The 71,695-nt window shown below is 41.8% G+C and overlaps 3 protein-coding genes across 4 annotated transcripts; 1 reads left to right on the forward strand and 2 right to left on the reverse strand.

The window, feature by feature from the left end:
* The first annotated feature begins 7,351 nt into the window (after positions 1-7,351).
* Positions 7,352-37,294, forward strand: CCDC39 (coiled-coil domain 39 molecular ruler complex subunit). Of its 2 annotated transcripts, XM_083613193.1 has the most exons (20): positions 7,352-7,759; positions 10,786-10,905; positions 14,792-14,938; positions 17,330-17,488; positions 17,971-18,063; positions 18,156-18,284; positions 18,864-19,055; positions 20,487-20,590; positions 21,274-21,406; positions 23,599-23,793; positions 24,862-25,026; positions 25,543-25,680; positions 25,884-26,092; positions 27,996-28,119; positions 30,437-30,596; positions 32,405-32,511; positions 33,698-33,838; positions 34,022-34,201; positions 34,378-34,451; positions 36,765-37,294. In XM_083613193.1, exons 1-20 carry the CDS (start codon positions 7,631-7,633, stop codon positions 36,901-36,903), a joined length of 2,838 nt encoding a protein of 945 aa, XP_083469319.1. In that variant the 5' UTR covers positions 7,352-7,630; the 3' UTR covers positions 36,904-37,294. The 2 variants fall into 2 exon arrangements, with proteins under 2 accessions (XP_083469319.1, XP_083469320.1); XM_083613194.1 differs by lacking the exons at positions 7,352-7,759; positions 10,786-10,905; positions 14,792-14,938 and adding an exon at positions 15,268-16,215 and having other exon boundaries at positions 16,586-17,488.
* Positions 37,295-37,450: 156 nt separating this feature from the next.
* LOC310762419 (tetratricopeptide repeat protein 14-like) lies at positions 37,451-40,500 on the reverse strand (the record flags this gene model as incomplete). The annotated part of the gene is made up of 2 exons (XM_083613526.1): positions 37,451-38,740; positions 40,358-40,500. 2 exons carry the CDS (start codon positions 40,498-40,500, stop codon positions 37,837-37,839), a joined length of 1,047 nt encoding a protein of 348 aa, XP_083469652.1. The 3' UTR covers positions 37,451-37,836.
* Positions 37,451-54,097, reverse strand: LOC310762389 (tetratricopeptide repeat protein 14-like). The gene is made up of 10 exons (XM_083613438.1): positions 53,832-54,097; positions 50,019-50,143; positions 48,725-48,924; positions 47,618-47,702; positions 47,366-47,495; positions 46,278-46,430; positions 44,403-44,474; positions 43,649-43,768; positions 43,424-43,546; positions 37,451-42,142 (listed from the first exon to the last, which is right to left on the reverse strand). The coding sequence occupies exons 1-10, from the start codon at positions 53,975-53,977 to the stop codon at positions 41,995-41,997; spliced, it is 1,302 nt and encodes a 433-aa protein (XP_083469564.1). The 5' UTR covers positions 53,978-54,097; the 3' UTR covers positions 37,451-41,994.
* Between the last annotated feature and the right edge of the window lie 17,598 nt (positions 54,098-71,695).

Here is a 71,695-nt window from a genome sequence, read left to right on the forward strand (position 1 = left end):
AACATTCTCCAGTAATTGGCTCACTGCCTCTTTAGCCACAAAGCCATTGTCAAACAAAACTGGGAATAAGCAGGCATTTGACAAAGCATCATTTTGAGCATAGTATACTGAAAACAACATCCAAGTCTTGTTTGCGTAAGCATGCAAATTAGCTGGCTTAAGGGCAGAGAAAAAAGCAGCACTCCCTTGTGATGACTTTTTTTTTTACATAGAAAACTCACTCTACTGTATTTGTTTGATAATGGATTCATGCCTATTGTCCTGCCCTTCACTCCTCATCAACAAGAGCACTTCAGTACAGAGAAATATGATTTTACTGCAGAGGAACAAAAGCGAGTGGGAAGGCAGAGGGGAGGGGAGAGGAGAAAACAGCAGATGGAATATTATTTGCATCTGTGCAAATAATGCATTGCAACAAATATATATGCTGTTTTATTATGAGATAAAGCAAGCCAGCTTGTCTAGAGTGCACCTAGTGTACGGAGGAGGAATGTCTTTGTTCGAGGCAAAGTTCTTAACCTTCATGCATATTCCTCCTTGTACGTCCATTAGCTTTTCTCTTTATAAATCTGTTCACTTGCTAGATGCCAAAATGTGCACACAGTGCATTTGCACAGGGCTGCATTATCATCAAAATGCCTTTCTTTCTAACAAGTGACACTCAAAATAAGGTTCTGCTTTTGACTGTGAGCACTGAGCTATAGATAGCCTCTAAAAACAAAACACACTTTATAACTGCAGAGATAGGGAACAGGTGAACCTTCAGATGTTGTTGAGCTCCCATTAGCCCCCAGCTAGCATGGGCAACGGTCAGGGATGATGGGAGATTGTTGTCCGGCAATAACTGGACAACCACAGGTTTCCCACCCTGGCATAGGGCCTTTTGCATAATCAGTAACCCTGCATGATCCCAAGTCCTCATTGCACATACAGAGCCTAGACATGGATTTATGCACCTGTAGAGAGGCCTGTCCTGCTCTCATTCCTGCTCTTGTCAGGTGCTCAGTGAATGCATACGTGGGTGGCACTGTGGTCTAAACCACTGAGCCTAGGGTTTGCCGATCAGAAGGTCAGCGGTTCGAATCCCCGCAATGGGGTGAGCTCCTGTTGCTCGGTCCCTGCTCCTGCCCACCTAGCAGTTCGAAAGCACGTCAAAGTGCAAGTAGATAAATAGGTACCGCTCTGGCGGGAAGGTAAACGGCATTTCCGTGTGCTGCTCTGGTTTGCCAGAAGTGGCTTAGTCATGCTGGCCACATGACCTGGAAGCTGTCTGCAGACAAACAAAGGCTCCCTTGGCCTATAGATCGAGATGAGCGCGCAACCCCAGAGTCGTCTGCGACTGGACCTAACGGTCAGGGGTACCTTTACCTTTAGAGAGGCCTGTCCTGCTCTCATTCCTGCTCTTGTCAGGTGCTCAGTGAATGCATACATAAACATAAGGGATACCATGTTAGGGGAAGGGGGAGTGTGTACACCTCACATATCTGTTTATTTGAATGCTAGAATGTTTAGACCAGCTTTTCCCAAACTTGGGTCTCCAGCTGTTTTTGGACTACAACTCCCACCATCCCTAGCTTCCAGGACCAGGGATGATGGGAGTTGTAGTCCAAAAGCAGCTGAAGACCCAGGTTTGGGAAACATTGGTTTAGGTCACTCCATGTTCCTTTTCATGATGGGTCCTAGACCCAGAGAGGGGGCTGCACAGAGACATCAGGAGGGCAGCAGACCTTGCAGGAGACATTTCATTTTTCTGGGTTCATGTTGAATGTTACAAGACCCTCTTTCTACTGTGTAGGGACTAATTGCGTCCCGTCTGCAAAGCAGAACTATACGACAGTTACATATGACTTCACCCAACATGATTCTCCTGGTGAACTGTACAATAGTGAGTTATGTGATCCTGAACAACCCCTTCAGGAAGGCTGCTTGTGTTCATTCATGTGAATGCAGTGTAAGTTTCAGAGGCTTAAAATAAAACAAGATACTGACCCTTTCCCTTCCTTGTTCAGTCAAAAGTATTTGCAAGCCTGTCACTTCTTTCTTGTTTCTGTGATGAGCTCCGTTTTGCTGCTGGCGCTAATGCATCGTTTTTGTTTTTAGCAAAAGTAGCAAGTTTCCACACGATGCCTCAGTAATGACTATTAAGAATTTAGTTGCCTACAAGCCAAAGTTTTCTTCCTGTTCTAAAACTTTTGAGAAGACTCTGATTCCAACCCAAATGAAAGGAAGAGTTTTAACAAGGCGTTTGCTTGTGAGTTCAGCACATGTATTTCTAATCTGAACCAGATCAAACCCTTGCTTCTCTGTACGGCTACTGTCCGTTGTGTACTGAACCAGATCTTCAGTCATCTTTCTGACCAGTATCTATAATAATGATTCCTTTTACTTTTTTATTTTATTTTTTTAAGAACGGAAAGGTGACTAAGTTCTCCACACACGCACGCTCCTAATGGCTGAACATCTCCAAAGGGCATCAAGTCTTTTGGAGTAGTAATGAATACGGATTTTTGTCTTGCGCACTGCATGGGAGAGGAACTTTTCAAGCTTTCCCCCATATAGCTACCATGAAAACTCGACCCTAAGCAAGGGTGTGAGTCACTGATGAATGCAGCTCCAAGGCTTCATGCTGTGTGCTATGAGAGCTGTAAAAGGCATTATAAGAATGCAAGAGTAGGAGGAGGATGAAGACAGATTGCGGCTGTTAGGAGGTTATTAATAAAAATCAAAATGTGTTTTTATGAGATGGGAGCCATTTCCTAAACAAGAAATTACTGCTGGGACTTCTGACATGCACCTTAAATGTCATCTAAAGGCTGCAGTGCCCTTGCTATCATGGGATACATCTGCATGTATAGCCAGTGTCTTGCAATAATAATGAACTAATCTCTTGCTATTAACAGAATGTGCTAAACTTAGTATAGATTAGAAACCTAGGTCTTCTCTTGAGGTTGATCCAGACTGAAGCAGCCAGCCAGAGACGTGTGACCCCATTGCTTAAAGCAGGAGTGAGGAAACCTTTACAACCCAAGGGCCACATTATCTCCTGGGCAACCTTCTGGGGGCCACATCTCAGCAGTGGGTGGGCCAAAGGCAAAAGTGTGTGGAACAATGAATGTGAGTTTTGTATTATAGTAGGGTGGTTTCTACACACAGCCACACAGCCCCCTCTGTCTTCTATCCAGGCAAACAAGAGGCATTATCACTGTTCAAGGATGCATCCCAGCCAGGCAGAAACAAGGAGGGTGAAGAGCAGAACCTTTGAGGGAGAGGGAGTGTGGCCTGGGGGAAATCCCAAGAGCCAAATAGAAGGGGCTGAGAATACTCAGGCTGCAGCTGATGGGAGTTGTAGTCCAAAACATCTGGAAGGAGACAGGCTGGCAAAGGCTGAGCCACACTAACAGATACTTCATCATCTTATAATCTTTTTCATTTTTTTTAGCTGTGGTGGTCTTTGTTGCTTTCTTGTAGAACCCCACTGCTCCTTGTCTTCTCCTTAGCCAATTGTTTCCCTCTTCTTCCCACATTCCACTGAATATCTGAAAAGTCAACGCATTTCCACTTAATCTTTCCGCCATGCTCCTTCACCCTTTTCCTCACGTTGCTATTTTCTTAAAAACTCTTTATTGTTCTCATAGCTTTCTTCTGAAGCCTTTCCAACTTAACTTCCTTCTTGAACTGTGGCTTCCAGAGCAGAGTCCTCAGGTGAGATCCTCCTAGCACTCTGTCAAGTGGATACTTCCCTCCCTTTTCTGGGAGCTGAAGTTCTCCTTGAAGGAGAATAAGGAAGTAAACCAGACCTTGAAGAACAATTCCTTAGTCTCTCACTGGATGTTGAATGACGGGCAAAGATTGAGCACATATTACATACGTGTTTGGAGACATTCAGGTGTCCCCCTCCCTGCAGCAGATGCCTTAGCTAAATTCTAGATTTGATTCCGTAGCACAGTGGTTCCAAACTTTTTGGGCGATTGTCCCCTTGGCTCCATAAACCCATCCCCAGTGTCCACTACCCTACCCTACATATAAAGAGCATTATTCAGAATAGCAGTTTCCACAACCCACTAAGGAAGATAGTGACACAAGAAAATTCAAAACAGTAAAAATTAGTTGTACATTTATCAAAAATTCAATGCCCTTAATTTAATTAATTTAACCAAAGGTATTACCGTATTTTTCGCCCCATAGGACGCACCTTGGGTTTTTTTTTTGGGGGGGGGAATAATGAAAAAAAAAATTATCTCCCCCCACGAAGCCCGGAACTCCAGGCAGCTCTGCGCAACCCTTGGGAGACCGGCGTGAAGTCGCACCAGTCTCCCAAGGGTTGCGCAGAGCTTCCTGAAGCCTGGAGAGCGAGAGGGGTCGGTGCGCACCGACCCCTCTCGCTCTCCAGGCTTCAGCGAAAACCTGCATTCGCCCCATAGGACGCACACACATTTCCCCTTCATTTTTGGAGGGGGAAAAGTGCGTCCTATAGGGCAAAAAATACGGTAACTTGATCCAGTGATACCAGCTTTTCAATGTCTGATAGTCATTGTCACCAGTGTTTCCTTGCTACCACCTAGATAATTCCACAGCCCCCCAGGGTGGGCTCCTGCTCATTTTGGGAACCACATACTGAAACTTTTTTTGTTTCATCAAGTGCTTTTAGAGAATTCATTTGATACAGGTTTGGACATTTCTTATGCATATTATGATGGTTGTTGTTATTGAAAAAGCATGTAAAACAAAATATTAGAACAAAACATTCCAAAAATCACACCGAGAGAAAAAAAGAATCACAGGTGAACAGTGCATCCTCCTTACACATGTTGGAAAGAATATATCTCTATATTTTATATTTAAAAATATTTGTTTTGTTTTATTGGGCCCCACCATATTTCTGATTATTAAAATAAAATAAATAAAAGGTAGGATCACTCCATTTTAAGTTTGACAATGTTTCTTCAAAGTCCACTGAGGGCTCGTCCACACGGCCACTTGCCCTGTCGTTTTCCCGCAGGGAAACCCAGTATTTACCACTGAATTGGAATAAACACCAATCAGTTTCTTTGCAGCTTGATGTTCCGATTCAGAGGTAAACAGAGAGCCAGTGTGGTGTAGTGGTTAAGAGCGGTGGACTCGTAATCTGGTGAACCGTGTTCGCGTCTCCGCTCCTCCACATGCAGCTGCTGGGTGACCTTGGGCCAGTCACACTTCTCTGAAGTCTCTCAGCCTCACTCACCTCACAGAGTGTTTGTTGTGGGGGAGGAAGGGAAAGGAGAATGTTAGCCGCTTTGAGACTCCTTAGGGTAGTGATAAAGTGGGATATAAAATCCAAACTCTTCTTCTTCTTCTTACCTGGGAAAGCGGTGGGACAAATGGAAAATCTCTTGGACCCATACTTTTTAGGCATGAGACAAGCAGAAGTGTGGATGAACCCTACGCCTTCCTTCAGCCTCACCTTTCTCAGTCTGTTGGCTTCTTTGCTACGTCCTTCCTTGCTCCCAGACTCCCTGTCCCTTCATTTCCCTGCATAGGAACATAGGAAGCTGCCTCTTATTGTGTCAAAACATTGGTCCATCTAGCTCAGCATTGCCTTCACTGATTGGTGCTGAGTTTCCAGGATTTCAGACAATATTCTCTTCCAGCAATACCAGGAGACATCTGAAGGCAGCCCTGTTTAGGGAAGCTTTTAATGTTTAATAGACTATTGTATTTTAATATTTTGTTGGAAGCCGCCCAGAGTAGCTGGGGAAACCCAGCCAGATGGGCGGGGCATAAATAATAAATTATTATATTATTATTATAGGGATTGAACCTGGAACCTCCTGCAGGTAAAACGGATGCTCTACTGCTAAGCCCTTACTCTATGTCACGAGGAATGCAAAGGGAGACAAATTTCCTTATCAGTGCACAGGAGAAGCACGAGATAAATTTCCTCATCACTAAGCTGTTTATCATTTATATATTACATTTATATACCCCCTTTATCTTCCAAGGATCTCAAAGGGGTGTACATCATTCTCCTCCTCTTCATTTCATCCTCACAACAACCCTGTGAGGTAGGTTAGGTGGTGACTGGCCAAAGGCACCTGCCTTTCTCTTTCCCATATCCATTGCGGACAGAGGCAAAACCTGTACGCCTAACCCCAACTGCCTTGGAGTAAGCCCAACTAAATTCAATGGTACTTATTTTCTGAGTCGAGGTGGTTAGGAGTGCAGGTCACTATCATTTGATGACCAAAAGATTATTTTTTGTTTTGTTTCCGTAACATGGGTTTAAGCCACTAGATAATTTTTGGATTCTTATCTTTTGAATGCAAAGGGACTCTTCAGGAGGTATACATATTTATTTATTTTTTTTAAAAAATATTCCCTTGAAATATACAGACATGCAGCACCATCTACTGGAATAATGACATTTTAAGTAAGGGAACATTGTCATAAATATTGGTTCACATGACAAGGTGGGAGGGAGTCATGAAACAAATACAGTGTGTGTGTAATTTCACATACAGTGTAATGATCAGCATAGCCTTTTCCGGCATTTTCTTTTGCGGAGGAAATCTCTTCAATTGCACATGTATGGGCCGAGCAAAGGGTTGTTGGTCTCTTGCCCACCCCCCACCCCCAATATCTCTTGTGCATCTAAGAAATGAATTAACAGGCAGAGAAATTCTGCATAGTTTGTGAACGTCTGCCTCTCAAACAGCAGAAAAGGCACAGCTTTTTAAAAAATTGAATCGGTTTTTGAGATGCGGTGGGCATGAGTAAATGGGAGTGAGATGCCTACTGTCTGTGCATATGTGCACCTGGGTTTTTTTAAAAAAGGCATAAAAACCTTCCAAACATAATGTAGACCCCCCCCCCCCATTTTAAAACTGTGCTCTCCAACAACACATACCGCTGGCTCATGTTATAAACGAGGAACTTATAGCGAAGTATTCCACATAATAATGGGCACTTCCAAAAGACCTGCCTATGGAGCATTCATCCCGATTCGTTTGCAGGGAGGTCAGACAAAAGTCAATGAACCTTTCAGCGCATCCGTTCCACAAGAAATCTGAAGACCTCCCAATGGCGCCACCTCAATTTGCGACAGCCTGGAAATGCTCTTAGCTCTTATTTTAATATATATAATTTAATATTGGACTTGATATATTTTTAAATATATTAAAATATAATATATAAATATAATGTGTATAATATATATATATATAATTATATATTCTCATATATATGGGAATCTCATCTATATATGTGGGAATTAAACCCAGATTCAATGGGACTGGGATATCAGTCTATTCTGACGCCTCCGTCGTGCAAGCTGCGAAATGTTCGTGCTCACGAGGAGCACTATAAACACTGGTCTGGAGGCGCCTCGTGTTGCCGAGTCGCCGCCGCCACCCGCCGGACCCCGAGTTTTATGAGAGGAGGGGGCGGAGGGAGAATCCCAGCCCCACAGCACCGCTCTTGGCTTTATAAGCCCGCCGGGCCCAGGATGAGGCCTGCCTGCCTGCCTGCCTGCGCGGCGGTTGCCAAGGCCTCGCGCCGGCCGTTGCCAAGGCAACCAACGGCGCGCGTCTGGCTTTGCTCAGGGCCGGCATCCGCGGCGGCGGCGGCGGGAGCCCCGAGCTGAGGAAGGGGCGCCATGAACGCCTTGGGCGACCGCGGCCATGGCGGAGCCGACTCCACCGCTTCGATACTGGCCGAGCTCGACTGGGACGACGGCTTCGCCATCCCCGTGGCCAACGCGGAAAACAAGGCTCTGGAGGACGAGGCGAGTTGGCGGGACTGGGTGGGGTGGGGTAAGAGAGGCCAGGGCGGGTGGGGCGGGACCCCCTTCCTCTTCCAAGCCCCCTTGGCTCCATCTCGAAGTCTGCCTTGGTCAGGCCGCACCTGGAGCGCTTTGTCCCGTTTTGGGGCGCCAGCATTGAATAAGGACATGGACAAGCTGGAACATAGGCAAGAGACCAAGATAATGAAAGGTCTGGAAGCCTAGCCTGATGAGGAACGGTTGAAGGATTGGCATATGTTTAGCCTGGGAAAGAGGAAATACAGTGGTACCTCAGGTTACATACGCTTCAGGTTACAGACTCTGCTAACCCAGAAATATTACCTCGGGTTAAGAACTTTGCTTCAGGATGAGAACAGAAGTCGTGCTCTGGCGGCACAGCGGCAGCAGGAGGCCCCATTAGCTAAAGTGGTGCTTCAGGTTAAGAACAGTTTCAGGTTAAGAACAGACCTCCGGAACGAATTAAGTAATTAACCCGAGGTACCACTGTATCTCTTCACATATCTCCAGGGGTGTCCCATGGAAGAGGGAGCCAGCTTGTTTTCTCCTGCTCCAGAGGGTAGGACTCGAACCAGTGGATTCAAGTTACCAGGAAGCAGATGCCGACTAAATGTCAGAAAAAATTTCCTGGCAGTGAGAGCTGCTCCACGGTGGAATGGCCTCCCTCTGGAATCTGCGGACTCTCCTTCCTTGGAGGTTTCTCAGCAGAGGTTGGGTGGCTATCTGTCCCTGGGTGCTTCCGTTGAGATTCCTGCATTGTAGGGGGTTGGACTAGATGACCCTCGGGGTCCCTTCCAAGTCTACATGTCTATGATGCCGATTAAAAATGAGTGGGGCTGTAAAGGCTCCCCACTCCAAATGTTATTGGAGCGGGGAGGAGTGGGATCTCCTGGAAAGTGAGGTGTGGGTTGGGTGATTTTGGCCGACCAGCCCCCCAAGTGCAGTAATTTCCTCAACTATGTGCTTAGTGTGCCGCAACCATTGCTGATAGAAGAATTGAAACCAAAGAATCCCCCCCCCCAAAAAAAACCACACACAAAAGTGTCCGCCTGTTTTCTCATTGCATTATGCTCTGGTGCAAAAATTCTTCTGGTCAAACTCTACTTCCAAGGATGCTCTGTGTGTGTGAAAGATGTGTGTCTCATCTTTGCATAGGGTGTGATGGGGACATTTCAGTCTTTCCCCGGTACAAAGATGCAGCAACATGGCACTGGAAGTGAATTTAAAGAAGAGCCTTGCTTCTAGGCCTTCAGTCACACTTAGGGGTCCATCTCAAACTGGATTCCAAGCAGCAGGTCCCCCTGTGCCTCCCGGCAGCAACTGGTTTTCAGAGGCATATACTGCCTCAGAGCATTTAGCTGTCATGGCTAAGAGCTGTTAATAGACCTGCGAGGCTGCTGCTCCATCTCTGCATGAGTACATCTACTTTGGGCTTGCTGCCTTCCAATGCAGAGTGACTAGTGCAGAGCAGAGGCGGTTCAAAATAGGAATTTTCTTCAAGGGCAAGAGCAAAGAGTTCCTTGAATTCAGAGGAGAAAATAAGCATGCCTCAGCCACCTGGGGTTTGGGAAACATTGTGCTGATGCAGTATGGTGCCTCGTAGGGCTGTGTTCTGCTCTATATATTTCCGGAGCTGACCGTAATTGGCCAGAAAAGTTGGCTTAAGAGAGCACTGCTGGATCAGAGTAAAGGTCCGTCTGCTTATTTTAGTTCAGCATTCTGTTTCCTTACACTGGCTAACCAGATGAGGTAGGAACATGAGCTGAGTGTAAAGGCGGCCTTTATTGTTTGTGCCCAGCATATGGTATTCAGAGATGAATTGACTTTGGACATGAAGGTTTCAAGTTAGCTATAATAGCTAATAGGTGTTAAGAGAGTGCATTTATGTAATCATTTTAAAAGGCCATTTAGGCTAAATGCCATGTGGCAGTAAATTCCATTATATATGCATTATGGTTGGAGTTTGTCCAGTCTCCTGTGCTCACAAATTTTATATCCAACCCAGCCTAAATCTGGGTTGGATAAATTTTTACACAGGGTTAGGATGCGTGTATTGGTTAAATTGTGGCAAAGTATGGCAAACAGGGAAGGAAGTAGGGTTAACTTGCCTTTAAAAGTGGATATATTTTATAGATGGCTGTGCTGACATTCCCATTGACTGTGTGTTTCCAGTGCTGGGCGTTTAATGCATATGTATCCTGAAATTTGGTGTAAAATGCTACTGTTTGATGTATTGTTTCTTAAAACAGCTTCACACTGATTGGATCCTTAAGCCTTTCTTAATTGCTAATTTGTTTCTAACCAAAGTGTAAACACCTTTGCATGGGGTAAAGACATCCCCACCCTGTCAACATACCTTGGTGTGTACACAAACAAACATATCTGATGAATTGAAGATGTGGTGATAGAAACAGCTGGTAAGGGTAGTACTGTGAAACATAAAGGTAAAGGTAAAGGTACCCCTGCCCGTACGGGCCAGTCTTGACAGACTCTAGGGTTGTGTGCCCATCTCACTCAAGAGGCCGGGGGCCAGCGCTGTCCGCAGACACTTCCGGGTCACGTGGCCAGCGTGACAAAGCTGCATCTGGCGAGCCAGCGCAGCACACGGAAACACCGTTTACCTTCCCGCCAGTAAGCGGTCCCTATTTATCTACTTGCACCTGGGGGTGCTTTCGAACTGCTAGGTTGGCAGGCGCTGGGACCAAGCAACGGGAGCGCACCCCGCCGCGGGGATTCGAACCGCCGACCTTTCGATCGGCAAGCCCTAGGTGCTGAGGCTTTTACCCACAGCGCCACCCGCGTCCCACTGTGAAACATGCTGGGCTGCTAATGGTGAAATGTGAATACACCAATTTATTTCTGAACAAATCACCAAATATCTTCATGTATGAAGACTTTGTGGTTTTTCTTCCCCACCCCTAAATGCAATAGTATCTAAAAGACCTGACCATCTTCTGATCTAATACTTCTAATATATTGTAACACTAAAATATATTGAATTTTGTTTACAGCTGCAAAAATTGCAAAAAGAAAAGGCAAACTTACAAAATCAGTTGACTGACTTTGAAGACCGTATTGCTGCAATGACATCACATTTGAAGAACGTCAGGCAGGAGTTTAATTTGACACAGGTAGATGCTTAAGAGTGCTTCTTTGGTGAAATACATGTGTAATGTAGTCCTGTTCGTGTTTATTTTGAAGTAAATCCCACTGTGTTCAGTGAGGCATACTCCCAACTAAATTGGCACTGGATTTCAATTTTATCTAAATATACCCATCTTTCTTCCCTTCAAGGTAGTAAACATAAGATTCCATGTGATCTCCCATCCAGACACTAACCAGAAATGTTGCTGTATTACAGCCTTTCAGGCCTGCCATCCTATGTACACTTATTAAGCATAAATAAACTTAATGGAATTTACTTCTGAGGAAATATGCAGAGCTGTAATCCTGTGTGCAATTATTTGGAAATAAGACACATTTAACTCTGTAGAGTTCACTTCTGAGTAAACATGCATAAGATCAGGGTACATGAAACAGAAAACATAATTTTTAAATGAGTTGTATTCCTCTTTTGTCAGTAGGCAATGCATAGCCGGTTCATAATATTTACAAAAGAAATGTTATAAGCAAAATGATATCATTGATAGTGTGGGCACTTAAAGATTTAATGGATTTTTATAAGTCAAAGGGATTCTAGCAAAAACAAGAGATCTTATAACTGGTTATATTTAATATGCTGGTTCTAGATAAGATTACGGAACTTCTTTGTAAGAGATAGAATATTTTATCTGGAAAAATAAATGATTTTTTTTTTTAAAATACATATTTATTAAAGTTTTACAAAACAAAGAATTCATCATTTCAAAATGTATCATTTCCATACATAAAGCTCAAGAAAAACAACAATATGTGACAGAAAAAAGCAAAAAAAAGAAAGAAGAAAAATAGAAAAACAGAAAAAAGAAAAACACTCTTTCTTAAATTTATAAAGTTCCATGCCCCTCTGTCTTGACCTCCTCACATCCCCCTTTTTTGTGTTCCACTTTACTCCAATCAGATTCAGCAAATTCAAAACCTTGTTTCAACCATACTTAATGTTATATTCTAATTATTATGTCCCCATTTTCCATTATTTTAATCCGTACCTCATCTTATAAAATATGACATAATATTGTTCTGTTCATAACCCCTTATCCTTTTTTTTCTTAGATTCTTCTTTTCACACACCTTTAGCCAAAGTCACACAAACCCTGTTACTTTTACTTCCCACATCCTATTGACACTCAAAGATTTTACAGTATTTTTGTAGATAGTCCTTAAACTTTTTCCAGTCCTGTTCCATCGATTCTTCTCCCTGGTCACGGATTCTGCCAGTCATTTCAGCCATCTCCATGTAGTCTATCACTTGCGTCTGCCATTCCTCCACGGTGGGTAGATCCTGTGTCTTCCAATATTTAGCTAAAAGTATTCTTGCTGCTGTTGTTGCATACATAAAGAATGTTCTATCTTTCTTTGGCACCCATTGGCCAACTATGCCCAAGAGAAAGGCCTCTGGTTTCTTGGGGAAGGTACTTTTAAGTACTTTCTTAAGTTCATTATATATCATTTCCCAATAAGCCTTAACTCCTGGGCAAGTCCACCAGAGGTGAAAGAATGTTCCCTCAGCTTCTTTACATTTCCAACATTTATTGTCAGGCAGGTGATAAATTTTAGCAAGCTTGACTGGGGTCATGTACCACCTGTAAATCATTTTCATAATGTTCTCCTTTAAGGCAATACATGCCGTAAATTTCATACCGGTGGTCCACAACTGCTCCCAATCAGCAAACATAATATTATGACCTAGATCCTGCGCCCATTTGATCATTGCTGATTTGACCGTTTCATCCTGCGTGTTCCATTTCAACAACAAGTTATACATCTTTGACAGAATCTTAGTTTTTGGTTCTAACAGTTCTGTTTCCAATTTCGATTTATCCACCTGGAAGCCAATTTTTCTATCCAAATTATAGGCCTCTCTTATTTGATAGTAATGAAGCCAATCTCGCACTTTGTCTTTTAATTTTTCAAAACTCTGCAGTTTCAATCTGTCACCTTCTTGTTCCAAAATTTCCCAATATTTTGGCCATTTAGCCTCCATATTGAGCTTTTTCTGAGCCTTAGCTTCCATAGGTGACAACCACCTTGGGGTTTTACTTTCCAGCAAGTCTTTATATCTTATCCAGACATTAAACAAAGATTTTCTGACAATATGGTTTTTGAATGCCTTATGAGCTTTAACCTTGTCGTACCAAAGATATGCATGCCACCCAAAAACATTATTAAAACCTTCCAAATCCAAAATGTCTGTATTTTCAAGAAGCAGCCAGTCTTTCAGCCAGCAGAATGCTGCTGATTCATAGTACAATTTAAGGTCTGGCAGGGCAAATCCACCTCTTTCTTTTGCATCAGTTAGAATTTTAAACTTAATTCTAGGTTTCTTGCCCTGCCAGACAAATCTAGAGATGTCTCTCTGCCACTTCTTGAAACAATCCATCTTGTCCAAAATTTGCAAGGATTGAAATAAAAATAGCATTTTAGGCAATACATTCATTTTTATAGCTGCAATTCGACCCAACAAGGAAAGCTTCAAGTTAGACCAGATTTCTAAGTCTTTTTTAACTTCTGCCCAACATTTCTCATAGTTCTCTTTAAATAAGTTCAAATTTTTCGCCGTCATATTAATCCCTAGGTATTTCACTTTCTTAACCACCATTAAACCTGTTTCATTCTGAAACCTATCCTTTTCCATTGGAGTTAAATTCTTCTCTAATACTTTAGTTTTTACCCTGTTTAGTCTAAATCCCGCCACATGACCAAATTCTTTAATCAATTCCAAAGCTCTTTTCATACTGGATTCCGGCTCCTGTAAAGTTAGAACCAAATCATCTGCAAAGGCTTTCAATTTATATTGTTTAGCTCCGACCTGAATGCCTTTTACAAATCGGTCCCCTCTTATCATGTTTAGCAGCACCTCCAGGACCGAGATAAATAATAATGGAGAGATAGGGCAGCCCTGACGTGTTCCTTTTTCTATCCTAAAATCTTCAGTCACCACATTGTTTACAATCAATTTCGCTTTTTGTTCTGAATATATTGCTCCTATACCATTTTCGAACCCCTGACCCACTCCCATCCCTTTCAAATTTTTCTTCATAAAACTCCAGGAGATATTATCAAAGGCTTTCTCCGCATCAATAAAAACTAAAACAGCTTTCGTGTTGATATTCCTTTGCAACAACTCCAGAATGTCAATTATATTCCTTGTATTATCAGACAAGTGTCTGCCTGGGAGAAAGCCTGCCTGGTCCTTATGTATTACTTCCATTAATACTTTTTTAAGTCTGCTAGCTAAAATGTCTGCAAAGATTTTGTAATCCACATTCAAAAGGGAGATGGGACGGTAGTTCTTTAGTTGTGTCTTTTCAGCTTCTGTCTTGGGTATCAATGTGATGTATGCTTCTTTCCACGATTCAGGCGCCTTTTGGAAAAATAAATGATTATTAATCATGACAGTTAATAATTTCTGTCAGTTAATTCATATAGCAGCTCTTGATATTAAGATGTTCTGCAGTTACTTTTTTTTGAATGAAATAGACTCCAAATTGGTAGAGAAACACACGTGAATATAATTAACACTACATTTGTTCTGCTCTGGACTACAGAAAAATAAAACAATGGATTCAAAATCTCATTTGAAATGTTTGCATCACTTGGATAGCTAACCGTAGGAAACTGCTTCAAGAGAAAATGCTGGATCTTTTGTTATACAAAACTCATACCTTTCTAAGTCTCAATACCTATCAGAAAGGTTCTTGGATATTTACTTAAGTGGAACTCCTTAGTTGTATGTTTTATAAATTTCCATCCATTTTAAACTTAAATTTCTTTTAAAAAGGAAACAAACACAAAAGGTGCCTTTAAATCATCACTGCTTGTTAACCCTGAAAAATAATTAATTGCCTTTCTCTTTAGTCTCTTTTCAGAGCCAGGCAGAATGAAATTGAAACTGAGCAGCATTTTAAATCCCTCGCAGAGAGAGAAGTGGGGCGACTGAAAAGCGAGATTCAAAGACTGGAGAATGAAATGGTTTCATTACGAGAGAAGAAAAATAGTCAAGAAGTATGTTTCAAGTATTTCATCACATATCTGAAAAATATATTCCTAAAGTCTCTGCTGCTATTCTTGCACTGAGCTTCTCAGCTGCATCAAACAAAGGACTTCACACAGCAACAGTTTTGATATTCATACTGTTTTATTGCAGCATTCCCTCCTAAAGTATTTTAATGATCCAAGTATTTAAGGTTTTTAATGCAAGATTAGGGTACAATGTGGAAATGGTTATCTGAACTACTATCTTGGTTTACTTTACTTGGTCACTTTAACATGGTTGATTAGAAACTTAAAAAGCTGTCAGACATTTAGTTCATCTAGCTCAGTTCTGTTTACAGTGAATGGCAGGAGATGTTTGGGATTGAATCTGGGACCTTGGGCATGCAAAACATGTTCTCTATTGCTTATCTACAGCCTGTCCCTGCTTATCACTTGATTTTCCAGGAACTGTTTACTTGGGGCAAAACTGTACTTAATAAGAAGCAGTCTCTTATTGAGGCACTCATATTGGGCTATTGTTGAATTGCCTTGGGATGTTTTATGAGGTGTAACTCATAAATAAAGTAAGTAAATATTGTTACAGGCCACCCTAATCTTTGCCGAGCAGTAGCAAGAGATTCTGGGTTCTTCGCACTTAACCAGGGTTTTTGATTCCTTGGAAAAATGAGGCACAGCAGAGTTTGTGCATCTTAGAAATATGGTTTATTCACACATATTTAAACCTGAAGCCTTCAATGGAGGGGGAATCCACAGTATTAACATTCCAAGAGGGGCTTGTCCTTCCCAGCAGCACAGCAATGAATTCAGAGGCTTAGCCAAAGATAGGCCTACATAACTTGTTCATCCCAACTGAGCCAAAGCTGGGTAACTGGAGGCCAGTGTAAATTCCTCAAATGGCGTTCAGAGGCGTGGCAGAAGTGGGACCAGAGAGGGAGGACTTCATCTGCATCCTAAACCCATTCATCTTGGTCACCTGCCTTGGCAACCCAGCACAGAACACTATTTTAAAGGCTTGTTTTCCCTCTGCCACGCTTAGGCAAAGCAGCAACAGGCCTGCTGCCAGATGAGGTTTAGATCTGGTGTAACTTTATGCTGCATTATTTTCCCAGGCTTGCTTTATGTGAGTTTCTTGTGCATAGGATTGCTCCCTCAATAATAGTTGGTGTTTGGCATGGATTTGTAGTAACATGGTTTTATGCATATTATTGGTATGCTGTACTGATGTTTTCTCATATGGCATGAGAATCCACTGTGTACAATTCCACTGAACTTGCAGAAGAAGTAAGGTAAAGGTAAAGGGACCCCTGACCATTAGGTCCAGTCGTGACTGACTCTGGGGTTGCGGCACTCATCTCGCTTTATTGGCTGAGGGAGCTGGTGTACAGCTTCCGGATCATGTGGCCAGCATGACTAAGCCGCTTCTGGTGAACCAGAGCAGCGCACGGAAACACCGTTTACCTTCCCGCCGGAGCGGTACCTGTTTATCTACTTGCACTTTGACGTGCTTTCGAACTGCTAGGTTGGCAGGAGCAGGGACTGAGCAACGGGAGCTCACCCTGTCGCGGGGATTCGAACCGCCGACCTTCTGATCGGCAAGTCCTAGGCTCTGTGGTTTAACCCACAGCACCACCCGCGTCCCCTTGCAGAAGAAGTAAGAAGTGTCAGAATAAGTCTTTGGATCCCATCAATCATAATAATCATTTTTATCTCCTCCAAAAGGGTCAAAGTAGAGTGACATGTCAGCTGTGCTAGGTGTGTCTCTGCTTTTATGCAATTTCCCCATGCTAGCTCCAGTGCCGGAAACTAGTTGGATAGAGAGAAAAAATGTTTAAAGCGATATAGAAGTAAGGTTGGAAAAGGGGATTGCTTTTTGTTCCCTTCTCCACTCACCTCTTGTGCTGTAAAGTAGTAGATCTACTTCCAGTTCTGGTTTTTATATGAACAGAGTAGATACATGTTTAAAACACATGTGACTGTCCCATCATGTCTGGCACAAATACACATATATAGGAAAAATTTGGAAGCAGCTAGTCTGTCCCCTTACCTTTCTTGGAAGCAGTCATGTGAATTAAAGTCCTTTCAACGTGATGAGTTAGTCATAGCCCTCTGTTATAAATACAACCTGTTTTTATTTATTTGGGCCCATCACTCCCATCTACTGTAACTCAGTGTCTTCAGACTAGTCTTCAGAGTAGGATTTCAGATTACTGGAGGGGGGAAAGGCAGATAACCAAGAGATACACAAAACAGATTCTGACAGTATTTAAACTCAATATTTTCCACAGGTAAGCAGCCTCAAGTTAGCCATAGCATAGTTGTTTGTTGGGCTAATAAAAATATGGTATTGTATGATTTTTTTATTACATCTCCTCCCCCCCCTTTTCATTCCTACTATATTAGAACAATATTTTCAAAGTGACTCAGAAGCTGGAAGCCTTAAGATGCCAAATGAACTGGGACCAACAAGCTTTGGAGGCTTGGTTAGAAGAATCTGCACGCAAAGACAATGATGCAGTTGCAATCCAGAAGTATGCACAGCAAGATGATGGCAAATTGCAAGTATGTATATATTTTATTTAAAGTTCACGTGTAACACCCCCCAGCCCCAGCCCCCCCCCAAGTCCATATTAGTTGCATCATCTGGTTGGATGGGAAAGAGATGTAGTGCCGTACTAAGACATGAGATGCGAAACATGGATGTTTGCAACTATTATTTCTTTATTAACGGCATTTTACAACAAAATAAGACAATATCAAATATGAAAATCTGGAGTGGATTATGAGAGATGGGGTGCAGAATGGAGGAGAAGAGGTTTGGTTGTTCAAAGTGGTATTCTGTTGCATGAGCAAAACAGCCACATTGGATACTTCCGATGGAGTTATAAGTAGATGGTCCAGATAATCTTTGAGCCCTTCCTAGCTTTAGGATTTTATGACCTGAGGTTTTCTGAAAACATGGCAGTGGTTATGCTTTATTAACTTCTAACTGTTTTATAATTAGAGTTCAGTATTTTTAAAAGTATGTTTCGTTATCTTTTCAGATGTTAACTCTACAGATCGAAATGCTGACTGTACAATGTAATAACAGACGCAGAATTCTTGACAATGAGCTTACAGAAACCTTGGCTGCTCAGGTTTGTCCACTGGAGAATGGGTTTTGCAGGAATACTTCAAGTGCTTCTTATACCTGCTATACATTGTTATTAGTTTCCACTTCTCTTTACAGATAGAGCTGGATAAAACAGCTGAAGATTTCCGCAGGGTTCATCATGAAAGACAAGAACTTATCAGGCAATGGGAGAGCACCATAGAACAAATGCAGAAAAGAGATCAAGAAATAGATAAGTGTGCCTTGGTAAACTGGCTTTTTGACCTCTTAAGATATGTAATTTCATCTGGGCTTCCATTTCCTAAAGAGCTGAATGTCAAATGGGTTTTATCATATTGGTCTGAATATAAGCCACCCCAAAATATAAACCGCACTCGTAAAATGAGTTCTCTTTGGAAGAAAAAAAATGTCATAAATCTCTGGCACAATTTTAAAAACACATGCAACCTTTAGACTCGTCTCACACAGAATAATACTGGGCAACCAGTGCCAACTACTGAGAAGGGCAGGTGATCTTTTTACTAAAATTACTAAAGCTCTCTGTAGTTCCTGAGGCCTCATCTTAAATCACACCTTCTCTACCTATAAGTGCACAACTAAAGACTGTACTCAGGTTTTATACAAGCCAGATTTTGGGGGAAATGTGGACTATATTCATACCAATACAGTATATAATTGGGTTTTCCCACCATTAACTGTTAAAGCAAGAAAACAGAACAAACAGTCCCCTGAAGAACAAATTTAACTAACATTTTTTTTTGTAATTCTTGGTTTGTTGATCCAGTAGCATGGTTACGACTGATTTGTATATTTTTCTGTGCCTAGCTTTTAGCACAGGCAAGGCGGGCAATCCGTGCAAAGGAAAGTTTGCTTAAAGACAAGGTTCAGTTTTTGGCAAATGAGAGCGGTAATAACATGGAGTACGAGAAGAGAATCGCCGTGGCTGATCGGCTAGCTACCAAACTGAGGCTAGATTACCAAAAAGAGGAGGCCAATCGAAATCAGTTCCAGGATGAGGTAATTTTAACATCATATATAGTATGGAGACTTTAATCTTTTGCAGTTTGGAACATCACTTTGGAACAAAATGTAAACTTGAGAAAGTTAAAGCGTAGCAAAATGAAGACACCTTTCTAGAACTGATAGTCCCATTATGTCTGATGTTTACTAACAGATTCATCAGAAGAAGTTATAATCAAAACTTGTTATGCTCAGTGCATGTAAGGGATATTTATACATATGTGGCATTTGTCCAGGGGTTCAGACTTTGGGCATTGGCATTTGAATAGGGAACGCTGTAAAAATGCCCATGATGCTTTGTCAACTTATCTTTTGTCAACTGAAGTAATAGATTTACTCTCTCGTTTCACCTTTCAATTTAATTTTATGCACGTAACTAAAATCCCACATGGCTATAAAATCTAGCCCCAAATTTTAGAATTTATCATTTTTACTACGACTGTTATTAACTTCTAGAAGTCCCAATTCTGTAAAAGTTTTATCTTTCCCACCAGTACTTCAGTCTTGTGCTGAACGTCATCAATATTTTCCATTTTCAATATGGGAAACTGTGGCTTGGCAACCACGTGAGTTTGTGGCTCAGCACCTATTTAAACTTGAGTCACCCAGATCCTAAGTTCAACATTCGTGGCCTAGTGAAGTGAATTCTGTGGCCTCAGTTCACTGGAGTGGACTTTGTAGTTTATTCCAGCCAAACTGCACTTCACAATCAAGTAGTGTAAACTGAGAAAAAACCAATACTGTACACTCTTTAATTTCAGTAAGGTTTTTGATAGGAAGTTCACAGAGAAATATACATAAAATTTAAAGTAAAAAGGTATGAAAACAAGGGGTGCGCACCTAAAATTGGGAATGTTTGCATGACAGAAATGCAGGTTTTCTTTATCAGAGTAATATTTGTAATAGTTAGGTAAAGGGGACCCCTGACCATTAGGTCCAGTCATGACCGACTCTGGGGTTGCGGCACTCATCTCGCTTTATTGGCCGAGGGAGCCGGCGTACAGCTTCCGGGTCATGTGGCCAGCATGACTAAGCCGCTTCTGGTGAACCAGAGCAGCACACAGAAACGCCGTTTACCTTCCCGCCGGAGCGGTACCTATTTATCTACTTGCACTTTGACGTGCTTTCAAACTGCTAGGTTGGCAGGAGCAGGGACCGAGCAACGGGAGCTCACCCCATTGCAGGGATTTGAACCGCTGACCTTCTGATCGGCAAGCCCTGGGCTCTGTGGTTTAACCCACAGCACCACCCACGTGCCTTGTAATAGTTAGTAATAAAAAAAAATAAATCTGTGTTACAAATACAAAATCTGTGTTACAGTACAAATGTGGGAAGTTGGTGGGCTGCCTGACAGCTATGATTTCAAAATGACCACAGTACTCTGAATAAACACTTATGTTTTCAATATTCATGAAACCTAACCATTAGCTGGATACCTTGAAAGCTACTGTGGATGGAACTGCTTCTGAGTTAGAAGCGATGAGGATCAATGTAGCTAACCTTAAAAAGGAAATCCAAGAGAAAACTTTAAGGTAGGCATTATAAATGGTGAGATGACTACTATAGTTATTTTAAAAATATTTTTGTAACAAGTACTAGAAGAATAGATACTTTAGACAATGATGAAAAGTGCCATGGCATGGGCAGATTCACAAATATGACTATTTAACATTTGCTGAACCATTTTTTGTTAGCTAGGGATTTTTTTTTAAGACTTAGGGAAACTTCGGGACTTGGAGCATAATTTAGGGCAAGGTGCCATATTACCTGGATGCTAAACATTGTCTTCCCCCACCTCCCCAGCTAGAATTTATTATCTTGTCTTCTCTTTTCCATACCAATCTGTAGATTCTCTCAGAATGGTACAGTATTCCATCCATTCTCTTCTACATTCTGGAAAAGTGTGAGAGTTGCCCAGGAAATTCCCAATTCCATTTTTGATAAAGCTTTAAAGGTGTTTCCTGATTCATATCTTAATATGTGATAAGCTATTAAGTGTAATGAAACTATCTGATTTATTTTGTCTTTATATCAAAACAATGGCTGAAATTTGGGCTCCTTACTAAGTAAGTTGTTAGAGGTCCTAAATAGCAAATTACATTTCTTAGAGTTACATGTAGTTTATATTAATTTGAGGGTTAGGGATATTAGCTCCAGTTTTCTCTTTTGAAAATTATATGTAACTTTCCTTCTCACCCCATAAATCTGTGCTCAGGCTAAACGTGATAAAGGACCAGAATGACAGTCTTGCGAGTAAACTGAAATATGTGACAAACCAAGCACTTACTTTAGAAGAAAAAGCAGCCAGAATGGAAGAGCTCCTGAAAGAGAAAGAGAAGAGTGTCAAGGTAAAAGCAAATATATATAAAAAGCATACTTTCTTTCACTGTTACCAGCAGTTTGTCAAAGTGCCATTGGACATGGATACCTATAACAATTTGGTTTCAGTTTTTATATGTTACTTTACAGAAATATTTGTTGTCCTTGTGAGCTCTATCAGATTAATCATTTCCGCAATACTTTGAACTTCCATTAAGAACTGAGATAAACTTATAAGAAATTTTAAGATGAAAACCTGTAAGATCAGGTGTATGCCAGACAAATGTGTTTTGACTGAATTGGGAATGAGATTCATAGAGGAAAGAGAATCAACAGTTCTAAGGTGAAGGAACTCAAATGTTATAACAAGCACCACAAAAGCAAAAATCCTTGAATCACCCAATGAATCACAGAGGATGTAAGAAAAGTCTGGTCATTATTTCCACATGGGATTTTTTTTTATAAGTAATTTAAGGAAAACCTATAATAATGATCCTTACAGGAACTGTTCATACGAAGCATGAAAGGTAAAAATGAACAGTATTTTAATCACTATTCAGTTGTGCAAAGCTTTAACATTCTGGATGACATTATTTCTGGTCTAAGAGGCTCACAATCAATGCCTGTTATAAAATCATACACTTATAGAGTTGGAAGGGACCACAAGGGTCATCCAATCCAACCCCCTGGAATGCAGGAATCTTTAGTCCAATGTGGGGCTCAAACTCAACGATCCTGAGATTAAGAGTCTCGTGCTACTGACTGAGCTGTCCCAGAATCTTCATAAGGAACTTGAGTATCAACAATCTGTATAGACACAAGAGGTAGATTAGTGCCCTTGCTAGCACTGACAAAATATTTTATTGAAATTACTTAAGATGGGAACACAACTCAGTTGTCTCCACTCCTTAAGCTTAGCAGACAGTCTTCCAAAATGGCTATTTTTGTATAATGGTACTGATCTTGTAGTATTGGTGAGACAACATGGACCGGTTTGTGACACTGGACTGTGCTCTATTCTAAATGCTAATTTTTTGGCATATGATACTATAACACTAGACCTCAAGTGACTTCATAATTCAACAAGAAGCACTTTAAATTCTTCTTTGAACTTAAGTATAAAATTTTCTAAATGTGGATTAATAGTAGTTGAATTAAAATAACAATAAGGCAGAGAACCTGAAAGCACTGAAATGAAACAACCTGACTGCAGACTGCAAGAGATTATCCATAATATTCTTAGTAGGGCAGCTAAACCATGTGCAGTGCTTCTTTCCTTACACAGGAAGTGGATAACCCGAGAGCATAGCAGTTCCACAGCTGAGGGGTAATAGTTTAACTGGGATGAACAATGTCTGTAATGTGTTAGTCATAAGTACGCTTTCCATCAAAATTAGCCATGCATGTCTATTTGCCACATCTATTAATTCATGGTGAAAAGATATGGGCAGGGAATAATGCACTTAAAATTGCATTCTTTCCATTTGAGCTCCTGTTCCTCAGTGGCTGCCCCCAGTCTCCCTTGTAGGAAAGCAGTGTTGCTGGGACTGAATCTTATTTAACTCACTGTATGTTTTAGGATCTCTATGTATTATTAAAATATCTGAATTAAGGTCTTAATCATTTAGAAAGAATGAGATCTCATTTCAGTCAAAGTGAATTATATTTTTGTGTTCAGTTATGGTAATTGCTAACAGTGTTTTGTAGATTAGTGGATGAATAAGTTAAAATTTATTTTCTTACGGACATAGTGGTCTGCCCTTTAGGTAGATGAGAGAGATAGAATTGGCTGAGTGGTTGTCTTTCAGGTGACACTTTGCAACAAGTTATAGTGGGAGTGAGAGTGGGAATGCTCTATCTCTAGAAAGAAGAGGGAGAGGCAAGATGGAGGTGTCAGGTAAGGGGTGGCCTGGGTGCCAGAGCAGAATAGGTGCATATCCCAAAGAGGGACAGACCCATCCAAGGTAACTAATCTTAATTCTGGTTAAACTTAAAAGTGCATCCTTGTGTAGTCATTTACATTCTTAGGGTGCTTTCTGGTTATCACTGTTTCACTGGTAGGATTCAGAATGAATGCTTAATAAATAGCGAGTGTCATATAACCTCCATGCAAACATTCTACAAACAAATTGGTCACCTGGAAGCAACCTTGGAATTGGAAAGATTGATAAAGCAACGGATAGCACAGCATTCACATTTTGAACCTTTTTAACACCATTAGGAGAGAGAGGCACTGGAACAACATCTGCGAGACAAACAGTTCAAAAGAATTAAGGAGCTGCAGAAACTTAAAGACAAGGAGAAGTGTTGCTCAGCTGAAATAGATGGACGCAAAGGACAGCTGAAAAACCTACACAGTCGCTTATGCCGGGTGGATGCTGAGACACTCAAACAACAAGAACTCATGTATAAGCAGGCAAGGGATAACAAGTTTCTGTGTGTGTGTGTGTGTGTGTGTGTGTGTGTCACCAAAGGGACATCTGCTGCAAGAGAGGATTTTTTAAAAGAACGAGAAAGCAGAGGTAGACATTTAAGAACTGGGAGAACACCATGGGCTGAGCACTCCTAATTTTTAAACGTTCACTTTTGCCAGGTGTCCCCTTCCTGACAAATTTCTCCTTTCTTAGCACAGTCTCCTAGACTTTGTGATTTGAAATCCAGCTGTGCTGTTGATGATGGCAGAAGCCAAAAATGGTCAAGAAATCATTTTAAGCCTTTCACTGACATACATATAATTGTGTGTATATTTTCATTGTGTAGTTCTGACAAAATCTAAATCAGAAGTGTTTGCAAAATACAGTATTAAGTAAGAGAATATTTATTTGAGTTCAGAGTTAATAAAGTTATTGTTTTACCCTTCAGTTTTAAAATATATTTATCTGATAGTAAGTGTCATTGATATTAGAGGAAGCTATTTCTAGAAAGGAAAAAAAAAATCCATTTACTTGGAGACTAATTCCATTTACTTCCAAGTAAATATGTTTGGAATGGGATTGTATGATTTCCAAATCAGCTTTTTGCTATGGCTCCTCCGAACCATGGCTGCTTCAGGGTAAATTTTTGAAGCGATACAAGAGATGAACATGCCCAAATCCTGTTATTTGTTAATGGGATTTGTATGCATAACTCCTATGCACCACTTTGAAAATTTACCCCTTTTTATCAGCATCTACTGGTAGTGGTAAGATTGCTACTCAGCTGTAAGCCTCCCTAAAGCAGACTCTCTCTGGGTTGGGGACGCTTTGTTATATTTTTAGAAGATTACTTGTGTGCCAGCATTGCACACCAGCCGTTTTAAGACAGTCTACAAATGAGAAGGCCTATAGGCCTGAAACAATTGTACAGGAACAATTACTTAATTAGGTGCCTGTCCTACAGCTAATTTTTTCTGTGTTAATGTTTTAGCATGTATAGAAATGACTCTAATTGTTTGTTTTTCAGTCTCTCTGTTCATTTTATCTCTTGCCTAAACTATTTTTAACAGGATTTTTACATACAGCAAGTTGAGAGAAGGCTTTCACGCTTGCATGGGGAGCTTAACACAGATGAGAAGCAAGTTTTAGAAGCAAAAGTTGCTGAACTTTCGAAGATAGCAGAAGAAAAGAAACAAGCATACAATACTCTACAAGCACAGCAGAAGAAACTCCAGGTAGTATGGCTTTTCATCTCATGGGATTGCACCTACAGCAATGATTAATTTATAGCCCACATAACGGTCTAATGTAACTCATTGTTCAGAACTAAGCACATTTGTCCTCAGCCAATATCAGGACAGAGGTGTGGTTGGGAATGCCGGTTCTATAGGGGGAGATCTAATATAGTATGAGCAGGCATCCTTGCACACTTCTCTTTCCTCTTCTCTAGAGGATCAGGTACCATTTGAAGCAGATTTTGGAGGTGCTTGGGGAATGCTGGAGTGGGGAAAAGAGAAATTAGAAATCTTGTTGTGGTAGTGGGTTTCTGTTATGCAAGCAGATGGACATCAATAGATGTCACCCATGTTTCTGAGCTTCTTGGAAGAAGGAAGGGGTTTAAATGTAACCTCAGATGCCTGAGACCTAAATACATTTTGTTCAGGTAAGGATCTGGGATGTAGCAAGGGTCTGCTGATAACAAAACAGTATTTATGACCAACTAAAAGCAACTCTTTTTTTCTTTCTTTCAGAATGACATCCATTTTATCAAGTTGGCTATGACTAAGACTGGAGAAGAAATGGCTGGCTTGACAACCAGAGTAGATGAGCTAAATCTTTTCACTGAAAAATCAGAGAAGCTACTAAAAAAAGCCAGAGCAGATAAGCAGGTATAAATAAAAATAATTATTATAATGCTGACCCACACAAATGCTTGGGTTCTTTGCACTGATAGACTGTCCATGGCCCTTGGGCATACCTAAATTGATGTGTCACAAGTTTGGAAACCAAACTATTCAAAAAAAGAGAAAAGTTACATCTCAGGAGGCTTTGGATTTAGTCCTGAATATTCTTTTTCTATTGCCAACTGAAGGATATGTTGATTGAAGATAACCTCCTGAAACTGGAGCTGAAACGTGTGAGAGATACCCTGTACAACAAGGCAGAGCAAGTTCTTTCCCTTGAAAAACGGAAGCAGCAACTTCAAACGGCAATGGAAGAAAGAACTGCAGATATCAAAGTTCATAAGGCAATGATTGAGACACAGATAAGGATAATAGAGCAGGAGCGTCAGACTTTGAGGTATTTGCCCTATGTGCTGCGTGGAGGTGGGAATGGATTTCTCTTTTCAAGGAAACACATGATATTGAAGGAATCACTTGGGAAGACCAACTTTATACTTGCTGCCTTTCTCAACCTTGGTAGTTAGCTAATTACTGATGTACCTGTGTGATTGGTTGTCAGGAATTGCTATTACTTTGCTGCTTCTAAATTTCCTTGTACAAGAACTCTAGACAGAAGCAAACACACTCAATACTTATTCTCAGGCAGGGTTCTGTTACTAGGAGCCTGCTTTTATGCCTGCTTGCTTGCTTGTTTATCACATTTGTACCCTACCTTTCTATAAAAATGTAAATCAGCAAAGGGTCCAATAAAGGCTAGCTACAGTCAGTTACAGAAACCAAGATATGAGCTGCAAGGGCCTGTTTTCTACAGCTTTAAGAAATCGGGAAGTAAGAATCTTTGTGCAGCGGGTGGTTAAAGCCAAGTGGGAAATGAACACTCAACCAGCTGATTTGGCAGCCCTTTTTTCCATTCTCTTCCTTCCATCCACAGGCCACGCAATAGGAAATTAGAGTGATTTAGTGTGACTGGAGCTTAACCCCTCGCCAAGCAGGCAGGCTCTGTGTGTTTTTCCTGTGATAATTACATGACTAATTGGCACTTGCATATAATTTGATTTGGGGTTGCTTCCTGCTGTTGCTTATTCTCTCTGAGCAGTGGCAATATTAAGATACAATCAGCAGGGGGCAGCTTCTGCAGCTGTAAGACTGAAATGCCAAACCTTTAAATATTTAGGTAAGGTTCCTTGGATGGCGGCTCCCCACGATGCAGGAATTTGCAATGTAATGTTGAATTTGTCTCCTTCTGTGTGTGGGGATTTGAGACAACTTTGAGTCGGGAGGACTGGGTACCAGCAGCAACTAGAATAGATGGGTATACCACTAGCCTAAGTACTGTGCTGTCTGTTTTTAATAGCGACATCATCCACTTTGCTATAGGGTTCACACACAGTCTCACTAAAGGGAAGAGGTCCCCCAAGGATGCATCTAGATGGGTAGCATTTGGAAAGTCTTTTACCAAGGCAGCACAGACTTCATCTCAATCTGCAATTGTTAAATTTAACTAAAGAAAAGTAGCTTTGAAATAGGACAGTTCTCTGCCCCAAAACATCTCCTCTCAAAGTGGCTTCTCCTCGCTAGATGAGCTGACAGGATTTTGTTGCATACATTTGTGTGTAGTTTGTAGCCCTGCTCTTACTTGGCAGTCACAGGAAAATCAAATAGACATTTCAAAGAAAGGATCACATATGTCCGTGGAAGCTTCATAGTCTGGGTAGGAGGGACTGTCAGGAAACCCAATCTCAGTGGTGCACAAAGGCTTTCCCCTCTAACCTTCAGCACTGTCCATAGGTTCTATGGACATGGATGGGCCTGTAGGTTTAATAGCCTTTTTCCTCTGCTGATTGGAAAGGAGGATCTTTGTGGAATGCTCTCCTCAGGGAAATGCACCTGGCACCATCATAGTCAGGCTAAAACTTTTTTATTTACCTAGGCTTTAGGTGCTTAAGTTAGCCTCTACTGTGCTGCTTTCAATGGGTTATAGTAGGACTTGTTTTTCTTACTGTTGGTTGAACATTTTAGATTTGTATTGTATGGTTTTTTAAAATTGCTTTTAATTGATTTTACTTGCTTGTATTTTATTTTGCTGTAAAGTTGCTTTGAGTTTTCTTTTGTATAAAGCAAGTAATAAAAGCAAAACATAATAAAATAATAATTACTTTCAAGTCAATTCCCTGTTCCCCCAAAAGGCCAACAGGTGTACCTGATTTCTTAGGAAATGTCATCTCACATATTTATGGCCAAGAGTTAAATGATTTTCTTTCAAACCTGTTAGTCATTTTCTCCTATTCTTCTCAAATCAGTTCTGAGTTTCATGAGCGACTGGGTAAAATAGAGAAATTGAAGAGCAGATATGAAATCATTACCGTTGTCATGATGCCCCCAGAAGGAGAAGAGGAGAAAACTCACACTTATTACGTCATCAAGGTAACCTTCCAGCTCGGATGCTGCCCATGAGCTTGTCGAATTATCCATACTTCATCTCCAATCTCCGCTGATTTCATTACTGGGTATCCTGCGTCTACCCAGTGTGAGATTGGACTATGGGTTGGTTCATAACTTCCTGATCTGCCACTTCAATATAGAGATCACTCAAGTAATCTCATGAATTTGAGGGATTGTGCAATCATCCCAAGGGTAAATGAGAAAAAATATCCACAACCGTCTTCAAAATCAGAAGGAATAGACATGGAGGTGGGCCCAGCAACTTTTTGTAGTATTTCTGACTACACTTATTATTGAAGAAGGAAAATGTGGCACTTTTGACATTGGCCTAGGAAGCGGAAGTGTGTGTTGCCATTCAGTCTAATCTTTCCACTGGTGGGCAGGGCACGTTACAATTTCAGTGCCATTGAATAGTAAGGGTGTTGCTTTCATCAGAGGAGTCTGTGGTCAAAACCTTGAGAGAGGTTTCATGTGACCATGTGCTTGGTGTCTCAGAAAAGGCTTGTGGGGGGGGACTAAATGTGTTTATTCATTTTCAAAAGTTATGAACCATAACATCTCCATCACTCCTCCCCTCTCCTTGGATCAACCTTTTCATTGGGTCCTGATCCAAAGTTGGTAGACTGGGGTCAGAAAAAAATTCTTCATTGGCCACTGCTGACCATATACCTAGAAGAGTTTGGATTTGATATCCCGCTTTATCATTACCCAAAGGAGTCTCAAAGCGGCTAACATTCTCCTTTCCCTTCCTCCCCCACAACAAACACTCTGTGAGGTGAGTGAGGCTGAGAGACTTCAGAGAAGTGTGACTGGCCCAAGGTCACCCAGCAGCTGCATGTGGAGGAGCGGAGTCGCGAACCCGGTTCACCAGATTACGAGTCTACCGCTCTTAACCACTACACCACACTGGCTCTCACCTACACTTAGGGCTTGTTAGCAGTCCCCTCCCCATTTAACTGAACTCTGATTTATCCAGCTGTTTTAGGCATTCTTTTGAACTGAATAGGTTGCACATTCTCTCCCCCTGCTTTTTCATAGCTTCCTCACACACTTTTCCTGCATACCTCATTCAAAACATGCTGGGTACTATTCATAGGGTTTTAGCTCCACTTTTGCCTGCCCTTCTGCAAAGTTGTTTTTACGAAAGTATGCTGCACTTTGTTCCCATGCTGCTCTTCTTATTATTTAGGCTTGGAATAGGTTTGAAAAATAAAAGTATCTATTAAAGGTTGAGTAACTGCAGCCTATTCCACTCCTTAGGTTTTGTGACCTATGCCCACCCTACCGTTTCACGAGTCTTTTGGGGGGGCAGGCAGTACAGTGGTACCTATGGATGCGAACGGGATCCATTCCAGAGCCCCGTTCGCATCCAGAGCAGAACGCAACCCGCGTCTGCGCGTGTCGCGATTTGCCGCTTCTGCTCATGACGTCATTTTGAGCGTCTGCGCATGCGCGAGCGGCAAAACCTGGAAGTAACGTGTTCCGTTACTTCCGGCTCGCCGCGGAGCGCAACCTGAAAACACTCAACCTGAAGCGACTTTAACCTGATGTATGACTGTAGTTTTAGTGGAAAACCTCAGGGTTGCTGGGTGGCCCTGTTAAACATTTTCACAGGTGATTCACAGAACCTTCCTGCTGTTGAATTGCCATGTATCAAATATTCAGCACATTTGCTCTTGATTCACGCAAGCCTAGAAATCTTTGCATATGTCCAGATTTTCACCCAGGATTGAAAACAAGCAGTGTTATGAGGTGTTATTAGACAATATGCACTTGTGCTTAACTACTTACCCCTTTCTGATAGAGGATTCACAAACCCTCCAAGTGTCCCTATTTTCCAGGGACAGTCCTGGATTTACAGAAGCTGTCCCAGTTTCTGATTTGATCCCAGAATGTACCAATTTTTCTTACAACGTCCCTATTTTCATGAGAGAAATGTTGGAGGGTATGGAGTTATGCGACCCCCGAGCCAAGGAGATAAGTTACTATACAACCTTAAGAAGACATCTGAAGGCAGTCCTGTATAGGTTTTTTAAAAAAATGTTTAATGTTTTATTATGTTTTTATATATGTTGGAAGTCACGCAGAGTGGCTGGGGCAATCCAGTCAGATGGGTGGGGTATAAATAATAAAATTGTTGTTGTTGAATAGGATGTCCCTCTTTTCATTGGAGAAATGATGGAGGGTATGGATTCTTTAATAAATACCCAAGTGTAATACTAGAGTGTAAGGCAGACGGGGACTAGGTATTAATCTTAAGATCCTGAAATCTGTTAATACTGATTTTTCTTCTTTCAAGGCTGCCCAGGAAAAGGAAGATCTTCAGCGTGAAGGAGACGATTTGGATGCAAAGATCCAGCTAGCTGAGAAAGAATGTATTGCCCTTGAGAATACTATGCATGTGCTTAATAACTGCAACAGCAACTATCGAGACACATTCAAGGCAGTCACAGAGAAAAGTAAGTAAGTAGGGTAAAAGGCTAAAGTCTAAGAGCAAAGGGAGATCAGGAAAGGACTCTGCTTACTAACTGCTCTGCCACAAACACTGCAATGTAATTTACTTTTTTAGTCCTTCTAGGCTCAGAACATGCAATCTTATCCATGTGATGCAGTGAAGTTATGGATGAAGATGATCAGAGTTCAAATCTTTGCACAACCATGAGTCTCGCTGCATCACCTGGGGCTGGAAATGCTTGAGCCACTTAAAAAGATGTTGGATCATTGGGACTTGAAATGCAGGTTGCATTAAGCAACATAGTTCCTTCCATTGATTTCAGATGTACCTTTTTCTCAGAAGCAATCGTTACCTAAGTACAGTGGTACGTCGGGTTACAGATGCTTCAGGTTACAGACTCCACAGGTTACAGACTCCACTAACCCAGAAATATTACCTTGGGTTAAGAACTTTGCTTCAGGATGAGAACAGAAATCTCGCAGCAGCGGCGCAGCAGCAGCGAGAGGCCCCATTAGCTAAAGTGGTGCTTCAGGTTAAGAACAGTTTCAGGTTAAGAACGGACCTCCACAACGAATTAAGTTCTTAACCCGAGGTACCACTGTATAAAAGGCAGGTTTAATTACAACAGAAGTAGGCTATGCTACTTACACTGAAAGTGTAGCAGACTGTAATACCACAATACAAACTAGTTTGGAAAACAAACTAAATTGGAACTTTAAAATCTCCCCCTTTTATTTGTACCTGAATATTAAAATAGTGTTTTGATGACAGAGAAAGCATTTGCAGTTAACTTTTGCTCCCTCTGCTGGCTCTATTACTTAATTATTATGCCATCTTTATTAAGAAGTTGTGAGGATTTTTGAAAAAACTGCCATGTTAGGCAGTTTTAAGAGAGGAACTTCTTTAGCATTTATTAGATAAGGCATTAAAATGGTATTTGAGTTGACCATAGAGCTGGTTCACACAACACGGTAAGCCAAGCTATGATTTAGCAAGACAGAACATGCAGACTCCCAGGGACCCAGGAATTCACAGATACTTTGCTCTGCACCAATCCCTTTTACCACCCTTAGACATGGTGTGTCATCTGAATTTTGATTTGCAGTTAGGGTCTCCCCTAACTAATTACAAGCTGCAACCAAGAGCAAACCTAGAAAGGACCAGAGGGGAGCAAAGCAAGAACAAGCACCTATTGGGGAGCCTGCAAATTCACACTGAGTCATAGTCTCCCTAAGTCAGTTTCACTTACTATGTTCTGTGAACCAACTTATGACGACAATCAACACTGAACCAAGGTTAAGCAATGTCTCACATTAGGTCTGCATTAGCCCACAAACTTTTCAGTCAAGCACACTGCATAATATTGTCATTCAGATTAGTATAAGGTACTGTAAAAGTGAATTTGTGTAGATCTGATCACTTTTGACGTCTCATTGCAGACTAAATGTTTTGAAGTGCAACAGTTTTGTTATGCTGGAAGCAATTCATGCAGCCTCCTTTGCTGGAACGCATATCCTCTCCACAGTCCAGCATTAAATGAGTGTTCTAGACCTTTTAATAATTTAAACATTTTAAAATTAGTGCATGACTTTAACATCTACTTCTGTTTCTGATCATGTTTGCGGTTGATTGTGCCTGTAGCAGTGTGGACTTTTGCCACTTTTAAAAACTCTTGCTTAGTTTACTGTAGTTGGTTCCCTGTATTTAATAGCTGTATTGGACTAGACTGGATGTTTTAAAAGTAATTTTTCCTGTATGTTGCCTAGAGGTAAGGCAACCAATAAATTCAATAAATAATTGTATTTTTAATAGGTGAGGAGCACCAAGAGAAGCTGAAACTGGAAAACGAGAAAAGAGCTGCGGATGAGAAATACAGATACAAGAGAAGACAGATCAAGGAAATCCAGGAAGATATACAGGTAAAGAAACTTCTGTCTTAAGCCACTCTATAATCCTTATCCAAATTTAAACTTTTCTAGCAACTTTGTTCTTATATCTATCCACTTCCTCACACTGTGAAGTGCCACCTTTGCTTTGCAATTGGACAGGAAGAGGTGTAAAGGGAGGAATAGAATGAAGCAAATTCTGTGCAAATATCCTAGGAAGAGTATTTATTCATTCCATCCCTCACCCCCTCATACACTGTATTTTTGCTTTCAATGTCACTGTCTTTCTTACCAGTTCTTCTGAAGTTGTGTAGATTTTAAATTGCTTTATATATTATGGCAGGAGAAAATCAGGACAGCACCCACTTCCTCCAGCCCACGCGTTGGGTGTCAACAAAACACAGGGACCAGGCCCTCTACAAGTCAGTGTTGGTGATGCTATTGGTGATAAAACTGCATCTATGCATTTGATTACACAGATAGGACCCCTGACCATTAGGTCCAGTTGTGATCAACTCTGGGGTTGCGGCGCTCATCTCGTTTTATTGGCCGAGGGAGCCGGCATACAGCTTCCGGGTCATGCGGCCAGCATGACTAAGCCACTTCTGGTGAACCAGAGCAGCACATGGAAACACCGTTTACCTTCCCGCTGGAGTGGTACCTATTTATCTACTTGCACTTTGACATGCTTTCGAACTGCTAGGTTGGCAGGAGCAGGGACTGAGCAACAGGAGCTCACCCCATCGTGGGGATTCGAACTGCCAACCTTCTGATTGGCAAATCCTAGGCTCTGTGGTTTAACCCACAGCGCCACCCGCGTCCCTTACACAGATAGAGGCTCCTCTAAAAACATTAGAAGTAGCAACGCCATTTGAGAGTAGAAGTCAGAGGAAGGCATATTGTTCCAAACTACACAGCCCCTACTAATTGTGTTACCCTTTGTACTTTTTTATTATGGAGTATGTCTTACCTGGTATATGACCCAGAAATTTGCAAGGGTGGAATATAAAGGAAGTAACAAGTAAATGACTAGTTCCTTGAGCTTTCTTCTAACTCTGATAACATACTGTTGTTCTCATTTTACAGATCTGAGTTACAACTCAAGAAAGAATGTGCCAATGTATATTTTATTTTATTTTATTGTGTAGCATTTATTTATTGTTATGGATTTTTAAAATGGCTTCAAAACAGGTTTATGTACAAACTTGTATTTCTCCAGACCATGCAGGGTAATCTTGATACTCTTTTGAAAGAGGAGGCTCTCTGCAGAGAAAAAATACAAGAGAAAGAAGCACAAGCTTTGCAGTTAAGTAAAGACATAGATGACCAGAAGCCAAAACTAGAAAGAGCCACAAAACAGGTTAGTTTAAATGAAGATAGCATTATCATTATTAAATGAATTGTTTCAATTTCAATAAAAAAAGATAAACATTGTCCGTTATTGCTAAAATATTTACTATATAAAATCTGTTAACATGAAATCTAATTGTTACCATAGCAGCATCGATTAAAAAATACTTGTAATACTTTTCTGTCTAAAAAGGTCGCCCGAGTAACTAGAGAGATCCGAGCATTAAAGAGGACTCAATCAGAAACACAAGAAGAACAAGATATTGAACTTCGTTCATTGAAAGAGTTCAGCAGATCAATTGATACAATGTTGCACGAAGTTGCAGAATCAAATCCAGATTTGAACACAATACTTCAGAGATACTTTGAACAGGTACTCTCTCGTGTTGATAAATCTGCTTCCAAAAAACACCACTAAAAACCTTCAGAGACTTGCAGACCTTAAAACCACACCACAAAATACGGCCATTTCAAAGTAACAGCCTAATATGAACTCAGTATGTTTGTTTATATCCACTAATGGTTAATACCACAATACTTTTTTTTAAGGCTTCCCTCCAGCTTCAGATTTCTTCTCGGCTTAGCTTTCGGTCATCTCCTCACAGCTCATCCTCTTCAAATATGTAAGTGCTATTATAAAAATGTTTTAATCTTTGTTACTGTATAGTGACCACAACATTTATCCAAAGAGGATGGGGGAAATGGTCTGTATGCAAGGTAACTAATCTTTCCTGACTGACCACTTGGCAGGAGCTGGGAAGAAAATGCACCAGTGACTCACAATTTCAGTGGGGAATAAAGGGGAGAGTTGATTTGTTACTGGTACTCTGCACACCAGCTGTCACTAAATACAGCAAGTAGAACTTGATGATCTACTGGAAAAGGAGCCCCACTTAATTTTGGTCCTGACTTTTGACCAAAGAACAGTCGTTCAGTGTTTATGGAGCTTACTTTTTCAGCTAGAGCAAAATACAACCATATTCTCACTAGTATGGCACTTAAATCACCCTCATGGAGTACTAAGGAAAGGAGCTTTAATTATTTTGTGAACCCCCCTGAGATTTTTGGATGAAATTTAATTAAATAATTAGGCCAGGCATAGGCAAACTTGGCCCTCCAGATGTTTTCGGACTACAACTTCCATGTTCCCTAGCTAACAGGACCAGTGGTCAGGGATGATGGGAATTGTAGTCCCAAAATATCTGAAGGGCCGAGTTTGCCTACACCTGAATTAGGCCTTCAACAGCATCTAATATCTGGCACACTTTTCCCTGTGGATGGAGTTCAAAGGTAGCAGCAAAGGAAAACAGGGCACTATTCAGTGCTAGGAAAGACCCATTATTATTGAAATTTGTTAGTTACTTAATTTTTCCCAAGGCAACCCAAAGCGACTTAAAACCAAACCAACAACCCCCAAATGCATTAAAACCAAGGGGCAGGGAGCGGACATTAAAAACATCCCACCCACTTCTAAAAGGCCACAGATAAAGGCCAAAGGCCTGGCACCTAAAGATATAATGATGGTGCCACAAGAGGGGAGAGCATGCCACAAACGGGGAGCCACCGCCAAAAAGGCCCGCTCTTATGTTCCCACCCTCCAGACCTCTCATGGAGGGGGCACATGAATAAGGAAGGACCTCGATTATGATTGCAGGGTCTGGGTTGGTTCATAAGGGAAGGTCCATGTGCGATAAGCATTTGATAGCAGTAAAAATAAGCTCATTTCAACGATCCTTTTGAATGTGGTGTAAAATGGACTTTAACGGGCCATTCTTGGCCTAATGCTTTCAGAGTGTTGCTTCATGCATTTAAACATACTGAGCTCATTTCAATAAGCTGTTTCTTAGCATGTGCTGAGGTCATCTTAGCATCTGCCATTCTTCCAGTGTGGGTAGCTCTTGCGTCTTCCAGTACTTCGCAATGAGTATTCTAGCTGCTGTTGTAGCATACATAAAGAAAGTTATATCCGTCTTTAACACCCCTTGGCCGACAATACCCAAGAGAAAGGCCTCTGGTTTCTTGGAGAAAGTATATTTAAATACCTTTTTAAGTTCATTATAGATCATTTCCCAGAATACCTTAATCTTCGGGCAAGTCCACCAAAGATGAAAAAATGTACCTTCAGTTTCTTTACATTTCCAACATTTATTGTCAGGCAAATGGTAAATCTTTGCAAGCTTGACTGGGGTTATGTACCACCTATATATCATTTTCATAATATTTTCTCTTAAGGCATTACATGCCGTAAATTTCATCCCGGTGGAGCATGTGCTGAGGATCTTGACTGATTGGAGCAAGGTCTCGCAACAGTCACAGCAAGTACTGAGAAGAGATCCATCGAAGACACTATGGAACCAGATAGGAGGGGCCGGTGGAGCAGCGTTGGCCACCTGCCATGCGTGGTTGTTGGCTACCAAGAGAAAAGGGAGAAAGGCAGCAAAGGGCTTGGCGTGGGTGTAGTGGCAGGAGTGTCAGATTGGCCCTGCCGCTGTGCACTCCCTACTACCATGCCCTTCCCTCTTGGTAATAAGTAGCAGCGCACAGCATTAGGAAGCAAAGTGAGCAGCACTGCCTCACTGGCCGCAACTGGAACCAGACAGTAGCAAAGGCAAGAACCTCACATGCCAAGAAGTATAGCAAAGATAGGGAACGGCACCACGAGTACTTTATGGAGGAGGCCATGCCAAATTTACCACCCTGCTGCTGGGACAAGTGCTCAGGGAGGTTCATTAATATCTTCCTGTACTGCTTAAGATAATCATGTAAGATTCAGTGGAGGGACGAAGGCAGGGACTTCTCTTTACAAAAAAAAAATAAAAAGAAAAAAGAAAGGACAGGATTTTTTCCACTGCTAATATGGATGTTACAACATCGTATTGTTTTCTGCAATATTCAAGATATATTTCTAGTGTGACATCTTTCCTTTTGTCTTCTAGGTCCCCCAAGAGTTCAGCTTCATCCGGTGCTCCGCTTAAAGTTGTATCTCTGACTTTGAGTCCCAATGCAGAAACTCTTTCACGTCCTTCTAGCCAAAGCAGCTTTTCTGGAACCTCTCGTAGCAAAAGCCCCAATTAGCTTTCAGTGTTATACTGCAGAGAATGTCTCAGAGCTTTTTAAGACATAAATGATTTAATGTTTTATCCCCCTATTTAGAAATACTAATTTGCTAAACTGCAGTAGAGTTTCTTTGTGGATACGTAATTTAAACATTGTTTACTTTGGGTTATATCAAACAAGCTGAGTTACTGGAAAATAGAATAAAAGTTTTATTTTTAAAATAAAACCCTCAATGAACATGAAGTCATTTAATAATTTCAATAGCCTAAGAAGACTGGCTTTAATGTTTCACATTTCTCCAGGTTTTTTTTTAAGGTTCTGTAGCTTTAGCTAATGGTAATCTTTAGAAAACAATATCAAACTGTGCTCCCCTGCCCTACCCGTCTCAATAAACTTCCTCTATTCATGACTTGGCTTAAGTAGCATCTTTCACTTAAAGATTCTGAGAGTGTTAGGAAAACTTCCCCAAGTCTTCTTGCTTAAGAGGCCCCCTCTTGGCCCAACTCCAAAAATGATTCAAGTGAAAAAGCCACTGGATGATCCACAGACATTAAAGAAAACCAAGGAAGTTTTATAAAAAATTTAATGGCAAGACAGGCTATTTACACACTAATGGCACATTTATGTTTTTATTAACAATACAAAGTTAACAGTCATCGATGCCTTGGAAATATTCCTTCTGTAAAGTGCAATTTAGATGCCATTTAAGCACAGGTGGCAGTCTTAATAGTAAAGTTTCTCAGCCAATCACGCTATCACATATTAATATCCAAAACAGCAAAAGATCTTTTTTTTAAAAAAAAGATATGATGAAACTCTTGCATATTTGCCATTCCCTAAATCAATATCAAGTAGAGGGAACAGAAATACACACACCCCAATTTTTCCCCATTAAGAGTACAGACTCATCAAGTGATTAGAAGCTGACCTATGCTTGCACTTTAAAAAAAATCACTGGTTTTTCTGTTTACTTCCCTTTTCTCGCTCAAATTCAGCAATCTGATTAAATATGTTGACCAAATTCTGAGGCAGTTGTTTCTTAGCACCAGTTCCTGACTGTCCTTTACCATTGAGTGTTGCTTCTTCATCTCGCTCCTTGGCTTTTGTGGTTTCCCTTTCCCTGCTCTTGGGTTCTCTCTCACCTTTAATCCACGCCAACTCAGGTCTGTTGTCAGCACTGTACCTACTAGGCTCATTTATCCATTGGCTAGTATATCGGTTGTAGTGTTCAACTGATTTTGTTGAGTAATCGGACCCTGTTGGAGATGTGGAGTACTTTGTTTGGCTTGGGCTGTGCTTCTGATAATGCTCCTTCTTTGATTCTTTTTCTAATTTTCCTGAATATCTCATCTTGTTCCTGCCATCAGACTTTCTACGATACGAACCTGTACTATCCCTCCTATCAGAAGAAACTCTATCTAACTTACCCTGTTTTTCAGTTGTGTTACTATTTGCCTGAGTCTTGGAACTGCTGTAGGACTCTCTGGAATCTTCAGACCTACCTCCATAAATATCTTCAGCGGCAGAAGTCCTTGATAGAGAGTGATCTCTCTCTCTTACCTCAGTCTTTTGATAGATTAACCTGTCCTGTCTCTCCAGCAGTTTCTCCATTTCATGCTTTTGATTAAGGAAGGAAGCTGAGGTATTGGCTGGAGGAGAGTAGCAGTCATCTTTCCTACTTTGATGTAAGAAACTCCTAGATGTGTGCTTTTTAGAGCTGCGTGAGGACTCGGACCTGTTCCGACTCCTTTTCTTACGCTTTTTGTTATCAGAAGAGGAAGAGGAGGAAGGAGATTCATCTGATGAAGAACTGCAGGAGGAAGAGGAAGTTGACCTTTTCTTTTTCTTCTTCAACCTAAAAGTTTTAATTAACCATGAGGTAATGCCGTTAGCATTAAAAATGCAGTATTTTTTGGCAAATATTTCCTACTTAGCTGCTGAACTATATACATTTTATGGTTTAAAAATTTCCTGGTAGTCAGGTTCAGACGTTTGGCTATTACTCCTCATCTCATCAAGATGACCAAAATTACCCACCACGTAGCAACACTAAAACAGGCATCACCAACCTGCGGCCCTCCAGATGTTTTGGCCTACAACTCTCATGATCCCTAGCTAACAGGACCAGGGGTCAGGGATGATGGGAACTGTAGTCCAAAACATCTGGAGGGCCGAAGGTTGGGGATGCCTGCACTAAAATGTAAAACAGCTGCTGTAGGAATTGCTTTACCCTCCCTTAAACAAATAATAAACAGTGGATTAAGTTCAGTTGATAGAGAGCGTCCAATTTTGCTTACCAACACTCATTAGATTTCTAACTGAAATGCAATATACACTTCCTTTCTTGCCTTGCCTTATGTTCCCCCTTCCTCAAAACTCCTATTTTTCTAATAAAGTTTTGCCTCAACCCCTTAATCTTTAAGCTCTGATATGTGAAACTCTATTTCCTCACATTCATCTCATACTATTTTTGTCTCTTCCCCTTCTCTTTTCTGCTTTCTTCACCTGGGACACAATATAGACTGTAACCTTACAAGAGTATTGACCTATGTTTATTCTAAAGTACTATATACAGTTATGGTACTGTATAAACAATTTTGGCAGTTATTCAGCTTTACCTATGAAAGACTAAATTGAGTGATTCAATACTGGTGCCTAAAGATTTGAAATTGGGAACGGTATGTTTTGCTTCTTCACTTGAGTATAATGACTGCACAGGTTGTTTCTGTTTAATTTCTGTCAGGTTCCCAAGGATTGTATGCTCCAAGAAACAAAAGGTTGCATATGGTGAATGGTACAAAAAGAGGAGTAGGGCCAAAGGAATTTTCTTTCCATTGTCTTCTATATATTATCCTGTATCATCAATGCAAAAGAGTACAAGACTTGCTTATAACCAGATATTTTGTATATAACAAGAGGTCACATTTTCCCCACCCTCTGTGGTTAAGATTCCTTAATGTCCATGTTCATGTCACAGTAAGCCATAATGGGTTACCATTCATGAATGACTTGCACTCACTTCACTGCTCCCCAATACCACTAGAAGGAATGAAATGACCCCAGATTTCATGGTTTGTTTCATTCCATACAAGCCACTGTAAGTCCAGGCTTGCTCATAGTGCACTGATTGCTGTAACCCTACAATGCAGTCTGACTAGATGGCTAAATACCTGGTTGAGAGCAACCCATTCTGTTCTCTTATGAAATGTGAATTAAATAATGCTTAGGGCATTCAAAACCATGCCTCAGAGTTCAGCTGTCATTACAAAGGAACTTCATGCTTTAATATTCCTCATTTATTCCCTGAGACTTTAAAAAAAGAAGTAACTCTTGTGAAGGTTCTCATTAGCTTTTTTCACTAGAAGGAAGACACACACGCGCCACAAAATCAGCTCACCAATAACCACGAATGCCTTACTATACTTACAGTACCAACAAGGCTCTATAGAAGGTTGAATATAATGGAGGTTACCTTTTTTCTTCTTTTAAGAGCTTACGCAGTTTTTCTGCACTTGTTTCTATTTTCTTCTCTTTTTGTCTCTCTTCTTTTGCAGCTTGTTTCTCTCTCATTTCCAGAGATTTCTTTTTTGAATCCCAACATTGAAAATATTCCATTAACAAGCCAGTGTTGACCCAAGGTTTCCCCCCCAAATTCCACCCAATATTCACAAAGTTTACACCAACCCCAAGGTACCAGATCCAAAAAGAAAGGTATTCAAGGCAAAATAATTGTGTTCAAATGGGATGTTAAGCATTGAGATGAACAGGTATGGCATTAAGGACCATATTTGCAGTTTAAAACCCATACATTAAAAGAGAATAATAATAAAAGGACCAAGATAGGAATTAGCATCCATTGCCCAATACAATGACGTTAGTAATTCAGAAGGCATAAATGGAAAAAATAGCAAAGTGGTCGGCCATACAGAATTAACCAAATACAGAGGCATCAAGGAAATAATCAATATTTGGATTTTTGCGTAAAACGTGATCCAAATTAAAACATAATTGGAAGAGGCCATGTATGAATACAAACCATATGGCAACCGTATCACAGCCCAGTTTGATGCATGGTTTACACACGTAATCATATTCCAGTGGGTTGTTGATGAGCAGCACCAGAGGTCAGACACAGCAGCACCAGTTCCAGTTCAGAGGAAAATGCATTGAAGAAAAACATATCATCAGTATTACAGGAGGGCAACTGTTAAGTCTCAGCAGTAACTCAGGTCAACTTTGCATGTGCTTGTTTAGATTTCCCCCCTCACTGTGTGATGCTCCCCACCAAGGGGAGAGAGGTGCATATACGAAGGGGGACACAGAGTCTATTTTTACCAAGCTTCCATTTACAGGCTGCTTTTTGCTGGCATGTTATGTGGAAATGTCTCGGTAAAAATAGACATGGCATCCCGCTTTCCATGTATTCTTCTCTGCGTGATGGAGGAGAGGCAGCATGTAGAGGGGAAAAGCCCAATACTGGCACGTACAAAGTGACCCTCAATGTGTTTCAAACATGCAGGCTATAAATAAATCTCATCTGGAAAACTTTTATTACCAAACTTTGAGGGCATGCTAACTAACCCTGTAGGTTAAGGATCTCTGAAAATTATATTCAGTTGTGGGTAATCAGCAAGCTCATGGCACATCAAGATAGCTGAATCTAGTTGCTGGATCAATATCCCAAATTATTGGCACCCGTGCCAAAAGCAAAGGCAATCTTTTCTTTTGCAGGATTTATTTTGGTTCCGCTGGAATCAAGTTCTTGTAAGTCTCCTGTGCCAACCTTGCAATCTGATCCCAAGCATACACGTGCTTCAGAAACTAGCTTAATTCCAACAACACTTATTTCCGAATAACTGCTCTGAAAGTTCACTTAACTACTCAATACAGGTAGGTCCTGTTGGCAGAACTAATCTGATTGAGGCATTTTGAATCTAGCTTCAGTGCCATATTTTACCTCTTCACTCAAATCATCCCCCATTCCTGACTTAGCAGCAGTTCAGAAACTCCACACACATCCAGTTTAATAGCTGCGACCATGCTCCCAGTAAATGACCCATGGAAGCTTGCAAGAACAAAAAATAATGCATGCCTCTTGATGCATTTACCTCAGTCAACTAAGAGAAAGTAAAGAATCACCTGCATCTGCTTACGAAGTTTCAACAAGGCATCCTCAGCTTCTTGAAAGGTCTCATCTATGTTTAAAGCTTTCTTGTAGTAACTCTCAGCATTCAACAGCTTATCTTCCTCTTCTAACCTGGCAGATGATTTTATACAACATGTAAAATATTCTAACTACCACAATTAGCCTCAGCTACATTTTTAGAGTGAGATCACTTTATGCTTAAGAAACGCTTTGTGACCAATCCATCAGCATTATAACAATGTGGGAACACGTTCTCATGTACCTCCTGCCATGCAAATGCCATTGGGTTGAACCTGAGCACAGCGAGGCATAACAAATTTCATAGCAGAGGTGATTGTGCGACATGTTACTGCACTAAATAATCGGGCATCTCCTAGGTATGGTTTAGTTCACAAATCCTTAGGAAGAGATGGCAGTGAAATGACAGTTCTGCTAATTGAATTCAGCATTTTGCATGATAAAAAGAACTTACATTTAAAACAAAGGTTAGGATGCAAGATGCAGCAGATGCCCACAACCATAATAATAATAATAATAATAATAATAATAATAATAATAATAATAATAATAATAATAAATTTATATCCCGCCCTCCCCAGCCGAAGCCGGGCTCAGCCGGGCTAAAAACAAGAAAGTAGTAGGAATATAGTATATTAGTAGGAATATAAGGTAAAGGTAAAGGTACCCCTGCCCGTACGGGCCAGTCGTGTCCGACTCTGGGGTTGCGCACCCATCTCGCTTAAGAGGCCGGGGGCCAGCGCTGTCCGAAGACACTTCCGGGTCACGTGGCCAGCGTGACAAGCTGCATCTGGCGAGCCAGCGCAGCACACGGAAACGCCGTTTACCTTCCCCGCTAGTAAGCGGTCCCTATTTATCTACTTGCACCCGGGGGTGCTTTCGAACTGCTAGGTTGGCAGGCGCTGGGACCGAGCAACGGGAGCGCACCCCGCCGCGGGGATTCGAACCGCCAACCTGACAATCGGCAAGTCCTAGGTGCTGAGGTTTTACCCACAGCGCCACCCGCGTCCCAGTAGGAATATAGTATATAGTATTACAATATAGTAGGAAGGACAGCAACAAAAAAAGTAGATGCCAAGGTATGGTGGGATGGGTATGATTGGAGCTGGGTTTTCCTGGCAAACCACATAGTGACATTAGCAAAAGGAGCCTGTGCCTCAATCCCAGCCCTCTAAAACAGCAAGTTTTGTTGACACCGATAACTTTTCCCACCTCTCCTTTGTCTTTGAGATAATAATGAATGTGTGTGAGAGTCGGAAAAAGCACTGACTTCCTTGAGCATGACAGCTTTGGCTAAGGATCCTGTAAGTACAGTACTGCGGGGGGAAATGAAAGACACTTCTATGTTTGGCTCAGTCACAAGGCAACACTTACTGTCCTCCCCGTTCAACAAGCGTTTGGCAAAGGTATTTCCTGGCATTTCTGTGTGTTGGACAGTTTTCTAGAGCAACCTGAAAATCATCAATTGCTTTATTTAAGCTTCCTTTTGTTGCATACCTAGAAGGGGGGGGGGAACCTTGTTAAGTACAAATGTTTTAAATTTTCTCATAAAATTATTTAAAATTCTGCATTCCAACTACAAATCAAACAGACACTTACAGAGCTCCACGGGCTACTAAGGCTTCAACATTTTGCACATCTATTTCCAGCGCCTTGTTGTATTCATTCATAGCATCCACATGGCGGCCTTCTTTGAAATAATCCACACCAATCTTGACACTAAAAAAAAAATGGTATTATGAATATTATGGTTTCTATATGCAAATCAATAATTGGGTAATTTGCTGCAGTAGTTCAAACTTGATAAGCTGTGAAGGCTAGTGACATTCCTAATTTTCTTTAGCTCCTAAATCTGCCTAAGGCACTTTTTCTCATTATCATTGCAGATTTTCTCCAAATTCCTTAAAAATCAGTTTTAAAATGCAGTGGAGTTTCCTCAAGTTACATGAAGATAAGGACAGAATTCTTTGGGGACTAACCTTATCTCTCATTGATCCTCCATGGGGAACAAAGTAACATTTAGCACTTTTATCCACATGTAAGTCAAACAGCAAATGCAATGATAGGAAAGCTCACTCCAGTCTTGTGAGCCAGAAGTACATGATCCAGAAATATGGCTAAATGGGAAAACTAGTTAAGTATCATCACACTTAATTTTTTTTTAAAAGTATTTCCTTAAATATCTACGTTCTCACTTTACAAGCACCTCAGCACGGTTCCCAATCATAAACCAGAGGAACTTGACAAATAGCTAATGTCCTTTTCAAGCAAATATCACGATCCTGGGAGGAAAATGATAGTTCTTTCCAATCTTACATAAAACATTTGCCTATCAATATGAAGAAGTGCATACCATTTTAAGGCCCAGGAGGCTGATTGTTTTTTCCTCAAAGCAATGGCAAAATCTTCTTCGTTGAAATTTTTACTAGGGGAGAAAAATAAATCGAGGAACATTTAAATCATAGACGCGTAAGAGCTGGAAGGTACCTCCCAAGGTCATCTAGTCCAACCCTCTGCAATGCAGGAATCCCAACTAGATCATACATGACAGGGGCCATCCAACTTTTGCTACAAAACCTCCAAGGAAGGAGAGTCCACCATCTCTTGTGGGAACCTGTCCCACAAGCTCTGACTGTCAGAAAATTCTTCCTTCGATAACACCCTTCTTAAAATCAGTAATCTTTACACGGAAGACTCAAAGCTAAGTTTTGCCCCCTGAGCTGTCCCCATTAATTCCTTCTTTTGATCACCCTGCCTTTAGGCAGAAAGGTAAGTATCAGAAATATAAAGCGTGGTAGGTGAAACAGAGGTCTTTACAGGATATGGGACCTACTGCTCAAAAGTAAACTGATCACTAAAGGAGGGCTAAAGGAAAATCTAAAAAACCTGTACCCTAACTGGCTCCAGCTGCAGTAGTCTTGTTTGTCCACAAAACATTTAGAATGAAAAGCAAAAGGACTGATGGTATTTTAATTGATGTGTACCAAGTCTCACTGCTTCACTGATTTAGTGTATGCTTGTGGAATATTATATAGGAAATGCAAAAATGTTAATGTTTAGTATGTGAGGCCAAAATAGGCAAAGGAGGACCTTGCCCCTAAAAACCTCTTTATCTTGCCTTCGATAAGTTTCTCTGAAGGTCGTCCTCAGGTGGCATTTGACTTTGATTCACTTAGCAAAAATCAATAAATCCTTATCCTCTCTCTGCTGGAGGGGCTGTGGTAATTTTGAATCCTATTTCCATGTTTTGTGGGAATGCAAAATTGCTCACATGTTCTGAACCACAGTTTCTGATATTATTTCTAAGATTATTTCCAAATCTGGCTTTAGCTCGGATTTCACTAAAATGGATTCTGACCTCACTATCTGATACAAAGATTTAGGGTTCTTTTTATTGACAGCCGCACACTTGGTGATAGCACGCTTTTGGAAATCTAAGGTTCAGCAACATATGGGAGATGGCTGTCTCAGAGCAACTACTCAGGCACAGAAAGGTAGCAAAAGGTACTGCCAAGAGATACATTTATTGAAACTTTTGTCTCCTTTATTTTTGTATGTAAGGGCATCCCACCGACTACCCAGATTTGTCCACGGAGAGGCTATATTAACCATTAATGTATTAAGAGTATGTTTGAGATTATACTACACAATTAACGTAATTTTAAGTGGATATAGTATTACGTAACTAGACTTGTACCCAATTCTTATTACAGTTTTGTTATTTTGGAAAATAAAAATTTTATTTCAATTTTATGCTGTAAGCTGCCCAGAGTGGCTGGGGAAACTAGCCAGATGGGAGGGTATAGTGACGATGATGAGGTTGTATGGTGGAGGGAGGTGATGTACATGGTTTTCCACCTCTTCATTTAATTCCCACAATAACCTTGTGAGGTAGGTTAGGCTTTATGGCCGAGGGGGAATTTAAACCCTGGTCTCCCAAGTCCTTTAGTCACTAACCCACACTAGGTGGCTGAATTAGTTTAAATCTGGTTGTGGATCAGAACGTTAACCTGTTGCCCAATATAAACTATTTGCTTTGTTTGTTGAGGAAGTTTAATAATGATTTAATTGCGAATGGAAAAAGAGCTTTTCCTGCACTCTTTTTTTGTTTTTTAAAAAAGTAATGGAAGTTTCACTTTAGTGAGCAATCTCAAAATAAAGTAAACCTGGAAGCTGCCCAAGGTTTAAAAGAACTGCAGTACTTTCTGTGAAGAGGTGCCTTATATACCTTTGTAGTCCTCTCATTAAGGATGGTGGGCTGGATTCATTCAATCCTAGTTTTCCTACCAGAAACTCAACCACAGCTGGATTGGCAAAGCCCAAGGAATGATGTAAAACTTTATCATATGTTTCCAAACTGCTGGCTATTTCAACACTTTTCCTGGGGAAAGAAAAAGAGAGGTAGCGATTATGAACACTCTGTCTTTGGTTCCACCTTGACAGGGACATCTTTCCCATTCTATTTCTAACACAGAACTGATGAGGGACAAGCCTAAAGATACATGGAAAGGTTGCCAATGGAATATACCCAACTCACTCACTTCCTTAAGGGCTACTGGCACAATCACAAAATAGTTACTTTGTGAGGAGTCACTAGTCATAAAATGTTCGTAGCACTTCCCGCTCTGTGCCTCCATTTGTTTTCTGAGAGGAACAAACACAACTTCTCTGTCTCCATTGACTGGATAGGGCAGCCTGCCTCAATCTAGCATTTGGAGACTGAATGCAAAATGTTTCTCCTCTTCACAATGAAGTGAATGCAAAACTCATTAATGGACTAGAAACACACTGCATGTATCTAAGAAGTCACTGCATGAAGAATGAGAATGTGCCACATTAAATATTTCGCCAGCTGCTTCTGAAATTGTGTGTACCCCACCCCCAACTCCTATTGCAAGGTCAAGGAAAACCTTAGAAACTTTTGCTTTTAGATAACCATGGGTTCCTGTTGTCTGACTGGTAATAATGGTCAGTTACACAGGCCAGCTTCAAGCCACTGGTTATGAAGTTGGCTTATTTAAATTAATGATAGTGACGGCTATAGTTCCTAGTTTAGACAAAAGGGCAAAGTGTCATTAACTAAAAGGAAATGAAAGCTTCAGAAATCCTCCCTCTAGACTCACAGGAGGAACAGAGGGAAAGGGACGAAGTGTGCAAGCCCAGAAGACTAGGATGACTTATGTAGTCTGAAACTATGGTTGAGCATTATGTTCAAATGTGGCTAAATATTTTATTCTATTAAGGAAAACCCAGTATGTGCCAAAGAGTTTATTAAGCCACTAAAGAAAGCAGATGCAGTATATTACTGTTTCATACCTGTAGTGCAGAGGCAGATCTTCTGAGCTGATTACTCCTAATTTGGTACTTGCTAGACTGGGTGATAGAGCAGAGCTGTGCAGTGATACTGTGAGCTTTTCATGGTAGCGATCAATATCCTTGATTGCAGCTATTAAAACACAAAAAAGGCTTGATTTAAGCAGCAGAATATCCTGTCAACATTTCCTGAAAATAAATATGAAGGGGGAATCTAGTTGTGAGGCAGTCAGAGTCTAAGTCAAATTAACTTGCCTTGGATAAGGTCACCTGTTTGATAGTATGATAAAGGGTCACCATGACTGCTCTGGGAAGGCACATCCCTCAATGGACAAAGAGCCTGAAATAGAAACCAAATGACCAAAAACTTTAGCATCCTTTACCAGACCAGTAAATGTTCTTGCTGGGGCAAGGGGAACACATATAACTTGTATAAATGAATTCTCAGGCCAGCTAAATTCATTGCAGGGAGGGGTTCACTTAGGAGAAGCCATGTTGGTCTGAACTTGCTGTAATGGCAACACTGAAGATTCAGTCCTGCTGACATTTTAGCTCCAAATCACAAGGGGAGGGAACAATATGCGCAAGGGAAAACATGGTAAGAGAGGTGGATTTGTGTTTTCTTCCTATTTTTGCAGTGTTCACCAGCACGGCAGTTGCTGGTCCAGCCCCGTAATTCTCCCAGTGTCCCACGTAGGTTAGGAATTGCTGTAAAGCTGAGAAGCTCCCAGTAAGATGAGAACGTGATCTGACAGAGAGCCTTGTGGTAAGGCAGTGAACATGAAATCACCTGCAGATCCTTCTTTTTATGTTTACAGGGTCTCATGAAAATCTTTGGCCTCTCCTCCAGATGAAGAGGCGCTTCTCCAAGCATAAATGCTTCTTGCACATTTTCCAGTAAGATACATACAACTTACACTTTTGCATAACACCCTTGAGCACAGAAAAAGGAAGCAGAATTCATTTGAAAACAAATTCTAATCAGCTTTTGCAAAGCAAAATGCATAAATGCTTGCAAGAATGTCATTTGGAGATGTCTCCTGTTTTAAAGAGCCGCACAAATGCTATCAAAACTGCAACAGAGTTCACTTGAAGGCTTTTATGTCCTCAAAATAACCTTTAAACAGAAAAAGAATGAGAAATGTTTTGCTGAGGTAGCGAAACTTCTTCTAGCTCACCACTTTTCAAGGCCGCACTACAGTAAAAACTTTAAACTATTGACTGTCCCACAGCACACATTTACTTTTCCTGAGCAAGCAGCTCCCAATTTGTTGTACAAAAAGCTAACACAAAATGAAATGATCCATCAGAAAGTGTCTCCAGCACAAGAATTCACATGTGAATAGTTATCATCAGACTTACAGTGATCTCTAGATCTGCTATCTCTCGAGTGACGCCACTTCGAAGGCAGAACAGCACCATGAAGAAACCAAATTCACGAATGGAACTAATCCTTCCGATCACTATGTCCCCACGCTCAATATCACGGAAAAACAGCTCTCTCCTCTCTGCACTGGGAACATCCATGAACTGCTCCAAAGGTGGCATAGTAGCATAATAATCTTCAATTGGGAATAAAAAGAGTCATGTTGAAATAAAATATTATATAAATAGTTTTAAAAATTTGATATTATCCACTGTATCACATAAAAACATTTTAAATCAAAAACTGCCACCTTACAGTGTAACCTTTCATATGCCTACTTCAACGGGGCTAAAACTCACAGGTAAGTGGGTTTCAGATTTCACTCTTACAGAACAATCCTAAAAATGCCTACTTAGAAGGAAGTTCTAATGAATTCAGAGGGGCTCACTCCAGGCAATTGGGGTTAGGATTGCAGTGATAGCTTCTTACAGCTATTCACAATTTTGGCACACAAGCCACTTAGCATACTCCTCCCCTGGCCCCAATTAGTATTTAAAGAACTTGTCTACTTGCACCAGAGCTGGGACTTGACCCCAAAGAGAAGAGATCCCAGCTCTGGTGCATATATTAAAATCACATTTATTATATAGTGGGACAGAGCACAGAATAACAGAGAAAATACTAATACAACTATTTCCCCAATGAAAATTGGTGTCTGAAAAGGTTCTGTAATTTTTAATTCAAAACATCCACTTTCAAGCTTCACAAACTTCAGAAAATAGAAGATCTACACACATTGAAAACCAAGTCCACCTGTTAGTATGTTTCTTTGATGATATATGCATATATTTAAACGTTTATTGATTTGTTTTACTTGATATAGGAATCCTAGGCAAGTGAGAAGAAACAGACATCAAATGATGTGTTGTGCAAAGGCTTTGGCACTATGAAGCTATTCTGTATTCAACCACATTTGCAAATAATATTCCAACTACATCTGAAAAATGTTGCTTAGCATATTACTGTTGACTGGAATACTAACAATGCTTGAACTCTAAATCAAGAAGTAATGTGAACGGATTATAACAGCACTGTTTTCAAAAACTGCTTTAATAAATATTTCACTTCTAATACTTAAAAGAGCAAAATATTTCATATGAAGGTTTTCCTCAACTTTTCTAGACCATGGGGTGAGAGAAGAAAAAAACATTAAGGAGATGCACTTATCAGCACGTACCACTAATCACAATATGACTTACAACTTTTGCCTTGTCTTAGTAGAAATCTTACCTTCATTCTCTTCATTTGCTTCTGTTGTTGTTGGCACATTTGTTTTCCAAGCATGAGAAAAAAGTAGATCAGCTTTTTTTGCAATGAAATGCTGTATCTCAATATTTTCAAGTCCTCTCTCTTTCCTGAAACAGCAAAGAAAAGAGATTAGCACCTCCTAAATCAGGGCCCACCAACCTGGGGTGACACCTCCCATGCTACCCACAGAAAGGTCTCTTTACATCGATAAAGGTACCTCTGACCGTTAGGTCCAGTCGCGGACGACTCTGGGGTTGCGGCGCTCATCTCGCTCTACAGGCTGAGGGAGCCGGTGTTTGTCCGCAGACAGCTTCCGGGTCATGTGGCGAGCATGACTAAGCCGCTTCTGGCGAACCAGAGCAGCGCACGGAAATGCCATTTACCTTCCCACTGGAGCGGTACCTATTTATCTACTTGTACTTTGACATGCTTTTGAACTGCTAGGTGGGCAGGAGCTGGGACCGAACAACGGGAGCTCACTCCGTTGTGGGGATTCGAACCGCTGACCTTCCAATCGGCAAGCCCTAGGCTCTGTGGTTTAGACCACAGCGCCACCCGCGTCCCTTCTTTACAAAGACCTGAGTAAATGTTCCCTCAAAAAGCCACTGTCCAGCCCCAGGAGCCTTCATAAGGGAGCCATTTGCAGAGAAAGAACTGAGGGGAGAGAGACTCTGTTTTGGACAGAGGGATTGGTGGGTTTCACTTGTGCTGCCCCACCTACAGGCCGAGGAACCTTCAGAAGGGAGTTGCTGCCACAGGCATTATGTGTATTTTACTTTAACTGTGATGTTTTTAGTTGCTGTTTTGGTAACAGTGTTTTATAGATTGTAATTGTTTCACTGAAGATTGGTTAATTTTTCTGTATGATTTATGCTATACATTGAGGTGCGTCTGATATGGGTGCAAACGCAAAGCACATCACACTGAACCCAGAAGTGACCCGAAAAGGTCACAAAAGGGGGTGGGGAAGGAATGGCGTGTTTGTAGGCTTTTGCAATGGGTGTTCTGATTATACACAATTTCACGTAAGCGTGCAGTGCCAAGGCATGCAACCCCTACGCAAATCAGTCACTTACTATATTTGTTATGTTCTATCATTTGTTATTATTTACTGCTTATAAGGTGCTCTGGGATTCATTTCGATGAAAAGCCGCATAGAAATGTAATAAACCAAATCAAACTCTCTGCTTTTACTGCTCAATTCCTGTCTGCACTGACTCAGCCTTTCCTACATGCAGCATGCACCCTTCAAAACGTGCAGGTTTGCAAAGTCAGACAGGGGCATATCCACACTCTTTTGTGGTCCTATATATTTTTCCTTTAATGAGGGTGAAAGAGGAGAGCGCAAAATATGGTCTGAAGCTCAACATCAAAAAAACGAAGATCATAGCCACTGGTCCCATCACCTCCTGGCAAATAGAAGGGGAAGAAATGGAGGCAGTGAGAGATTTTACTTTCTTGGGCTCCATGATCACTGCAGATGGTGACAGCAGTCACGAAATTAAAAGACGCCTGCTCCTTGGGAGAAAGGCGATGGCAAACCTAGACAGCATCTTAAAAAGCAGAGACATCACCTTGCCAACAAAGATCCGTATAGTTAAAGCCATGGTTTTCCTAGTAGTGATGTATGGAAGTGAGAGCTGGACCATAAAGAAGGCTGATCGCTGAAGAACTGATGCTTTTGAATTATGGTGCTGGAGGAGACTCTTGAGAGTCCCATGGACTGCAAGAAGATCAAACCTATCCATTCTTAAGGAAATCAGCCCTAAGTGCTCACTGGAAGGACAGATCCTGAAGCTGAGGCTCCAATACTTTGGCCATCTCATGAGAAGAGAAGATTCCCTGGGAAAGACCCTGATGTTGGGAAAGATGGAGGGCACAAGGAGAAGGGGACGACAGAGGACGAGATGGTTGGATAACGTTCTCAAAGCTACCAGCATGAGTTTGACCAGACAGAAGTGCCTGGCGTGCTCTGGTCCATGGGGTCACGAAGAGTCGGACACGACAACGACTAAACAACAACAACATATTTTTCCTGCTCTTTCAGATGTAGCAGGCTTGCATTTCCTCAAAATTTCAAGGTTCCCTACCCCTGCCCTAAAGGAACACAGTTCCAAATGAGAACTTGGCAACTTGATTACTATAACAGCATTGTAGATAGAAAACACACTATCTCATTCTAGTAAGTCTGCTGTAAAGTGCACAACTTTGCTCTTCCAGCTGATGCTTTGTAATTATATGTTTAGGAACATGATTGTCTAATTCTGCCTTGAGCCACTCTTGCATTCAAAACACATTAGCTCTTAGTCAGCTACCCTTTCAGCCTTTAGCATATCATTAAACATATGTTTCTTTCTTGATGCCATTAAACTGATATCTGTACAGTCCTCAGTATGTTTATTCAGAATTCCTATCAAATTTAAAGACGCTGCTTCCCTAGTACGTTCTGGAGTCTGACATAGCTGGTTGGTGACTGCCAATGCTATATATGTACACACACACCCGTATATATATACTCGTGTGTGTTATTTGTTTATAAAAATATTCCTATGCCACTTTATCATAAGAATATCAAAGCAGCTTACGGTAGTATCTGTATATAATAAAAGCACATAAAAATTAAAACCAGAGACCATCAGTTAACTGTTATGGAAAGATGTGTTCTTAACTACCTGCATATGCTTAGCAGAATATGTTTTTCAGCAGTCATTTAAAGTTTAAATAGATGTCCCTGCTCAAGTTCTCATCATTACCATAATCAACATTTTACTTGTATGCCACCTTTCCATAGTTAAAACCATGCTCAATGAGGCTGAATCTCTATTGATACCAATATTCCACAGGACTGGGCCAATGACACCAGAGGCTCTGTTTCATGTTAATGTCAAATGACTGTCACCAACTCAGAATAAAACCAGCGCCATTCCTGCAATGATCTTAAGTGATCAAGCTGGGATATGAGGGCACAGCTGGATGGCACAGAAATACTAACATCTAACTGCTGTGCTGGAGGAGGATTGGGGCTTTACATCATACAACACAAAATGCCACATGGGGGGGGGGGGGAACATGTTTATGTTGTGGAAAGAGGGAGGGTGCTCCAGTGGCAAATTTCTAGAAAGAAGCTGAGCAATGGAGCAGGTGCATTGATCACAGAGTTCAAATCCCCAGGTAGGGCTGGAGAAGAATCTTGTCTGAAACCCTTTGGTCGCTGCCAGTCAAGAGCCACCCATTTTGAACTGGATGCACCAACAAGCTTGACAGAGAATAGGGCAACTTCCTACAGTTTGCTTTCAAACCTTATCCAGCAAAACCTGCTATGATATATTTAGGGTGTGTGTGTGTGTGTGTGTGTGTGTGTGTGTATATATATATATATATATATATATATATATATATATGGTATATATTTAATGTTTAATATGTTATTGTATTTTAGTGTTTTGTTGGAAGCCACCCAGATGGGCGGGGTATAAATTATTATTATTATTATTAATAATAATAATAATTATAAAAGCACCTACACATGTTCAGAGGCGCTCTTTCATGGGATAATACAGAGCCTCATGGGCGGGCTGCAAAATAAAAACAAACCCTAGGAGGGCTCAGTCGGCGAGACGCTTCATCTCAGGGTCGCGGGTTCGAATCCCACGCCGGGCAAAAAGGATTCCTGAACTGAAAGGGGGTTGGACTAGATGACGCAACACGCGCCCACCCAAAGGCCCCGCCCCCTCCACAAAGAGCCCCGCCCCTTCCCCTCCCCCCCTCCCCCCAGCCAAGGCAGGGCCCGCTCACCTGGCTGGCGGCAGCGCCTCCAGGCCAGGCCCGCCAGGCGGCAGGAGGCCTCGGAAGTCGGGGTTGTCGTGCTGCTCTGTGCGGAGCAAGGGGAGCAGCGCCGGCCCGTGAAAGCCGAGCGCCTGTCGGAGCAGGTCCCGCTCCATCCCCCGCGCAGTCGGCCCGCCTGCTCCTCCCCCTCACGCAGAACGAGCTACGCGACCCGGAAGGGAAACCTTTCCGTAGACTTTCCCTCACGCCCTTCTCCCCGCGCTGAAGCGGTGAATTCGGCGCAGGCGCAGAGGGGAACCCCGCTCGTCAGCGTTAAACTCTAGTCGCGAGGAAAGGGCGGGGGGGGCGGAGCTTAGCGAGGAAAGGGCGGGAAAGGCCGTTGCTTCGCTCTATTTACCTCACGAAGTGATCGCGCCTCAGTAAAAGGCGAAGTTCGTCTCTCTGTAGCTTCGCGAAGGTAGAACGGAGTTGGCCTTAAATATAATAAAATGAATTTTTATTGTCCTTGTGAAGTTTATTTCTTTCGTTCTTTAGTGCAGTAACCTAATGTCACTCAGAGATGCATGAAATACGACAGGCGCGCGCGCTCTGCACTTTCCAGAAACAACTGAAGACATTTTTGCTCTCCATAGGCTTTCCCGGGCACGGGAGCAATCTTAAGGATGAGAAACCACAATAGAATAAGATATTTTTTTTGGGGGGGGGGGAGGTGGAAATTCCTGATCTAAACTCCATTGAGGAGTGGCTGAGGGGGCCTAAACGGGAGCATGAAAACGAGCCTTTAAAATAGAGTTTCGTTTCATAACACCCTTTTCGGTGGCTTTGTAGCCTTTTCAGGCCTTGCCCTCGGGTAGAAAGCATTGCGCCCGGGGAAGGGAAGGAGGAGTTAATACAGACACCGAGGGGTTAAACCAGAAGAAAAAGCCGTTTATTCTGCCTTCCGGGCTTGGCAGAAGGAGCTTAGCGTGATAATTCACAGCAAGCGCAAACTGAAAACATTTTACAAGCAGGTTTTATCCATTCCTTCAAGTCCCCCTTCCCTCCCAATCTCATGAGTTTGCATGGTGTTATGTACTGAGTTGAATAGGATCCAAACTGCAGCAGTCTGATTGGTCCTAGAACAATAGGATCCAAAAGGCAGCAGTCTGATTGGCCCTAGAACAATAGGATTCAGAATGCAGCAGTCTGATTGGTCCTAGAACAATGCAGCAGTATGATTGGTTGGCAGGAACCACCCAATCATGCTCCAGATAGAAGTGAATCCACAACCTGATTGGCTTACAGTAGAATTCCGGAATTAGCCAATCATGTGCAGCCCATTGTGTAAATAATGTATATAAAGCAGATACTTTGAGGGGACTTTCATTCATTCATTCCTGCTCACCACTATGAGCTGAATAAAGAGTATGAAATCACTTTGCGACTCTGAGTATATTTCATATAGAATTGTTTCTCTCATTCTACTGGCACAGATCCCGGAGAAAGTTGCAACAAGCTAGATAGGCAGCCGGCAAGGTCAAAGGCCTGGGAAGCACAGAGCATTGTTCTTCTCAGCTACCTTTGTTACAGCAGAGCAAATGCTTAGCTAATGCTTTTAGCTACTGAGAAAGTAATTTTGAAAAGTCTTGAGGCTTGAGGCCTGGTTTTTTTTTGGGGGGGGGCTGACCACACAGGCCTAGGTGGGGTCACCTGTCCTCACCTCCTTCAGCTTCAGTTGAGACAGGTCAGACAATGCTGAATTGGTTCATGGTGATTTCAGCCTAAAGCCCCTTCCTATCTAGCCACAAATTTGGGAATGCCCTCCTTTCCAGGACTTAAGCCAGTTTAAGATTTGGCAGGGCAGATGCTAAATTAGAAATCTCCAGGCTCAGCTGGAGATCTGCTGGATCCCAACTGCTCATCCTGGTGGATCTATTCTAGCCTTAAGGTTGTGCCCTAAATGGGTCTTTGCCATGAGTGTCTATTTTGGATGATATTACTGGTAGTTGCTTTCAATGTTTGTTTATTTTTTGCTATTTTCTATTTTACATCACCTTGAGATGATCACATATAGGTGATTAATAATAATAATAATAAATTTTATTTGTTTTGTTTTTTTAAGTAGGGTTTTTTTGTATATATTGCAGATAACATTTAAATATTGCTGCAAATATTTCTGAGATCATGGTCTTTTTCCAACTAGTGGCTCTTGTCCAGGTTTGTTAATTGTCTTACTTTAAATGATGTGAGGATCCTATGTCCTTTTAAAATGTATTTTTTTGGGTGTGGGGTTACTGGGTTGTTTTTATTTTGATTATGTATTTTGTGGTTTTATATTTTGATTTTATTCTGTGAACCACTCTGAGACCTCCGGGTATAGGCAGTATATTATTATTATTAATAATAATAATAATAATAATAATAATAATAATGGTTTGTGTGCTGTACCAGCAGGCGTTCCAATCTTCCAACAGCTTGATCTCATCCCCAAAACGCAAATTCTTCCATTGCCTCCTGAGACTGGTGGATGCCAGGACATGTATAATTAGACTTCGGCACCACCTGAATAATTTTTTTTTCAAGCAAATGGTTGTAAATTTCCTAAATAAATAAATAAATGCATAATGTAGGCAAAAAAATAATAATCAGAGAGCTGATAATGAGATAATGGGTTTCATCCAAAGCTCTGTGAGCAGCATCCTATTTGCACGAGGGGACCATAGCTGTCAACTTTTCCCTTTTCTTGCGAGGAGTTCTATTTAGAATAAGGGAATTTCCCTTTTAAAAAAGGAAACGTTGACAGCTATGGAGGGGACTTCCTCTCTTCTTTGAATCTGCCCTGGAGGGTCCCTGCAAGTGAAACGGGAGTGTCGGATGCGATCTGATAGATATCACAACGATTTTTGAGAAACAGGACGAAGGTCCAGGAAAAAACACTTCCATGCTTCTCCCATTAGTGGAGGCATCTGTAGGATCAAAAGCCCCTTTTGTAAGCGCAAATAACCCATTTGAATTCTACCCACTGTCTTGTATCCACAGCCATGGAAGCAGTAGAACGGATCGGCTTGTCTCCTGCAAGAGCACCGACACCTGCCCACTATCTCAGCCAGCCCACAGAACTTCCATCTCAACTAGTGAGGCAGGATGTTTGGAGGAAAATGGAAAATTTAGCCTGGCGCTGTCCAACTGTTGCTGATGTTGCCTGCTATCCCGGTCACCAAGGGCGCTGTGTTTATTCTGCCTGGAAGAGGTCTCAAAAAGCACTGAGTTTAGTTTGCAGTCAAGCCACTGAAAAAAGAAATGCATTGATAACTGGCAGGGCATTTTTATTTAAGAAAGTGTATTTTTATTTAAGAAAAATGTCATTTGCGTTTGTTGTTCGCCTCTTTGTGTTCCTGTGAAGAGTGGGATAAAATGTTCAACATCAATAAGGAAGTTAAAGAATGTTGTTCCTAATTGTTATTTTATTTGATGAATTTGTAAATTACTCTGCCCTGAAGATGTGTAAATATTAGGACTATATATACATATATATACACACACACACATACAAGAGCTAGCTATCACATTAATAATTTGGTGTTCTAGAGATGATGAGAAATATACAATGGTATAACTGAATTTCAGATAAGCTACAAAACTTCATACACTTACTAAATTACCAGGTAATATGGAAGTGAGAGCTGGACCATAAAGAAGGCTGAAGAATTGATGCTTTTCAATTATGGTGCTGGAGGAGACTCTTGAGAGTCCCATGGACTGCAAGAAGATCAAACCTCTCCATTCTGAAGGAAATCAGCTCTGAGTGCTCACTAGAAGGACAGATGCTGAAGCCGAGGCTCCAATACTTTGGCCACCTCATGAGAAGAGAAAACTCCCTGGAAAAGACCCTGATGTTGGGAAAGATTGAGGGCACAAGGAGAAGGGGACGGCAGAGGACGAGATGGTTGGACAGTGTTCTCGAAGCTACTAGCGTGAGTTTGACCAAACTGCAGGAGGAAGACAGGAGTGCCTGGCGTGCTCTGGTCCATGGAGTCACGAAGAGTCGGACACGACTAAACAACAAATGCCAACATCTGACAGCCCAACCTGCTAATTCTGAAAGGCAAACATGGCCTCCAGATTTTATGAAGCTTGATCTTAAATGGATTTTACCAAACTTTACAACCAGAATGGAAACTTTATCTTCCTGCAAGGTTTGGTTTCAGAATAGGATTGAAGCCTAAAACACAATGACATTCAGGGTCCTTGAAAAATCTGCAATGTGCAGATATTCCACTAGAGGGTGAAACAAGATCATGTGAGTCTAACCAACTGACTTAATTTTTTTTAAAAAGAAATACCCTTATTTTTGTGTGCACCTGTGTATAGTCTGTAAGTATGTTCGGTATCTTCGTATGTGCAGATAGATACAGTACATATATGTTTCTATCTACTGAATAGATAGATTTCTACCAAATGTTTGTAATATGGATTCCAAATCTGTATGTTATTGTTGCAATCCTGCTTCTCTAGTCATGTTTTCACACGGCTGACTCAGACTTAAATATCAATAAAAATATTGACAGGACACCTTTCTGAGTGCAACTCTTCCAAGACGGTTTACATAATACTATAAGGATACCAACAATACAAAGTTAAAGATAAAACTACTACAATCCACCCATAGTTAATGCTGTTCCATTTATCAATGAAAACAGTGATTGCTATAACATTAATAGTTAAAAACAAAACATCCCAGTTGAAAAAGATTGCTATCTGAAACGGATCTTCATAGCCTTCTGGAGATCCTTAGATCCTAAACACAATCAATAATAATTTTTATACCCTGCCATTCCTCCAAGGAGCTCAATGTAGCATGCATGGTTCCCTCCATCACCCCCCCCCATTATCCTCATAACTCTAATGTAGAGATAGTGAGAGATAGTGATTGGGGTCAAGGTCACTAGGTATGCTTCCTGGTTGAGCAGGGTTGGAACCTGGGTCTCCCCAGCCCTGATTCAACATTTAATCACTGCATCACTCAAGTTCTCAGTAAAGGGCTATTGCCCTTGTGTCCTGCTCATGAACTTTCAGAGACATCTGGTTGGCCATTGTGGGAAATAGGATGCTGGATTAATGAACCATTGCTCTGATCTAGCAGGGCTCTTCTTCTGAACGTGAGCTCCATTGAACACAGTGGGACTTGCTCCTTTGAGTATGCCTTGCCCGTCCTAGTCTTTATTCACTTGAAGATGCTTCTGCAGAGGTTTTTAAGTATTTCAGAGCCCCAAGTAGCTTATGGGTTCATTCACCCTTGAGCAATTAGCATCTTTTCTCCCTGCCTCTGTGTTGGTTTAACTCACACCCCCACTTTCACAGCATGCATAACCAGTAGCCTCTAAAGAGCAATTAAATCCAAGTGCCCATTGAACATTTAATGAAGCAGAAGCTCCTATCTTGCCCCAAAGTCATTAGAGGCCCCCATTCTTGTTTGCTTTAAATGGTATTGCGGTTTAAATTATCCAAAAGCAAAAAAAAAAAAAATCTAGAGAACATGATTAGTCTGAATAACTATCAACAAGAAGCAGTATTTAAGTTGTGGAGGAAATGAAGGAGGCACAAATTAACTGATATTTCAAATTCCAGACTGGTAATAATTCATGTTGCTGCAAAAACAGCCTTAAAAGCAGTGGTGGAGCTTCATGCTTTGGCACTGAGGGGCAGAGAGCAGGCAGGGACAGGGCTGGCGTGCGTCCTGGGGGTGTGGTGCGCCGCCTGTAGGGGCGTGGTGTACGTCTTGGGGGCATGGCGCCCAGCACGGGCGGGGGGCAGCTGCAATGGCACCCCGCTGGGATCGTGCTGCCGGGGACGGTGCGCTCCCCCCGCACAACTCTTCCTCCGCCAGTGCTTAAAAGTTAACAATTTTATAGCAAAACATGCACAAAGTGCTATGCTAGGATGCCAGAAACATAAACACAAGTGTGTAGTATATAAAAAAGTAAGCGATGAGGTAAGAGAGAAATGAACTGCCAAAATTACGGACTGTGATACTAAAGTTCAAATGTATGTAAAATAATTGAACATTGTTTTTATTAGATATTATATTACTGGTACCATTCTAATCATCATCTTGTCATGAATGGGTTCCGTTCTAATTAAATTCAATGGGTCAATTTGCGTCCACATGGCACTGGACGGTTCTCTATTAGTGCTGCAATCAATAATGGATGTTTAATAACTTTGTAAACCAAAATTTCCTGCTGGATCAGACCTGCGGGAAACCTTTTGGTGTTTGTTGAGGTTTCTTTAAAAAAAAAAAAGCTCCTCGTTTCAACTTTTTGAAATATGGCAACCCTAATGATGTTGCCTCTTACCTTTTCTCTAAACTAAAAAATCCCACATGCTGCAACCTTTCTTCAAATGGAATCATTTTGGTTGCCCTTTTCTGAACCTTTTCCAACCTTACAATATCCCTTTTGCGGTTAGGTGACCAGAACTGTAGTCAGTATTCCAAATGTGGTTCAACCCAGTGCTATTTTTCTAGAAAAAGAGGTGCCAGAACTCACCATGAACGCCACCTTGTTCTCTTATAATGGCAATGATGCCCACCTGAGAGGTGCTGGAACTGAGTTTTATTGCAGTTTTATTGCATTAGTATAGGAACATGCTATCTACTGAGTGAGATGGTCCACCTCGTTCATTGTTGTCTACACCAGGAATGGGGAACCTGTGGTCTGCCAGATTTTGCTAGACTACAACTTCCGCCATCCCTAACCATTGGCCATGGAAGCTGGGGCACTGCTTGGAAAAGACACATATCAAAGCTAAGGTTTCAGAGAGATCTGCAACGCAAGCAGAAAGAAAAGGTGTTTTAGATAAAGCAAAAAACAAACCCAAAACAAAACCATCAAAACGTTTTGTTGTTGTTTAGTCGTTTAGTCGTGTCTGACTCTTCGTGACCCCATGGACCAGAGCACGCCAGGCACTTCTGTCTTCCACTGCCTCCCACAGTTTAGTCAAACTCATGCTCGTAGCCTCAAGAAAACCGTCCAACCATCTCGTCCTCTGTCGTCCCCTTCTCCTTGTGCCCTCCATCTTTCCCAACATCAGGGTCTTTTCCAGGGAGTCTTCTCTTCTCATGAGGTGGCCAAAGTATTGGAGCTTCAGCTTCAGGATCTGTCCTTCCAGTGAGCACTCAGGGCTGGTTTCCTTAAGAATGGATGCGTTTGATCTTCTTGCAGTCCATGGGACTCTCAAGAGTCTCCTCCAGCACCATAATTCAAAAGCATCAATTCTTTGGCGATCAGCCTTCTTTATGGTCCAGCTCTCACTTCCATACATCACTACTGGGAAAACCATAGCTTTTACTATACGGACCTTTGTTGGCAAGGTGATGTCTCTACTTTTTAAGATGCTGTCTAGGTTTGTCATTGCTTTTCTTCAAAACCTTTAAGCAGGGGCAATTTTAACGAAGCAAGGGAAACTTTGCTGCAAGCACACTTCCCTGGCATCAGTTGATTTCCTGTTGCGGCCTGACGTCTGCTATAACTCTCCTATTCCAGAAGTCTTGGGGGAGAGAGTACAGCTGCTAGGCTTGACTGTCATGTTTCCTGTTTAGCAGCTGCTCCAGAACACATGCTGCTACTTAGAGCAAGGGAAAATAGAGGCATCAACAGAATGACACAGCAATCTTATTCTTTGAAAAGCTAAATATGATTGCATCCTCCCCTCAACACAGTTAACTCCTAAAGAATGCACAGTGGAGGCAAGGAAAGGACAATCCATTGGGCGGAGAAACATACCTTCTTTCCTAGAATCCTTGATCCGTATTTCCTCGAGACAGGAGTTTTCAGCCACTTAATTCTGCAGGCAGTTTCAGCGGGAGAAAGGGAAACCATTATGGAATCAATTGTGGCTTTCTATGATGAGGAAAATATACAGCATAAGCAGTTCAAAAATTTCCCCCTCGGTGCACTGTGCTGTCGCACAGTTTATCCACATGACACATCATAGTGATTAATGCCAACTGCATGGCAAACCTCCAGGATAAACACAAATTGCACATTTTCAACGGAGAAATTGACAACAATCACATCCTCTGGGATTTGTAGGAATCAGTCTCCAGCAGCTGGAATTGTTTTGTGTTACAACATCTTCCTTGCTCCTCTTGCTGCTGCTTTAGCACTGTAGGGTTGTCACTCGCTCATAATTTATGGCTTTTTCGTACTTCAGGAGCTAAGAATGGAAGAAGAACCTGCTGGATTATGCCAGCTTCCCATCAGGTGCAGCATCCTGTTCTCACAGTGGCCAACAAGATGCCTATGGGAAGCCTGCAAATAGCTCCAGATTGCAACAGCATCCTCCCCACCTGTGATTTCAGAGCAGCTGCCAGTCAGTTCCAGGGTAGCCAACGTGGTAAAGATAACTGCCTAGGTAGGAGAAGTGATTGACATTTTCCAACGTTACACCACTGAGTTGGATTTGTGGTGTTGCAGAGGGGTTATTTTGTACTTGTTGGTGCAGCACTTTGGTTTTTTGGATGTTGAGTGAGCAACAAGCCAAGCTTTTCATAAACTTCTGCGAAGATATTTAGGATGGTTTGGAGGTCATCCTCTCACTACATTGTCATCAGCATACTGAAGCTCTATGACGGAAATTGCGGTAACCTTACTCTTTGCTTTCAGCCTGCTCAGATTGAAGAGCTTTCCATCTGTTTGATATATGATTTCTACCCCAGTGGGGAGTTTCCCCACTGATTCAATGATTCTTCAACATCAACTTCATTGGACTGGTCATGTTGTGCGGATGCCTGATGATCGTCTTCCAAAGCAACTACTCTATTGTGAACTTAAAAATGGAAAGCGTAATGCTGGTGGTCAACAAAAGAGGTTTAAAGACTGTCTCAAGGCAAATCTAAAAAAATGTAGTATAAACACTGACAACTGAGAAACACTGGCCTGTGAGCGCTCCAGTTGGAGAACAGCCTTTACCAAAGGTGTCATGGGCTTTGAAGACACTCGAATTCAGAACGCAAGGGAGAAACATGCTAAGAGGAAGGCATGCTTGGCAAATCCACACCATGATCAACTCCCACGTGGTAACCAATGTCCCCACTGTGGAAGGATGTGTGGATCCAGAATTGGCATCCACAGTCACTTATGGACTCATTGTTAAAACCATGTTTATGGAAGACAATCTTACTTGGCTACGAGTGATCGCCAAAGAAGAAGAAGCCAACGTAGTGCTCTCCACCAGATGTTGCTCCCCTTATCCCTGACGATTGGCTATGCTACCTAGAAGCTGATGGGGCTTGTTGTACAACGACCTCTGAAGGGCACCACAGGATTAGACAATAGTGCGCTAGATAGTCCAGTGTTATAGCGCAGCTTTTTATGTTCCTAAGAAGAAAAGGAAGAGAGGGAAGAAGAAACCCAACAGCATCTGAACGTTTCCCCTCCTGATTTTTCTTACCATTACCTTTTTTAAAAAAAACCTCTATCCACTAAGGAATAATTACACTCCTTTGCAGTGTACTTTTGAACTAATTATTAATGAAAACACCAGCTAATTAATCCCTGTAGCACTTCTGCCCACCAGGCCTCTCAGCTTGTGTGCCAAAAAAGGAACTGAGGAGGCTGATGGTTGACTGGGCAGATGGAGGAAGCTTTTAATGATAAACTCTTTAGCTTCTCTTTCACTTCTTTTTTGCTTTTGCAGTGTTTTTTTTAATTTAATTTTTTAAAATTAATTTTTAAAAAATTATTCTTGGGGGCAGGATGTTGAGTGTGTAAATTTTGTTTTTAGGATTGTTGGAATCAATTTGAATAAAAAGTGAAATATATAGGGAGACTCATGTGTACCTCAATCGTGTTTTCTGGGGAAACCGTAACAGCAACCACTCAGGGTAGGACCCCATAAGAATAATCCCAATGGGGCATATCGGGGCCATTTTTCCTGTCCCCACCCTGCAGCGTGCACAGGCTCTTAGCTCTGACTGAAGGGAGGGAGAAATTGTGAAGGGTAATATACATATGCACAGACTTCCTATTCTCCTTCATGTACATGTGTGTGCAGAGGAAATAACAGAGCTCTGTCATATTGTATGGGCATTGTATAGCACCCATGCAGGGAATGTCGCAAAAGAGCAGTACTCAACATGCAACATGGCAATGGTATGGACTCCACAAAATTCATTCTTAACTTGTATGGCTTGTGCACAACAGAGATAGGGAATCTGTGGAGCAGCAGATGTTGCTAGACTACAAATCCCATCATGAACGGCCGCTGGTCATGCTGGATGGAGGTGATGGGAATTGGAGCCCAACACCTGGAGGCGTGCAGGTGCCTCATCTCTGGTGTGCGAACTGTTGCTGTTTTGTGGGAGGGATTCAAACAGATGACCCCCCAGTTCAGGTTGCGCAATTAGAGCGGATTGGGCGCTTCTGGGCAACTAATCTGCTTCCAAAACAAATCATACTTTTTACAGTAAAGAAAGGGAAAGGAAATTTCACTAAAAAGTGCAGGATAAAAGTGAAGAAGCATGTAGTTGGGGGTTTACTTATGCAACTGGTGCTGTGGGTTAAATCACAGAGCCTAGGACTTGCCAATCAGAAGGTTGGCGGTTCGAATCCCCGCAACGGGGTGAGCTCCCGTTGCTCGGTCCCTGCTCCTGCCAACCTAGCAGCTTGAAAGCACATCAAAGTGCACGTAGATAAATAGGTACCACTCCAGCGGGAAGGTAAACGGCGTTTCTGTGCACTGCTCTGGTTCGCCAGAAGCGACTTAGGCATGCTGGTCACATGACCTGGAAGCTGTACGCCGGCTCCCTCGGCCAATAAAGCAAGATGAGTGCCGCAACCCCAGAGTCGGCCACGACTGGACCTAATGGTCAGGGGTCCCCTTCGCCTTTACCTTTATCACTGTGTTTGGATGAATCAGGGAAAGTTAAAGGGATTTTTTTTAAAAAAAACCATAACAGTAGCAGCTACTGCTTTCTTTCTTTTTTAAGCACACATGTGGATCTGCTGTATCTGGGTTACCCTTTGCCCATACATTTATACTGATGCCTGTTTCTGTTTTTAACTCAGTTTCTTGTTGACATTAGAGGGTAACCCCCCCCCCCAGCAGCAATCAATTTTTCTATGTGTAGATAGACTTTTCACAGTATGATAATTATTTCTTAATTACTTCATGCCAAGCCCTGGGAGAAAAGAAACGTTCTCCTGAAACATCAGAAAAGCAAATGGCAAGTTCTTTAAAAATAAAAAATATAAATAAATAAATTTGTGTGCAATTCTGTAGAATACTACACTCAAGGGAGGATTAGGGTTGGGTTTTTCAGTGCTGGTTTTCATTCTGAGCCATTTTCACGATTCAGTGCCACGTTGGTAGGAGAAAATATAGGTTCATACAGCTTTAGCTTTCAGGGCTGTAGGTAATAATAATAATAATAATAATTTTTATTTATACCCCACCCTCCCCAGCCAAGGCCGGGCTCAGGGTGGCTAACAAGCAATAATAAAAACAAGTTGAATGACTACAACTTAAAAACAAGATTAAAAGACAACATTAAAATATTGAAACATTAAAATATTAAAATGCAGCCTCATCACAGGAGGAAAAAGGGAAAAGGAAAAAGAAAGAGGGGGAGGGGTGGGAATCAAATTGGCTCCAAGCCAAAGGCCAGGCGGAACAACTCTGACTTACAGGCCCTGCGGAAAGAAATCAGATCCTGCAGGGCCCTGGTCTCATGAGGCAGAGCGTTCCACCAGGCCGGAGCCAGTGTTGAAAAGGCCCTGGCTCTGGTTGAAGCTAATCTAACTTCCTTAGGGCCCGGGACCTCTAGGTTGTTGCTATTTATGGACCTTGAGGCTCTCTGTGGGGCATTCCGGGAGAGGCGGCCCCGTAGGTACGAGGGTCCTAGGTAGGGGTACAAAACAGAGCATCTCGGAAGATCCAGAGTTCAGGAGTGCAGAATAATCTCTGGTATAACATGAATCTATTTGCCAAAACAAAATTCAGTTCAGTTTACATTTAAAGGCAAATCTTCCTAATCTACACTTTCTGAAATAAAACACAAACACAAACACACTGGAGAGCCAGTGTGGTGTAGTGGTTAAGAGCGGTAGACTCGTAATCTGGTGAACCGGGTTCGTGTCTCCACTCCTCCACATGCAGCTGCTGGGTGACCTTGGGCCAGTCACACTTCTCTGAAGTCTCTCAGCCTCACTCACCTCACAGAGTGTTTGCTGTGGGGCGGGAAGGGAAAGGAGAATGTTAGCTGCTTTGAGACTCCTGAAGGGGAGTGAAAGGCGGGATATCAGATCCAAACTCTTCTTCTTCATCATCCATCGTTGGAAATGTGCCCTTCTGCAAATTTTGCAGCGCAGTTCTCCTGCCAAGTAATGTGTACAAAAATGCATATATTCTGGCAAAGTGTGAAAAGAAAACCACATATGTGTGAACATAACATGCAAAAAGCGTTGCCTACAAAAATGTACACCTAAGGAGAAAATCACACTAAGATGCTGTTGACAATTTTTATGAGGATTATTTTTTTAAAAAATTGCAAACTGATGTGGAAATGTGGAGAACTTAAATTTGGAAAAATGAGAAACTGGGAGAAACCAACACTGATAGATTTGCCCATCCCTTCACAGGAGGAAGATTTCTTGTCATATATGTCATATTTGTGTGCATAAGGCACACAAAACAATCGATTAAGGGGCTGTGACTCTAGGGCCCACTGAATTTCTAATAACATAGAATCTCTAGCTAGGGCACATGCTACCCCAAGAGAATTTTGCTGAATGCAAAAATGGCATAAATAAAATTATGGGAGGAATTCAACGCTGCATTATTTGGATTGTTCTGTCACCACAATCCTTGCCAGACAGAATGATCCATGCTCTCTTCCTCCCCGTTACATTTTGTATGTTCTCCTGGCTGTCCAGATTGGATTTGAGGGGAGGCGTGGGGGTGTGCTGGGGGAGGAGAGGCTGGGAAAGCCCCTTTGCGCTAGTGGAAGTCCTTGTGCCGACTTCTCCTAGTGCACCATATTAATCCAATCTAGATCTTTCTGAATTTGATTTTTGGCTGGATTTTTAACCAGAGCTTTTCAAATCAGCAGATTGCTTCAATCGTTTCTGGAGTTGCCCACAAGAACTTTTGAAACAGATTCCTTTCAATAGCTAATATCTGACAGGAAACCAATAGAACAAGCAAATTCCATGCATGTTCATAGGCCTCTCCCTGCCTTCCAAATTGTGTCTTTTGAATACGATTGCTATATTTCTGCTGCTTTTCCCACCATGTTGCTATACATCCAGGTTTTCCCTGCATAGCTGTCAACTTTTCCCTTTTCTTGCGAGGAATCCTATTCGGAATAAGGGAATTTCCCTTTAAAAAAGCGAAACATTGACAGCTAGGTTTCCCTGACGTTTTGCCAATTTGGCCATTTTTTCGCCCGAACACCACGACATGCCAAGAATTTTCCTGACCTATGGCCAGTCTACTTTTGAAGTTATTTTCATGCATAATGGAACCAACATTCAGTTGTCTTATTCTGTGTTAAGAGCACTCATAAACCTTTTAGTAGCTTGGTAAGATTCCCAAATGTGTTTAAGGTTGCTTCCAGACAGAGGCTTCATCTGCAAACAGGTCGATGAGAGATCACATGGTGTATGTGTGTTTCTTTATCAGATTTCTCCCAGAAAGAGGAAATCCAGATTATATGGTAGGAAAGGGGATAAAGGTTGGCATTTCTATGTCAATGAAATGAAGATGCTGTGGGGGGAAAGCCACAATTTTTAAAAGAATGAGGACCACTGAACTACAATAAACACCCAACTGGAAGCATCCTAAAAAACAAGGCTTTGGGGGTTTTTTTACACCCTAAACTCAAATGTCTGAAATCCCAAGCATTTAGCTACAGTGAATGATTAATTTTTGAAGGCACCATATTCAAGGAAATACTTGTGCATTCCCACTAGTGCACGCTTCCTCAAACTCAGCCTTCCAGATGTTTTGAGAGTACAATTCCCATCATCCCTGACCACTGGTCCTGCTAGCTAGGGATCATGGGAGTTGTAGGCCAAAAACATCTGGAGGGCCGAGTTTGAGGAAGCCTGCACTAGTGCAATGGGCCTTTCCTTCCTCTCCTCCCACCCCATACCTCTCATCTCCTTTGGAGGGTCGGGGATGCCTCAGAACAGAGCATGGGGGAAGGAGAGAAGAGATCATTCCACTGGGCAAGCAGAAATTGTAGCACTGATGGAACAATCTCCCTAGCACGATGCTGAATACAACCCAAGTAAGGTCTTCCTCATGTTGAAGTTTAGATTGTAAGCTCCTCTGGCCTTTCCTCTTTTATTTAATTAAGCAACATTTATATTCAGTACAGTGGATGCTCGGGTTGCGAACGTGATCCAGGCAGGAGGCACGTTCGCAACCCACAATGTTCGCAACCCGCAGCGCCGTGTCTGTGCACATGCGGGTTGCGAGTCAATGCTTCTGCGCATGCACATAGTGCGATTTAGCATTTCTGCGCATGCACGAGCGCTGAAACCTGGAAGTAACCCGTTCCGGTACTTCCGGGTTCGGCGCAATGCGCAACCCGAAAATGCACAACCTGAAGCATCTGTAACCCGAGGTATGACTGTACTAGGGACGCAGGTGGCACTGTGGTCTAAACCACTGAGCCTCTTGTGTTTGCCGATCAGAAGGTTAGCGGTTTGAATCCCCGGGGTGAGCTCCTGTTGCTCGGTCCCAGCTACTGCCAACCTAGCAGTTCAAAAGCACGCCAAAAAAGTGCAAGTTGATAAATAGGTACCGCTCCGGCGGGAAGGTAAACGGCGTTTCCATGCGCTGCTCTGGTTTCTCCAGAAGCGGCTTAGTCATGCTGGCCACATAACCTGGAAAAACTGTCTGCGGACAAACGCCGGCTCCCTCGGGCTGTAAAGCGAGATGAGCGCCGCAACCCCAGAGTTGTCTGCGACTGGACTTAACTGTCAGGGATCCTTTACCTTTTTTATATTCAGTACAGGATCAAGTCCCCACCCTGGAAAAGCTGGGATCCCAATCTTCTCCCTTCCCTTCCCAAAAAATGATAAATACTATTTATCAAATGACAGCACCATCACCTAGTATCGTAGACAAAGCCACAAACTGACCCCCTAGTTCAAAGCTACCTGCCTCCTCCCTAGGTCTATATGTGCTTGTGGATGTCTATGCTATTTTGCCTTACTCACAGCTGTGAATTACTTACAGCTAATTCAAGGACGCGGGTGGCACTGTGGGTGCCACAGAGCCTAGGACTTGCCGACCAGAAGGTCAGTGGTTCAAATCCCCACAACGGGGTGAGCTCCCATTGCTCGGTCCCTGCTCCTGCCCACCTAGCAGTTCAAAAGCATGTCAAAGTGCAAGTAGATAAATAGGTACCGCTCCGGCTGGAAGGTAAACGGTGTTTCCGTGCGCTGCTCTGGTTCGCCAGAAGCAGCTTAGTCATGCTGGCCACATGACCCAGAAGCTGTACGCTGGCTCCCTCGGCCAATAAAGCAAGATGAGCGCCACAACCCCAGAGTCAGCCACGACTGGACCTAATGGTCAGGGGTCCTTTTACCTTTACCTTTAATTCAAGGATGCAAGCCAGTGAGGTGGGATTGCTTGCATTTTCCACAAAGAGGCAAAATTTGAGAGCATTGCAACACAGACTGTTCCAGTAGGCGGTAGCACCAAATTGGGTGCATTGCAAACATTTCAGCCAACAGGTGAAAGTAGCAAATACTATGTATTCCTTCCAGCAGGTGGCAGCAAAAAGGCTCCTATACTTCCTTTTGGTCTCTGCAGATCTAGCCAATAGGAACTGCCAAAGCAAGATCTGCTAGCGTGGCTCACAAATCTCCTATCCTGCTAGTGGTTTCTAGGAAAAATAAGCCTAGTTATTTGCAATTTCCAGCAACAGGGATTTTTTGCCTAATGCTGTGGTGATCCTTTGGCCATAAAATGTTGAAATGCGTCAGACATATAGGCTATTTATAGCAATTAGAGGTGTTCCAGATTCGTTCCACCAAACTGGAGTAGCGCTGCTTCATCTAAGTCAATTTTTGTCCTCGATTTAGTCACCTTATGTTGGAAGTTCAAGCAATTATTTTAGCAATGCAAAATGGGTGACCAAACTTACCTTATCAGGTTGTGCCCCTCCTCAGCCCCTGAGTCTTTAAATAGAACAGCTGGTACATTTGCAGGTTTGTCTTTGAGGGTGCCCACAGCATTTCCATATATTTTTCTGCAATGGTGAGCTAGAGGGGCCGTGCTCTCCTCCTCTTGGGTCTTGTTTAGATTGTGAGCCTGGGAGTAGGGCCACTGCAACCCACCACTAACCACTAGCCACCCTTGCCTTGGGTCTTGGCTTGGGAGCAGCCCACACACCTTGCTCCGGAAAGATCACAGAGTTCCGAGCTGTCAGGTTGCCTTATCATGGGAAAGAAACACAGGGCAGCATCATCCGCCAGAAAGAAAGCTAAGAGGAAGGATGGGGATGTGGTGTGGCTTCCTGTATAAAAGCGCGTTTATATCTGATGAAATATATTATTATTATTGTTATTGTTATTGTTATTGTTATTGTTATTGTTATTGTTATCATCTTTGCAGCATTTAAAAAATATTCTGGCAGCATGCTGAACTGCCTGTCAACCCTGGGTGTCGTAAGTGAAAAGGCCCAGCCAATAATAATGATGTAAGTCCAAAACAAAGGTCCATATAGTTTAAGCTATGGTTTTCCCAGTAGTGATGTATGGAAGTGAGAGCTGGACCATAAAGAAGGCTGATCGCCAAAGAATTGATGCTTTTGAATTCTGGTGCTGGAGGAGACTCTTGAGAGTCCCATGGACTGCAAGAAGATCAAACCTATCCATTCTGAAGGAAATCAGCCCTGAGTGCTCACTGGAAGGACAGATCCTGAAGCTGAGACTCCAATACTTTGGCCACTTCATGAGAAGAGAAGACTCCCTGGAAAAGACCCTGATGTTGGGAAAGATGGAGGGCACAAGGAGAAGGGGATGACAGAGGATGAGATGGTTGGTCAGTGTTCTCGAAGCTACCAGCATGAGTTTGACCAAACTGTGGGAGGCAGTGGAAGACAGGAATGCCTGGCGTGCTCTGGTCCATGGGGTCGCGAAGAGTCGGACACGACTAAACGACTAAACAACAACAACAAAAACAACAACAAGCCCAAAATGGCTTTTCTTCTGAGTTTACTCCAATAAAACTCAGAGACAAGAGGAGTAAGGAGTCCATTGTTGTTTGTTGCAAGGCAATAGTTTACAGTCGAATGGCTTCGCAAAACCGCAACCCCGCCCAACGGTCCGGGTGGTGGCATTTATAGCATTTCAAACAAAGGATTTCAATTTTCACCAATCATGTACATCATTACCTCATTTCATGTTTAATACACATGCACATTAAGCGTTAGCAATTTCTGCTGATTCAGCTGTGATTCCCACCGCTCTGTTAAAACACTAATTTCTGTTACATTGTGTTAGTGTGCATGTTGGGAACCTGTGTTACGCGTAGCCATTTGACCATGTATCAGCTTATGTTCTAGCTTATGAGCTGTAGCTTTGTGATTCACATATTAGCTGTACTTCTGCCCCAATGGGGGGCGGCAAGTTGTAAAACCATCAGTTTCATAAAGCAACAGGTTACCCTAACTTCTCTATTAGAAGCACATTCAAGGATTTATAGAGGTTCACATTATCACATTTATTGTGGCCCTTTGGGCCGCCAGACCACCATAATTATTATTATTATTATTATTATTATTATTATTATTATTATTATTATCATCATCATTATTATTATTATTTATTACTTATACCCTTCCCATCTGGCCAGGCCTCCCCAGCCACTCTGGG

This window comes from Podarcis filfolensis, assembly GCF_964270895.1.
Source record: "Podarcis filfolensis genome assembly, chromosome: 5".
NCBI classification, from domain to species: Eukaryota; Metazoa; Chordata; class Lepidosauria; order Squamata; family Lacertidae; genus Podarcis; species Podarcis filfolensis.

What these genes read in the sequence shown, in the direction of transcription:
- CCDC39 (XM_083613193.1), top strand. Translation starts at nt 7,631, where the DNA reads ATGAACGCCTTGGGCGACCGCGGCCATGGCGGAGCCGACTCCACCGCT. An exon ending in GAAATCAGTTCCAGGATGAG is followed by an intron (nt 19,056 to 20,486) that starts GTAATTTTAACA and finishes CCTAACCATTAG; the next exon opens with CTGGATACCTTGAAAGCTAC. An exon ending in AAGCCAGAGCAGATAAGCAG is followed by an intron (nt 25,681 to 25,883) that starts GTATAAATAAAA and finishes TGCCAACTGAAG; the next exon opens with GATATGTTGATTGAAGATAA.
- LOC310762389 (XM_083613438.1), bottom strand. Translation starts at nt 53,977, where the DNA reads ATGGAGCGGGACCTGCTCCGACAGGCGCTCGGCTTTCACGGGCCGGCG. An exon ending in AGCAAATGAAGAGAATGAAG is followed by an intron (nt 48,925 to 50,018) that starts GTAAGATTTCTA and finishes TCCCAATTGAAG; the next exon opens with ATTATTATGCTACTATGCCA. An exon ending in GCCTCCTGGGCCTTAAAATG is followed by an intron (nt 43,769 to 44,402) that starts GTATGCACTTCT and finishes TTTTTTTTTTAG; the next exon opens with TGTCAAGATTGGTGTGGATT.